We start from the raw sequence: 72,089 nt of genomic DNA, 5'->3' as shown, positions 1-72,089 counted from the left end.
TATTCAGGTGTTTTATGGTGTAAAATAACATTCTCAGACTTTGATGACATCACGGCTCGAACTAATGAAACGTAGCTTCGTGCGTGCATTTCATCGAGCTTCCACAAGCATTTTTGTGGTGTCTTTCCATTGGAATTGTGCATATTCAGGTGTTTTTATGGTGTAAAATTAGATAGTCGAACTTTGATGACATCACGGCTTGGGCTGGAGAATCAGGGCTTTGTGCGTACATTTCATCGAGCTTCCACATGCATTTTCGAGGTGTGTTTCCATTGGAATTGTGCATATTCAGGTGTTTTATGGTGTAAAATAACATTCTCAGACTTTGATGACATCACGGCTCGAACTAATGAAACGTAGCTTCATGCATGCATTTCTTCGAGCTTCCACAAGCATTATTGTGGTGTGTTTCAATTGATATTGTGCATATTCAGGTGTTTTACAGTGTAAAATTATATAGTCGCACTTTGATGACATCTTGGCTCGGGCTGGAGAATCAGGGCTTTGTGCGGGCATTTCAATGAGCTTCCACATGCATTTTTGTGGTGTGTTTCCATTGGAATTGTGCATATTCATGAGTTTTATGGTGTAAAATAAGATTGTCGAACTTTGACGACATCACGGCTCGAACTAAGGAACAGTAGCTTTGTGCGAGCATTTCATCAATATTCGCTAAGCATTTTTGTGGAGTATTTCCATTGGAATTGTGCATATTCAGGTGTTTTACAGTGTCAAATTAGATTGTCGCACTTTGATGACATCACGGCTTAGGCTGGAGAATCAGGGATTTGTGCGGGCATTTCATCAAGCTTCCACATTCATTTTTGTGGTATGTTTCCTTTGGAATTGTGCATATTCAGGTGGTTTATGGTGTTAAATAACATTGTCGAACTTTGATGACATCACGTCTCGAACTAATGAAATGTAGCTTCGTGCGCGCATTTCATCGAGCTTCCACAAGCATTTTTGTGGTGTGTTTCCATTGGAATTGTGCATATTCAGGTGTTTTTCGGTGTAAAATTAGATAGTCGAACTTTGATTGCATCACAGCTCGAACTAAGGAACTGTAGCTTCGTGCGTGCATTTCATCGAGATTCCACAAGCATTTTTGTGGTGTGTTTCCATTGGAATTGTGCATATTCAGGTGTTTTACAGTGTAAAATTAGATAGTCGCACTTTGATGACATCACAGCTTGGGCTGGAGAATCAGGGCTTTGTGCGTGCAATTCATCGAGCTTCCACATGCATTTTTGTGGTGTGTTTCCATTGGACTTGTGCATATTTAGGTGTTTTACTGTGCAAAATTAGATTGTCGCACTTTGATGACATCACTGCTCAGGCTGTAGATTCATTGCTTTGTGCGTGCATTTCATCGAGCTTCCACATGCAGTTTTGTGTTGTGTTTCCATTGGAATTGTGCATATTCAGGTGTTTTATGGTGTAAAATAAGATTGTCGAACTTTGACCACATTACAGCTCGAACTAAGGAACAGTAGCTTTGTGCGTGCATTTCATCGAGCTTCGCTAAGCATTTTTGTGGAGTATTTCCATTGGAATTGTGCATATTCAGGTGTTTTACAGTGTCAAATTAGATTGTCGCACTTTGATGACATCACGGCTTAGGCTGGAGAATCAGGGATTTGTGCGGGCATTTCATCGAGCTTCCACATTCATTTTTGTGGTATGTTTCCATTGGAATTGTGCATATTCAGGTGTTTTATGGTGTAAAATAACATTCTCAGACTTTGATGACATCAAGGCTCAGGCTGTAGATTCAGGGCTTTGTGCGTGCATTTCATCGAGCTTCCACATGCATTTTTGTGGTGTGTTTCCATTGGAATTGTGCATATTCTGGTGTTTTTTGGTGTAAAATAAGATTGTCGAACTTTGACCACATTACAGCTCGAACTAAGGAACAGTAGCTTTGTTCATGCATTTCAACGAGCTTCGCTAAGCATTTTTGTGGTGTATTTCCATTGGAATTGTGCATATTCAGGTGTTTTACCGTGTAAAATTAGATAGTCAAACTTTGATGACATTACGGCTTGGGCTGGAGAATCAGAGCTTTGTGCGTACCTTTCATCGAGCTTCCACATTAATTTATTGTGGTGTGTTTCCATTGGAATTGTGCATATTCAGGTGTTTTATGGTGTAAAATAACATTCTCAGACTTTGATGACATCACGGCTCGAACTAATGAAATGTAGATTCATGCATGCATTTCATCGAGCTTCCACAAGCATTAGTGTGGTGTGTTTCCATTGGAATTGTGCATATTCAGTTGTTTTACAGTGTAAAATTATATAGTTACACTTTGATGACATCATGGCTCAGGCTGGAGAATCAGCGCTTTGTGCGGGCATTTCATCGAGCTTCCACATGCATTTTTGTGGTGTGTTTCCATTGGAATTGTGCATATTCAGGAGTTTTATGGTGTAAATTAAGATTGTCGAACTTTGACGACATTACGGCTCAAACTAAGGAACAGTTGCTTTGCGCGTGCATTTCATCGAGCTTTGCTAAGTATTTTTGTGGAGTATTTCCATTGGAATTGTGCATATTCAGGTGTTTTACAGTGTCAAATTAGATTGTCGCACTTTGATGACATCACGGCTTGGGCTGGAGAATCAGGGATTTGTGCGGGCATTTCATCGAGCTTCCACATTCAATTTTGTGGTATGTTTCCTTTGGAATTGTGCATATTCAGGTGTTTTATGGTGTAAAATAACATTCTCAGACTTTGATGACATCACGGCTCGAACTAATGAAACGTAGCTTCGTGCATGCATTTCATCGAGCTTCCACAAGCATTTTTGTGGTGTCTTTCCATTGGAATTGTGCATATTCAGGTGTTTTTATGGTGTAAAATTAGATAGTCGAACTTTGATGACATCACGGCTTGGGCTGGAGAATCAGGGCTTTGTGCGTACATTTCATCGAGCTTCCACATGCATTTTCGTGGTGTGTTTCCATTGGAATTGTGCATATTCAGGTGTTTTATGGTGTAAAATAACATTCTCAGACTTTGATGACATCACGGCTCGAACTAATGAAACGTAGCTTCATGCATGCATTTCTTCAAGTTTCCACAAGCATTATTGTGGTGTGTTTCAATTGAAATTGTGCATATTCAGGTGTTTTACAGTGTAAAATTATATAGTCGCACTTTGATGACATCTTGGCTCGGGCTGGAGAATCAGGGCTTTGTGCGGGCATTTCAACGAGCTTCCACATGCATTTTTGTGGTGTGTTTCCATTGGAATTGTGCATATTCATGAGTTTTATGGTGTAAAATAAGATTGTCGAACTTTGACGACATCACGGCTCGAACTAAGGAACAGTAGCTTTGTGCGAGCATTTCATCAATATTCGCTAAGCATTTTTGTGGAGTATTTCCATTGGAATTGTGCATATTCAGGTGTTTTACAGTGTCAAATTAGATTGTCGCACTTTGATGACATCACGGCTTAGGCTGGAGAATCAGGGATTTGTGCGGGCATTTCATCAAGCTTCCACATTCATTTTTGTGGTATGTTTCCATTGGAATTGTGCATATTCAGGTGGTTTATGGTGTTAAATAACATTGTTGAACTTTGATGACATCACGGCTCGAACTAATGAAATGTAGCTTCGTGCGCGCATTTCATCGAGCTTTCACAAGCATTTTTGTGGTGTGTTTCCATTGGAATTGTGCATATTCAGGTGTTTTTCGGTGTAAAATTAGATAGTCGAACTTTGATTGCATCACAGCTCGAACTAAGGAACTGTAGCTTCGTGCGTGCATTTCATTGAGATTCCACAAGCATTTTTGTGGTGTGTTTCCATTGGAATTGTGCATATTCAGGTGTTTTACGGTGTAAAATTAGATAGTCGCACTTTGATGACATCACAGCTTGGGCTGGAGAATCAGGGCTTTGTGCGTGCAATTCATCGAGCTTCCACATGCATTTTTGCGGTGTGTTTCCATTGGACTTGTGCATATTTAGGTGTTTTACTGTGTAAAATTAGATTGTCGCACTTTGATGACATCACTGCTCAGGCTGGAGATTCAGGGCTTTGTGCGTGCATTTCATGGAGCTTCCACATGCATCTTTGTGGTGTGTTTCCATTGGAATTGTGCATATTTAGGTGTTTTACGGTGCAAAATTAGATTGTCGCATTTTGATGACAACACTGCTCAGGCTGTAGATTCATTGCTTTGTGCGTGCATTTCATCGAGCTTCCACATGCATTTTTGTGGTGTGTTTCCATTGGAATTGTGCATAATCAGGTGTTTTATGGTGTAAAATAAGATTGTCGAACTTTGACCACATTACATCTCGAACTAAGGAACAGTAGCTTTGTGCGTGCATTTCATCGAGCTTCGCTAAGCATTTTTGTGGAGTATTTCCATTGGAATTGTGCATATTCAGGTGTTTTACAATGTCAAATTAGATTGTCGCACTTTGATGACATCACGGCTTAGGCTGGAGAATCAGGGATTTGTGCGGGCATTTCATCGAGCTTCCACATTCATTTTTGTGGTATGTTTCCATTGGAATTGTGCATATTCAGGTGTTTTATGGTGTAAAATAACATTCTCAGACTTTGATGACATCACGGCTCAGGCTGTAGAATCAGGGATTTGTGCGGGCATTTCATCGAGCTTCAACATTCATTTTTGTTGTATGTTTCCATTGGAATTGTGCATATTCAGGTGTTTTATGGTGTAAAATAACATTCTCAGACTTTGATGACATCACGGCTTGAACTAATGAAACGTAGCTTCGTGCGTGCATTTCATCGAGCTTCCACAAGCATTTTTGTGGTGTCTTTCCATTGGAATTGTGCATATTCAGGTGTTTTTATGGTGTAAAATTAGATAGTCGAACTTTGATGACATCACGGCTTGGGCTGGAGAAACAGGGCTTTGTGCGTACATTTCATCGAGCTTCCACATGCATTTTTGAGGTATGTTTCCATTGGAATTGTGCATATTCAGGTGTTTTATGGTGTAAAATAACATTCTCAGACTTTGATGACATCACGGCTCGAACTAATGAAACGTAGCTTCATGCATGCATTTCATCGAGCTTCCACAAGCATTATTGTGGTGTGTTTCCATTGGAATTGTGCATATTCAGGTGTTTTTCGGTGTAAAATTAGATAGTCGAACTTTGATTGCATCACAGCTCGAACTAAGGAACTGTAGCTTCGTGCGTGCATTTCATCGAGATTCCACAAGCATTTTTGTGGTGTGTTTCCATTGGAATTGTGCATATTCAGGTGTTTTACAGTGTAAAATTAGATAGTCGCACTTTGATGACATCACAGCTTGGGCTGGAGAATCAGGGCTTTGTGCGTGCAATTCATCGAGCTTCCACATGCATTTTTGTGGTGTGTTTCCATTGGACTTGTGCATATTTAGGTGTTTTACTGTGCAAAATTAGATTGTCGCACTTTGATGACATCACTGCTCAGGCTGTAGATTCATTGCTTTGTGCGTGCATTTCATCGAGCTTCCACATGCAGTTTTGTGTTGTGTTTCCATTGGAATTGTGCATATTCAGGTGTTTTATGGTGTAAAATAAGATTGTCGAACTTTGACCACATTACAGCTCGAACTAAGGAACAGTAGCTTTGTGCGTGCATTTCATCGAGCTTCGCTAAGCATTTTTGTGGAGTATTTCCATTGGAATTGTGCATATTCAGGTGTTTTACAGTGTCAAATTAGATTGTCGCACTTTGATGACATCACGGCTTAGGCTGGAGAATCAGGGATTTGTGCGGGCATTTCATCGAGCTTCCACATTCATTTTTGTGGTATGTTTCCATTGGAATTGTGCATATTCAGGTGTTTTATGGTGTAAAATAACATTCTCAGACTTTGATGACATCAAGGCTCAGGCTGTAGATTCAGGGCTTTGTGCGTGCATTTCATCGAGCTTCCACATGCATTTTTGTGGTGTGTTTCCATTGGAATTGTGCATATTCTGGTGTTTTATGGTGTAAAATAAGATTGTCGAACTTTGACCACATTACAGCTCGAACTAAGGAACAGTAGCTTTGTTCGTGCATTTCAACGAGCTTCGCTAAGCATTTTTGTGGTGTATTTCCATTGGAATTGTGCATATTCAGGTGTTTTACCGTGTAAAATTAGATAGTCAAACTTTGATGACATTACGGCTTGGGCTGGAGAATCAGGGCTTTGTGCGTACCTTTCATCGAGCTTCCACATTAATTTATTGTGGTGTGTTTCCATTGGAATTGTGCATATTCAGGTGTTTTATGGTGTAAAATAACATTCTCAGACTTTGATGACATCACGGCTCGAACTAATGAAATGTAGATTCATGCATGCATTTCATCGAGCTTCCACAAGCATTAGTGTGGTGTGTTTCCATTGGAATTGTGCATATTCAGGTGTTTTACAGTGTAAAATTATATAGTTACACTTTGATGACATCATGGCTCAGGCTGGAGAATCAGCGCTTTGTGCGGGCATTTCATCGAGCTTCCACATGCATTTTTGTGGTGTGTTTCCATTGGAATTGTGCATATTCAGGAGTTTTATGGTGTAAATTAAGATTGTCGAACTTTGACGACATTACGGCTCAAACTAAGGAACAGTTGCTTTGCGCGTGCATTTCATCGAGCTTTGCTAAGCATTTTTGTGGAGTATTTCCATTGGAATTGTGCATATTCAGGTGTTTTACAGTGTCAAATTAGATTGTCGCACTTTGATGACATCACGGCTTGGGCTGGAGAATCAGGGATTTGTGCGGGCATTTCATCGAGCTTCCACATTCAATTTTGTGGTATGTTTCCTTTGGAATTGTGCATATTCAGGTGTTTTATGGTGTAAAATAACATTCTCAGACTTTGATGACATCACGGCTCGAACTAATGAAACGTAGCTTCGTGCGTGCATTTCATCGAGCTTCCACAAGCATTTTTGTGGTGTCTTTCCATTGGAATTGTGCATATTCAGGTGTTTTTATGGTGTAAAATTAGATAGTCGAACTTTGATGACATCACGGCTTGGGCTGGAGAATCAGGGCTTTGTGCGTACATTTCATCGAGCTTCCACATGCATTTTCGTGGTGTGTTTCCATTGGAATTGTGCATATTCAGGTGTTTTATGGTGTAAAATAACATTCTCAGACTTTGATGACATCACGGCTCGATCTAATGAAACGTAGCTTCATGCATGCATTTCTTCGAGTTTCCACAAGCATTATTGTGGTGTGTTTCAATTGAAATTGTGCATATTCAGGTGTTTTACAGTGTAAAATTATATAGTCGCACTTTGATGACATCTTGGCTCGGGCTGGAGAATCAGGGCTTTGTGCGGGCATTTCAACGAGCTTCCACATGCATTTTTGTGGTGTGTTTCCATTGGAATTGTGCATATTCATGAGTTTTATGGTGTAAAATAAGATTGTCGAACTTTGACGACATCCCGGCTCGAACTAAGGAACAGTAGCTTTGTGCGAGCATTTCATCAATATTCGCTAAGCATTTTTGTGGAGTATTTCCATTGGAATTGTGCATATTCAGGTGTTTTACAGTGTCAAATTAGATTGTCGCACTTTGATGACATCACGGCTTAGGCTGGAGAATCAGGGATTTGTGCGGGCATTTCATCAAGCTTCCACATTCATTTTTGTGGTATGTTTCCATTGGAATTGTGCATATTCAGGTGGTTTATGGTGTTAAATAACATTGTTGAACTTTGATGACATCACGGCTCGAACTAATGAAATGTAGCTTCGTGCTCGCATTTCATCGAGCTTTCACAAGCATTTTTGTGGTGTGTTTCCATTGGAATTGTGCATATTCCGGTGTTTTTCGGTGTAAAATTAGATAGTCGAACTTTGATTGCATCATAGCTCGAACTAAGGAACTGTAGCTTCGTGCGTGCATTTCATTGAGATTCCACAAGCATTTTTGTGGTGTGTTTCCATTGGAATTGTGCATATTCAGGTGTTTTACGGTGTAAAATTAGATAGTCGCACTTTGATGACATCACAGCTTGGGCTGGAGAATCAGGGCTTTGTGCGTGCAATTCAACGAGCTTCCACATGCATTTTTGCGGTGTGTTTCCATTGGACTTGTGCATATTTAGGTGTTTTACTGTGTAAAATTAGATTGTCGCACTTTGATGACATCACTGCTCAGGCTGGAGATTCAGGGCTTTGTGCGTGCATTTCATGGAGCTTCCACATGCATCTTTGTGGTGTGTTTCCATTGGAATTGTGCATATTTAGGTGTTTTACGGTGCAAAATTAGATTGTCGCATTTTGATGACAACACTGCTCAGGCTGTAGATTCATTGCTTTGTGCGTGCATTTCATCGAGCTTCCACATGCATTTTTGTGGTGTGTTTCCATTGGAATTGTGCATAATCAGGTGTTTTATGGTGTAAAATAAGATTGTCGAACTTTGACCACATTACATCTCGAACTAAGGAACAGTAGCTTTGTGCGTGCATTTCATCGAGCTTCGCTAAGCATTTTTGTGGAGTATTTCCATTGGAATTGTGCATATTCAGGTGTTTTACAATGTCAAATTAGATTGTCGCACTTTGATGACATCACGGCTTAGGCTGGAGAATCAGGGATTTGTGCGGGCATTTCATCGAGCTTCCACATTCATTTTTGTGGTATGTTTCCATTGGAATTGTGCATATTCAGGTGTTTTATGGTGTAAAATAACATTCTCAGACTTTGATGACATCACGGCTCAGGCTGTAGAATCAGGGATTTGTGCGGGCATTTCATCGAGCTTCAACATTCATTTTTGTTGTATGTTTCCATTGGAATTGTGCATATTCAGGTGTTTTATGGTGTAAAATAACATTCTCAGACTTTGATGACATCACGGCTTGAACTAATGAAACGTAGCTTCGTGCGTGCATTTCATCGAGCTTCCACAAGCATTTTTGTGGTGTCTTTCCATTGGAATTGTGCATATTCAGGTGTTTTTATGGTGTAAAATTAGATAGTCGAACTTTGATGACATCACGGCTTGGGCTGGAGAAACAGGGCTTTGTGTGTACATTTCATCGAGCTTCCACATGCATTTTTGAGGTATGTTTCCATTGGAATTGTGCATATTCAGGTGTTTTATGGTGTAAAATAACATTCTCAGACTTTGATGACATCACGGCTCGAACTAATGAAACGTAGCTTCATGCATGCATTTCATCGAGCTTCCACAAGCATTATTGTGGTGTGTTTCCATTGGAATTGTGCATATTCAGGTGTTTTACAGTGTAAAATTATATAATCGCACTTTGATGACATCATGGCTCGGGCTGGAGAATCAGGGCTTTGTGCGGGCATTTCATCGAGCTTTCACATGCATTTTTGTGGAGTGTTTCAATTGGAATTGTGCATGTTCACGTGTTTTACGGTGTAAAATTAGATTGTCGAACTTTGATTGCATCACAGCTCGAACTAAGGAACTGTAGCTTCGTGCATGCATTTCATCGAGATTCCACAAGCATTTTTGTGGTGTGTTTCCATTGGAATTGTGCATATTCAGGTGTTTTACAGAGTAAAATTAGATAGTCGCACTTTGATGACATCACAGCTTGGGCTGGAGAATCAGGGTGTGCGTGCAATTCATCGAGCATCCACATGCATTTTTTTGGTGTGTTTCCATTGGACTTGTGCATATTTAGGTGTTTTACGGTGCAAAATTAGATTGTCGCACTTTGATGACATCACTGCTCAGGCTGTAGATTCATTGCTTTGTGCGTGCATTTCATCGAGCTTCCACATGCAGTTTTGTGGTGTGTTTCCATTGGAATTGTGCATATTCAGGTGTTTTATGGTGTAAAATAAGATTGTCGAACTTTGACCACATTACAGCTCGAACTAAGGAACAGTAGCTTTGTGCGTGCATTTCATTGAGCTTCGCTAAGCATTTTTGTGGAGTATTTCCATTTGAATTGTGCATATTCAGGTGTTTTACAGTGTCAAATTAGATTGTCGCACTTTGATGACATCACGGCTCAGGCTGTAGATTCAGGGCTTTGTGCGTGCATTTCATCGAGCTTCCACATGCATTTTTGTGGTGTGTTTCCATTGGAATTGTGCATATTCAGGTGTTTTATGGTGTAAAATAAGATTGTCGAACTTTGACCACATTAGAGCTCGAACTAAGGAACAGTAGCTTTGTTCGTGCATTTCAACGAGCTTCGCTAAGCATTTTTGTGGTGTATTTCCATTGGAATTGTGCATATTCAGGTGTTTTACCGTGTAAAATTAGATAGTCGAACTTTGATGACATTACGGCTTGGGCTGGAGAATCAGGGCTTTGTGCGTACCTTTCATCGAGCTTCCACATTAATTTATTGTGGTGTGTTTCCATTGGAATTGTGCATATTCAGGTGTTTTATGGTGTAAAATAACATTCTCAGACTTTGATGACATCACGGCTCGAACTAATGAAATGTAGCTTCATGCATGCATTTCATCGAGCTTCCACAAGCATTATTGTGGTGTGTTTCCATTGGAATTGTGCATATTCAGGTGTTTTACAGTGTAAAATTATATAGTTACACTTTGATGACATCATGGCTCAGGCTGGAGAATCAGCGCTTTGTGCGGGCATTTCATCGAGCTTCCACATGCATTTTTGTGGTGTGTTTCCATTTCAATTGTGCATATTCAGGAGTTTTATGGTGTAAAATAAGATTGTCGAACTTTGACGACATTGCGGCTCAAACTAAGGAACAGTTGCTTTGTGCGTGCATTTCATCGAGCTTTGCTAAGCATTTTTGTGGAGTATTTCCATTGGAATTGTGCATATTCAGGTGTTTTACAGTGTCAAATTAGATTGTCGCACTTTGATGACATCACGGCTTGGGCTGGAGAATCAGGGATTTGTGCGGGCATTTCATCGAGCTTCCACATTCAATTTTGTGGTATGTTTCCATTGGAATTGTGCATATTCAGGTGTTTTATGGTGTAAAATAACATTCTCAGACTTTGATGACATCACGGCTCGAACTAATGAAACGTAGCTTCGTGCGTGCATTTCATCGAGCTTCCACAAGCATTTTTGTGGTGTCTTTCCATTGGAATTGTGCATATTCAGGTGTTTTTATGGTGTAAAATTAGATAGTCGAACTTTGATGACATCACGGCTTGGGCTGGAGAATCAGGGCTTTGTGCGTACATTTCATCGAGCTTCCACATGCATTTTCGTGGTGTGTTTCCATTGGAATTGTGCATATTCAGGTGTTTTATGGTGTAAAATAACATTCTCAGACTTTGATGACATCACGGCTCGAACTAATGAAACGTAGCTTCATGCATGCATTTCTTCGAGCTTCCACAAGCATTATTGTGGTGTGTTTCAATTGAAATTGTGCATATTCAGGTGTTTTACAGTGTAAAATTATATAGTCGCACTTTGATGACATCTTGGCTCGGGCTGGAGAATCAGGGCTTTGTGCGGGCATTTCAATGAGCTTCCACATGCATTTTTGTGGTGTGTTTCCATTGGAATTGTGCATATTCATGAGTTTTATGGTGTAAAATAAGATTGTCGAACTTTGACGACATCACGGCTCAAACTAAGGAACAGTAGCTTTGTGCGAGCATTTCATCAATATTCGCTAAGCATTTTTGTGGAGTATTTCCATTGGAATTGTGCATATTCAGGTGTTTTACAGTGTCAAATTAGATTGTCGCACTTTGATGACATCACGGCTTAGGCTGGAGAATCAGGGATTTGTGCGGGCATTTCATCAAGCTTCCACATTCATTTTTGTGGTATGTTTCCATTGGAATTGTGCATATTCAGGTGGTTTATGGTGTTAAATAACATTGTCGAACTTTGATGACATCACGGCTCGAACTAATGAAATGTATTTTCGTGCGTGCATTTCATCGAGCTTCCACAAGCATTTTTGTGGTGTGTTTCCATTGGAATTGTGCATATTCAGGTGTTTTTCGGTGTAAAATTAGATAGTCGAACTTTGATTGCATCACAGCTCGAACTAAGGAACTGTAGCTTCGTGCGTGCATTTCATCGAGATTCCACAAGCATTTTTGTGGTGTGTTTCCATTGGAATTGTGCATATTCAGGTGTTTTACAGTGTAAAATTAGATAGTCGCACTTTGATGACATCACAGCTTGGGCTGGAGAATCAGGGCTTTGTGCGTGCAATTCATCGAGCTTCCACATGCATTTTTGTGGTGTGTTTCCATTGGACCTATGCATATTTAGGTGTTTTACTGTGCTTAATTAGATTGTTGCACTTTGATGACATCACTGCTCAGGCTGTAGATTCATTGCTTTGTGCGTGCATTTCATCGAGCTTCCACATGCAGTTTTGTGTTGTGTTTCCATTGGAATTGTGCATATTCAGGTGTTTTATGGTGTAAAATAAGATTGTCGAACTTTGACCACATTATAGCTCGAACTAAGGAACAGTAGCTTTGTGCGTGCATTTCATCGAGCTTCGCTAAGCATTTTTGTGGAGTATTTCCATTGGAATTGTGCATATTCAGGTGTTTTACAGTGTCAAATTAGATTGTCGCACTTTGATGACATCACGGCTTAGGCTGGAGAATCAGGGATTTGTGCGGGCATTTCATCGAGCTTCCACATTCATTTTTGTGGTATGTTTCCATTGGAATTGTGCATATTCAGGTGTTTTATGGTGTAAAATAACATTCTCAGACGTTGATGACATCACGGCTCAGGCTGTAGATTCAGGGCTTTGTGCGTGCATTTCATCGAGCTTCCACATGCATTTTTGTGGTGTGTTTCCATTGGAATTGTGCATATTCTGGTGTTTTATGGTGTAAAATAAGATTGTCGAACTTTGACCACATTACAGCTCGAACTAAGGAACAGTAGCTTTGCTCGTGCATTTCAACGAGCTTCGCTAAGCATTTTTGTGGTGTATTTCCATTGGAATTGTGCATATTCAGGTGTTTTACCGTGTAAAATTAGATAGTCGAGCTTTGATGACATTACGGCTTGGGCTGGAGAATCAGGGCTTTGTGCGTACCTTTCATCGAGCTTCCACATTAATTTATTGTGGTGTGTTTCCATTGGAATTGTGCATATTCAGGTGTTTTATGGTGTAAAATAACATTCTCAGACTTTGATGACATCACGGCTCGAACTAATGAAATGTAGATTCATGCATGCATTTCATCGAGCTTCCACAAGCATTATTGTGGTGTGTTTCCATTGGAATTGTGCATATTCAGGTGTTTTACAGTGTAAAATTATATAGTTACACTTTGATGACATCATGGCTCAGGCTGGAGAATCAGCGCTTTGTGCGGGCATTTCATCGAGCTTCCACATGCATTTTTGTGGTGTGTTTCCATTGGAATTGTGCATATTCAGGAGTTTTATGGTGTAAATTAAGATTGTCGAACTTTGACGACATTACGGCTCAAACTAAGGAACAGTTGCTTTGTGCGTGCATTTCATCGAGCTTTGCTAAGCATTTTTGTGGAGTATTTCCATTGGAATTGTGCATATTCAGGTGTTTTACAGTGTCAAATTAGATTGTCGCACTTTGATGACATCACGGCTTGGGCTGGAGAATCAGGGATTTGTGCGGGCATTTCATCGAGCTTCCACATTCAATTTTGTGGTATGTTTCCTTTGGAATTGTGCATATTCAGGTGTTTTATGGTGTAAAATAACATTCTCAGACTTTGATGACATCACGGCTCGAACTAATGAAACGTAGCTTCGTGCGTGCATTTCATCGAGCTTCCACAAGCATTTTTGTGGTGTCTTTCCATTGGAATTGTGCATATTCAGGTGTTTTTATGGTGTAAAATTGGATATTCGAACTTTGATGACATCACGGCTTGGGCTGGAGAATCAGGCTTTGTGCGTACATTTCATCGAGCTTCCACATGCATTTTCGTGGTGTGTTTCCATTGGAATTGTGCATATTCAGGTGTTTTATGGTGTAAAATAACATTCTCAGACTTTGATGACATCACGGCTCGAACTAATGAAACGTAGCTTCATGCATGCATTTCTTCGAGTTTCCACAAGCATTATTGTGGTGTGTTTCCATTGGAATTGTGCATATTCAGGTGTTTTACAGTGTAAAATTATATAGTCGCACTTTGATGACATCTTGGCTCGGGCTGGAGAATCAGGGCTTTGTGCGGGCATTTCAACGAGCTTCCACATGCATTTTTGTGGTGTGTTTCCATTGGAATTGTGCATATTCATGAGTTTTATGGTGTAAAATAAGATTGTCGAACTTTGACGACATCACAGCTCGAACTAAGGAACAGTAGCTTTGTGCGAGCATTTCATCAATATTCGCTAAGCATTTTTGTGGAGTATTTCCATTGGAATTGTGCATATTCAGGTGTTTTACAGTGTCAAATTAGATTGTCGCACTTTGATGACATCACGGCTTAGGCTGGAGAATCAGGGATTTGTGCGGGCATTTCATCAAGCTTCCACATTCAATTTTGTGGTATGTTTCCATTGGAATTGTGCATATTCAGGTGGTTTATGGTGTTAAATAACATTGTCGAACTTTGATGACATCACGGCTCGAACTAATGAAATGTAGCTTCGTGCGCGCATTTCATCGAGCTTCCACAAGCATTTTTGTGGTGTGTTTCCATTGGAATTGTGCATATTCAGGTGTTTTTCGGTGTAAAATTAGATAGTCGAACTTTGATTGCATCACAGCTCGAACTAAGGAACTGTAGCTTCGTGCGTGCATTTCATCGAGATTCCACAAGCATTTTTGTGGTGTGTTTCCATTGGAATTGTGCATATTCAGGTGTTTTTATGGTGTAAAATTAGATAGTCGAACTTTGATGACATCACGGCTTGGGCTGGAGAATCAGGGCTTTGTGCGTACATTTCATCGAGCTTCCACATGCATTTTCGTGGTGTGTTTCCATTGGAATTGTGCATATTCAGGTGTTTTATGGTGTAAAATAACATTCTCAGACTTTGATGACATCACGGCTCGAACTAATGAAACGTAGCTTCGTGCGTGCATTTCATCGAGCTTCCACAAGCATTTTTGTGGTGTCTTTCCATTGGAATTGTGCATATTCAGGTGTTTTTATGGTGTAAAATTAGATAGTCGAACTTTGATGACATCACGGCTTGGGCTGGAGAATCAGGGCTTTGTGCGTACATTTCATCGAGCTTCCACATGCATTTTCGTGGTGTGTTTCCATTGGAATTGTGCATATTCAGGTGTTTTATGGTGTAAAATAACATTCTCAGACTTTGATGACATCACGGCTCGAACTAATGAAACGTAGCTTCATGCATGCATTTCTTCGAGCTTCCACAAGCATTATTGTGGTGTGTTTCAATTGAAATTGTGCATATTCAGGTGTTTTACAGTGTAAAATTATATAGTCGCACTTTGATGACATCTTGGCTCGGGCTGGAGAATCAGGGCTTTGTGCGGGCATTTCAATGAGCTTCCACATGCATTTTTGTGGTGTGTTTCCATTGGAATTGTGCATATTCATGAGTTTTATGGTGTAAAATAAGATTGTCGAACTTTGACGACATCACGGCTCAAACTAAGGAACAGTAGCTTTGTGCGAGCATTTCATCAATATTCGCTAAGCATTTTTGTGGAGTATTTCCATTGGAATTGTGCATATTCAGGTGTTTTACAGTGTCAAATTAGATTGTCGCACTTTGATGACATCACGGCTTAGGCTGGAGAATCAGGGATTTGTGCGGGCATTTCATCAAGCTTCCACATTCATTTTTGTGGTATGTTTCCATTGGAATTGTGCATATTCAGGTGGTTTATGGTGTTAAATAACATTGTCGAACTTTGATGACATCACGGCTCGAACTAATGAAATGTATTTTCGTGCGTGCATTTCATCGAGCTTCCACAAGCATTTTTGTGGTGTGTTTCCATTGGAATTGTGCATATTCAGGTGTTTTTCGGTGTAAAATTAGATAGTCGAACTTTGATTGCATCACAGCTCGAACTAAGGAACTGTAGCTTCGTGCGTGCATTTCATCGAGATTCCACAAGCATTTTTGTGGTGTGTTTCCATTGGAATTGTGCATATTCAGGTGTTTTACAGTGTAAAATTAGATAGTCGCACTTTGATGACATCACAGCTTGGGCTGGAGAATCAGGGCTTTGTGCGTGCAATTCATCGAGCTTCCACATGCATTTTTGTGGTGTGTTTCCATTGGACCTATGCATATTTAGGTGTTTTACTGTGCTTAATTAGATTGTTGCACTTTGATGACATCACTGCTCAGGCTGTAGATTCATTGCTTTGTGCGTGCATTTCATCGAGCTTCCACATGCAGTTTTGTGTTGTGTTTCCATTGGAATTGTGCATATTCAGGTGTTTTATGGTGTAAAATAAGATTGTCGAACTTTGACCACATTATAGCTCGAACTAAGGAACAGTAGCTTTGTGCGTGCATTTCATCGAGCTTCGCTAAGCATTTTTGTGGAGTATTTCCATTGGAATTGTGCATATTCAGGTGTTTTACAGTGTCAAATTAGATTGTCGCACTTTGATGACATCACGGCTTAGGCTGGAGAATCAGGGATTTGTGCGGGCATTTCATCGAGCTTCCACATTCATTTTTGTGGTATGTTTCCATTGGAATTGTGCATATTCAGGTGTTTTATGGTGTAAAATAACATTCTCAGACGTTGATGACATCACGGCTCAGGCTGTAGATTCAGGGCTTTGTGCGTGCATTTCATCGAGCTTCCACATGCATTTTTGTGGTGTGTTTCCATTGGAATTGTGCATATTCTGGTGTTTTATGGTGTAAAATAAGATTGTCGAACTTTGACCACATTACAGCTCGAACTAAGGAACAGTAGCTTTGCTCGTGCATTTCAACGAGCTTCGCTAAGCATTTTTGTGGTGTATTTCCATTGGAATTGTGCATATTCAGGTGTTTTACCGTGTAAAATTAGATAGTCGAGCTTTGATGACATTACGGCTTGGGCTGGAGAATCAGGGCTTTGTGCGTACCTTTCATCGAGCTTCCACATTAATTTATTGTGGTGTGTTTCCATTGGAATTGTGCATATTCAGGTGTTTTATGGTGTAAAATAACATTCTCAGACTTTGATGACATCACGGCTCGAACTAATGAAATGTAGATTCATGCATGCATTTCATCGAGCTTCCACAAGCATTATTGTGGTGTGTTTCCATTGGAATTGTGCATATTCAGGTGTTTTACAGTGTAAAATTATATAGTTACACTTTGATGACATCATGGCTCAGGCTGGAGAATCAGCGCTTTGTGCGGGCATTTCATCGAGCTTCCACATGCATTTTTGTGGTGTGTTTCCATTGGAATTGTGCATATTCAGGAGTTTTATGGTGTAAATTAAGATTGTCGAACTTTGACGACATTACGGCTCAAACTAAGGAACAGTTGCTTTGTGCGTGCATTTCATCGAGCTTTGCTAAGCATTTTTGTGGAGTATTTCCATTGGAATTGTGCATATTCAGGTGTTTTACAGTGTCAAATTAGATTGTCGCACTTTGATGACATCACGGCTTGGGCTGGAGAATCAGGGATTTGTGCGGGCATTTCATCGAGCTTCCACATTCAATTTTGTGGTATGTTTCCTTTGGAATTGTGCATATTCAGGTGTTTTATGGTGTAAAATAACATTCTCAGACTTTGATGACATCACGGCTCGAACTAATGAAACGTAGCTTCGTGCGTGCATTTCATCGAGCTTCCACAAGCATTTTTGTGGTGTCTTTCCATTGGAATTGTGCATATTCAGGTGTTTTTATGGTGTAAAATTGGATATTCGAACTTTGATGACATCACGGCTTGGGCTGGAGAATCAGGCTTTGTGCGTACATTTCATCGAGCTTCCACATGCATTTTCGTGGTGTGTTTCCATTGGAATTGTGCATATTCAGGTGTTTTATGGTGTAAAATAACATTCTCAGACTTTGATGACATCACGGCTCGAACTAATGAAACGTAGCTTCATGCATGCATTTCTTCGAGTTTCCACAAGCATTATTGTGGTGTGTTTCCATTGGAATTGTGCATATTCAGGTGTTTTACAGTGTAAAATTATATAGTCGCACTTTGATGACATCTTGGCTCGGGCTGGAGAATCAGGGCTTTGTGCGGGCATTTCAACGAGCTTCCACATGCATTTTTGTGGTGTGTTTCCATTGGAATTGTGCATATTCATGAGTTTTATGGTGTAAAATAAGATTGTCGAACTTTGACGACATCACAGCTCGAACTAAGGAACAGTAGCTTTGTGCGAGCATTTCATCAATATTCGCTAAGCATTTTTGTGGAGTATTTCCATTGGAATTGTGCATATTCAGGTGTTTTACAGTGTCAAATTAGATTGTCGCACTTTGATGACATCACGGCTTAGGCTGGAGAATCAGGGATTTGTGCGGGCATTTCATCAAGCTTCCACATTCAATTTTGTGGTATGTTTCCATTGGAATTGTGCATATTCAGGTGGTTTATGGTGTTAAATAACATTGTCGAACTTTGATGACATCACGGCTCGAACTAATGAAATGTAGCTTCGTGCGCGCATTTCATCGAGCTTCCACAAGCATTTTTGTGGTGTGTTTCCATTGGAATTGTGCATATTCAGGTGTTTTTCGGTGTAAAATTAGATAGTCGAACTTTGATTGCATCACAGCTCGAACTAAGGAACTGTAGCTTCGTGCGTGCATTTCATTGAGATTCCACAAGCATTTTTGTGGTGTGTTTCCATTGGAATTGTGCATATTCAGGTGTTTTACGGTGTAAAATTAGATAGTCGCACTTTGATGACATCACAGCTTGGGCTGGAGAATCAGGGGTTTGTGCGTGCAATTCATCGAGCTTCCACATGCATTTTTGCGGTGTGTTTCCATTGGACTTGTGCATATTTAGGTATTTTACGGTGTAAAATTAGATTGTCGCACTTTGATGACATCACTGCTCAGGCTGGAGATTCAGGGCTTTGTGCGTGCATTTCATGGAGCTTCCACATGCATCTTTGTGGTGTGTTTCCATTGGAATTGTGCATATTTAGGTGTTTTACGGTGCAAAATTAGATTGTCGCATTTTGATGACAACACTGCTCAGGCTGTAGATTCATTGCTTTGTGCGTGCATTTCATCGAGCTTCCACATGCATTTTTGTGGTGTGTTTCCATTGGAATTGTGCATAATCAGGTGTTTTATGGTGTAAAATAAGATTGTCGAACTTTGACCACATTACATCTCGAACTAAGGAACAGTAGCTTTGTGCGTGCATTTCATCGAGCTTCGCTAAGCATTTTTGTGGAGTATTTCCATTGGAATTGTGCATATTCAGGTGTTTTACAATGTCAAATTAGATTGTCGCACTTTGATGACATCACGGCTTAGGCTGGAGAATCAGGGATTTGTGCGGGGATTTCATCGAGCTTCCACATTCATTTTTGTGGTATGTTTCCATTGGAATTGTGCATATTCAGGTGTTTTATGGTGTAAAATAACATTCTCAGACTTTGATGACATCACGGCTCAGGCTGTAGATTCAGGGCTTTGTGCGTGCATTTCATCGAGCTTCCACATGCATTTTTGTGATGTGTTTCCATTGGAATTGTGCATATTCTGGTGTTTTATGGTGTAAAATAAGATTGTCGAACTTTGACCACATTACAGCTCGAACTAAGGAACAGTAGCTTTGTTCGTGCATTTCAACGAGCTTCGCTAAGCATTTTTGTGGTGTATTTCCATTGGAATTGTGCATATTCAGGTGTTTTACCGTGTAAAATTAGATAGTCGAACTTTGATGACATTACAGCTTGGGCTGGAGAATCAGGGCTTTGTGCGTACCTTTCATCGAGCTTCCACATTAATTTATTGTGGTGTGTTTCCATTGGAATTGTGCATATTCAGGTGTTTTATGGTGTGAAATTAGATTGTCGCACTTTGATGACATCACTGCTCGAACTAATGAACCTTAGTTTCATGTGTGCATTTCATCGAGCTTCCACATGCATTTTTGTGGTGTGTTTCCATTGGAATTGTGCATATTCAGGTGTTTTATGGTGTCAAATTAGATTGTCGCACTTTGATGACATCACGGCTTTGGCTGGAGAATCAGGTATTTGTGCGGGCATTTCATCGAGCTTCCACATTCATTTTTGTGGTATGTTTCCATTGGAATTGTGCATATTCAGTTGGTTTATGGTGTAAAATAACATTTTCGAACTTTGATGACATCACGGCTCGAAGTAATGAAACGTAGCTTCGTGTGTGCATTTCATCGAGCTTCCACAAGCATTTTTGTGGTGTGTTTCCATTGGAATTGTGCATATTCAGGTGTTTTTCGGTGTAAAATTAGATAGTCGAACTTTGATTGCATCACAGCTCGAACTAAGGAACTGTAGCTTCGTGCGTGCATTTCATCGAGATTCCACAAGCATTTTTGTGGTGTGTTTCCATTGGACTTGTGCATATTTAGGTGTTTTACTGTGCAAAATTAGATTGTCGCACTTTGATGACATCACTGCTCAGGCTGTAGATTCATTGCTTTGTGCGTGCATTTCATCGAGCTTCCACATGCAGTTTTGTGTTGTGTTTCCATTGGAATTGTGCATATTCAGGTGTTTTATGGTGTAAAATAAGATTGTCGAACTTTGACCACATTACAGCTCGAACTAAGGAACAGTAGCTTTGTGCGTGCATTTCATCGAGCTTTGCTAAGCATTTTTGTGGAGTATTTCCATTGGAAATGTGCATATTCAGGTGTTTTACAGTGTCAAATTAGATTGTCGCACTTTGATGACATCACGGCTTAGGCTGGAGAATCAGGGATTTGTGCGGGCATTTCATCGAGCTTCCACATTCATTTTTGTGGTATGTTTCCATTGGAATTGTGCATATTCAGGTGTTTTATGGTGTAAAATAACATTCTCAGACTTTGATGACATCACGGCTCAGGCTGTAGATTCAGGGCTTTGTGCGTGCATTTCATCGAGCTTCCACATGCATTTTTGTGGTGTGTTTCCATTGGAATTGTGCATATTCAGGTGTTTTATGGTGTAAAATAAGATTGTCGAACTTTGACCACATTACAGCTCGAACTAAGGAACAGTAGCTTTGTTCGTGCATTTCAACGAGCTTCGCTAAGCATTTTTGTGGTGTATTTCCATTGGAATTGTGCATATTCAGGTGTTTTACCGTGCAAAATTAGATAGTCGAACTTTGATGACATTACGGCTTGGGCTGGAGAATCAGGGCTTTGTGCGTACCTTTCATCGAGCTTCCACATTAATTTATTGTGGTGTGTTTCCATTGGAATTGTGCATATTCAGGTGTTTTATGGTGTAAAATAACATTCTCAGACTTTGATGACATCACGGCTCGAACTAATGAAATGTAGATTCATGCATGCATTTCATCGAGCTTCCACAAGCATTATTGTGGTGTGTTTCCATTGGAATTGTGCATATTCAGGTGTTTTACAGTGTAAAATTATATAGTTACACTTTGATGACATCATGGCTCAGGCTGGAGAATCAGCGCTTTGTGCGGGCATTTCATCGAGCTTCCACATGCATTTTTGTGGTGTGTTTCCATTGGAATTGTGCATATTCAGGAGTTTTATGGTGTAAATTAAGATTGTCGAACTTTGACGACATTACGGCTCAAACTAAGGAACAGTTGCTTTGTGCGTGCATTTCATCGAGCTTTGCTAAGCATTTTTGTGGAGTATTTCCATTGGAAATGTGCATATTCAGGTGTTTTACAGTGTCAAATTAGATTGTCGCACTTTGATGACATCACGGCTTGGGCTGGAGAATCAGGGATTTGTGCAGGCATTTCATCGAGCTTCCACATTCAATTTTGTGGTATGTTTCCTTTGGAATTGTGCATATTCAGGTGTTTTATGGTGTAAAATAACATTCTCAGACTTTGATGACATCACGGCTCGAACTAATGAAACGTAGCTTCGTGCGTGCATTTCATCGAGCTTCCACAAGCATTTTTGTGGTGTGTTTCCATTGGAATTGTGCATATTCAGGTGTTTTTCGGTGTAAAATTAGATAGTCGAACTTTGATTGCATTACAGCTCGAACTAAAGAACTGTAGCTTCGTGCGTGCATTTCATCGAGATTCCACAAGCATTTTTGTGGTGTGTTTCCATTGGAATTGTGCATATTCAGGTGTTTTACGGTGTAAAATTAGATAGTCGCACTTTGATGACATCACAGCTTGGGCTGGAGAATCAGGGCTTTGTGCGTGCAATTCATCGAGCTTCCACAAGCATTTTTGTGGTGTGTTTCCATTGGACTTGTGCATATTTAGGTGTTTTACTGTGTAAAATTAGATTGTCGCACTTTGATGACATCACTGCTCAGGCTGGAGATTCAGGGCTTTGTGCGTGCATTTCATGGAGCTTCCACATGCATCTTTGTGGTGTGTTTCCATTGGAATTGTGCATATTTAGGTGTTTTACGGTGCAAAATTAGATTGTCGCATTTTGAAGACATCACTGCTCAGGCTGTAGATTCATTGCTTTGTGCGTGCATTTCATCGAGCTTCCACATGCATTTTTGTGGTGTGTTTCCATTGGAATTGTGCATATTCAGGTGTTTTATGGTGTAAAATAAGATTGTCGAACTTTGACCACACTACATCTCGAACTAAGGAACAGTAGCTTTGTGCGTGCATTTCATCGTGCTTCGCTAAGCATTTTTGTGGAGTATTTCCATTGGAATTGTGCATATTCAGATGTTTTACAGTGTCAAATTAGATTGTCGCACTTTGATGACATCACGGCTTAGGCTGGAGAATCAGGGATTTGTGCGGGCATTTCATCGAGCTTCAACATTCATTTTTGTTGTATGTTTCCATTGGAATTGTGCATATTCAGGTGTTTTATGGTGTAAAATAACATTCTCAGACTTTGATGACATCACGGCTTGAACTAATGAAACGTAGCTTCGTGCGTGCATTTCATCGAGCTTCCACAAGCATTTTTGTGGTGTCTTTCCATTGGAATTGTGCATATTCAGGTGTTTTTATGGTGTAAAATTAGATAGTCGAACTTTGATGACATCACGGCTTGGGCTGGAGAAACAGGGCTTTGTGCGTACATTTCATCGAGCTTCCACATGCATTTTTGAGGTATGATTCCATTGGAATTGTGCATATTCAGGTGTTTTATGGTGTAAAATAACATTCTCAGACTTTGATGACATCACGGCTCGAACTAATGAAACGTAGCTTCATGCATGCATTTCATCGAGCTTCCACAAGCATTATTGTGGTGTGTTTCCATTGGAATTGTGCATATTCAGGTGTTTTACAGTGTAAAATTATATAGTCGCACTTTGATGACATCTTGGCTCGTGCTTGAGAATCTGGGCTATGTGCGGGCATTTCATCGAGCTTCCACATGCATTTTTGTGGTGTGTTTCTAAATGGAATTGTGCATATTCAGGAGTTTTATGGTGTAAAATAAGATTGTCGAACTTTGACGACATCACGGCTCGAACTAAGGAACAGTAGCTTTGTGCGTGCATTTCATCGAGCATCGCTAAGCAATTTTTGTGGAGTATTTCCTTTGGAATTGTGCATATTCAGGTGTTTTACAGTGTCAAATTAGATTGTCGCACTTTGATGACATCACGGCTTAGGCTGGAGAATCAGGGATTTGTGCGGGCATTTCATCGAGCTTCCACTTTCATTTTTGTGGTATGTTTCCATTGGAATTGTGCATATTCAGGTGGTTTATGGTGTAAAATAACATTGTCGAACTTTGATGACATCACGGCTCGAACTAATGAAACGTAGCTGCGTGCGTGCATTTCATCGAGATTCCACAAGCATTTTTGTGGTGTGTTTCCATTGGAATTGTGCATATTCAGGTGTTTTACGGTGTAAAATTATATAGTCGCACTTTGATGATATCTTGGCTCAGGCTGGAGAATCAGGGTTTTGTGTGGGCATTTCATCAAGCTTCCACATGCATTTTTGTGGAGTGTTTCCATTGCAATTTTGCATATTCAGCTGTTTTATGGTGTAAAAAAAGATTGTCGAACTTTGATGATATCACGGCTCGACCTGAAGAACCGTGGCTTCGTGCGTGCATTTCATCCAGCTTCCACAAGCATTATTGTGGTCTGCTTCCATTGGAATTGTGCATATTTAGCTGTTTTATGGTGTAAAATAAGATCGTTGAAATTTGATGACATCACGGCTCGACCTGAAGAACCGGAGCTTCGTGCTTGCATTCACCAAGCTTCCACATGCATTTTTGTGGTGTGTTTCCATTGGAATTGTGCATATTCAGGTGTTTTACGGTGTAAAATTAGATAGTCGCACTTTGACATCACGGCTTGGGCAGGAGAATCAGGGCTTTGTGAGGGCATTTCATCGAGCTTCCACATGCATTATTGTGGTGTGTTTCCATTGAAATTGTGCATATTCAGGTGTTTTATGGAGTAAAATAAGATTGTCACACTTTGAAGACATCACGGCTCAGGCTGGAGATTCAGGCCTTTGTGCGTGCATTTCATCGAGCTTCCACATGCATTTTTGTGGTGCGTTTCCATTGGAATTGTGCATATTCAGGTGTTTTATGGTGTGAAATTAGATTGTCGCACTTTGATGACATCACTGCTCGAACTAATGAACCTTAGTTTCATGTGTGCATTTCATCGAGCTTCCACATGCATTTTTGTGGTGTGTTTCCATTGGAATTGTGCATATTCAGGTGTTTTATGGTGTCAAATTAGATTGTCGCACTTTGATGACATCACGGCTTTGGCTGGAGAATCAGGGATTTGTGCGGGCATTTCATCGAGCTTCCACATTCATTTTTGTGGTATGTTTCCATTGGAATTGTGCATATTCAGTTGGTTTATGGTGTAAAATAACATTTTCGAACTTTGATGACATCACGGCTCGAACTAATGAAACGTAGCTTCGTGTGTGCATTTCATCGAGCTTCCACAAGCATTATTGTGGTGTGTTTCCATTGGAATTGTGCATATTCAGGTGATTACGGTGTAAAATTAGATAGTTGCTCTTTGATGACATCACGGCTTGGGCTGGAGAGTCAGGCTTTTGTGCGTGCATTTCATCGAGCTTCCACATGCATTTTTGTGGTGTGTTTCTATTGGAATTGTGCATATTCAGGTGTTTTATGGTGTAAAATAACATTCTCGGACTTTGATGACATCACGGCTCGAACTAATGAAACGTAGCTTCATGCATGCATTTCATCGAGATTCCACAAGCATTATTGTGGTGTGTTTCCATTGGAATTGTGCATATTCAGGTGTTTTACAGTGTAAAATTATATAATCGCACTTTGATGACATCATGGCTCGGGCTGGAGAATCAGGGCTTTGTGCGGGCATTTCATCGAGCTTTCACATGCATTTTTGTGGAGTGTTTCAATTGGAATTGTGCATGTTTACGTGTTTTACGGTGTAAAATTAGATTGTCGAACTTTGATTGCATCACAGCTCGAACTAAGGAACTGTAGCTTCGTGCATGCATTTCATCGAGATTCCACAAGCATTTTTGTGGTGTGTTTCCATTGGAATTGTGCATATTCAGGTGTTTTACAGAGTAAAATTAGATAGTCGCACTTTGATGACATCACAGCTTGGGCTGGAGAATCAGGGCTTTGTGCGTGCAATTCATCGAGCTTCCACATGCATTTTTTTGGTGTGTTTCCATTGGACTTGTGCATATTTAGGTGTTTTACGGTGCAAAATTAGATTGTCGCACTTTGATGACATCACTGCTCAGGCTGTAGATTCATTGCTTTGTGCGTGCATTTCATTGAGCTTCCACATGCAGTTTTGTGGTGTGTTTCCATTGGAATTGTGCATATTCAGGTGTTTTATGGTGTAAAATAAGATTGTCGAACTTTGACCACATTACAGCTCGAACTAAGGAACAGTAGCTTTGTGCGTGCATTTCATCGAGCTTCGCTAAGCATTTTTGTGGAGTATTTCCATTTGAATTGTGCATATTCAGGTGTTTTACAGTGTCAAATTAGATTGTCGCACTTTGATGACATCACGGCTTAGGCTGGAGAATCAGGGATTTGTGCGGGCATTTCATCGAGCTTCCACATTCATTTTTGTGGTATGTTTCCATTGGAATTGTGCATATTCAGGTGTTTTATGGTGTAAAATAACATTCTCAGACTTTGATGACATCACGGCTCAGGCTGTAGATTCAGGGCTTTGTGCGTGCATTTCATCGAGCTTCCACATGCATTTTTGTGGTGTGTTTCCATTGGAATTGTGCATATTCAGGTGTTTTATGGTGTAAAATAAGATTGTCGAACTTTGACCACATTAGAGCTCGAACTAAGGAACAGTAGCTTTGTTCGTGCATTTCAACGAGCTTCGCTAAGCATTTTTGTGGTGTATTTCCATTGGAATTGTGCATATTCAGGTGTTTTACCGTGTAAAATTAGATAGTCGAACTTTGATGACATTACGGCTTGGGCTGGAGAATCAGGGCTTTGTGCGTACCTTTCATCGAGCTTCCACATTAATTTATTGTGGTGTGTTTCCATTGGAATTGTGCATATTCAGGTGTTTTATGGTGTAAAATAACATTCTCAGACTTTGATGACATCACGGCTCGAACTAATGAAATGTAGCTTCATGCATGCATTTCATCGAGCTTCCACAAGCATTATTGTGGTGTGTTTCCATTGGAATTGTGCATATTCAGGTGTTTTACAGTGTAAAATTATATAGTTACACTTTGATGACATCATGGCTCAGGCTGGAGAATCAGCGCTTTGTGCGGGCATTTCATCGAGCTTCCACATGCATTTTTGTGGTGTGTTTCCATTTCAATTGTGCATATTCAGGAGTTTTATGGTGTAAAATAAGATTGTCGAACTTTGACGACATTGCGGCTCAAACTAAGGAACAGTTGCTTTGTGCGTGCATTTCATCGAGCTTTGCTAAGCATTTTTGTGGAGTATTTCCATTGGAATTGTGCATATTCAGGTGTTTTACAGTGTCAAATTAGATTGTCGCACTTTGATGACATCACGGCTTGGGCTGGAGAATCAGGGATTTGTGCGGGCATTTCATCGAGCTTCCACATTCATTTTTGTGGTATGTTTCCATTGGAATTGTGCATATTCAGTTGGTTTATGGTGTAAAATAACATTTTCGAACTTTGATGACATCACGGCTCGAACTAATGAAACGTAGCTTCGTGTGTGCATTTCATCGAGCTTCCACAAGCATTATTGTGGTGTGTTTCCATTGGAATTGTGCATATTCAGGTGATTACGGTGTAAAATTAGATAGTTGCTCTTTGATGACATCACGGCTTGGGCTGGAGAGTCAGGCTTTTGTGCGTGCATTTCATCGAGCTTCCACATGCATTTTTGTGGTGTGGTTCTATTGGAATTGTGCATATTCAGGTGTTTTATGGTGTAAAATAACATTCTCGGACTTTGATGACATCACGGCTCGAACTAATGAAACGTAGCTTCATGCATGCATTTCATCGAGATTCCACAAGCATTATTGTGGTGTGTTTCCATTGGAATTGTGCATATTCAGGTGTTTTACAGTGTAAAATTATATAATCGCACTTTGATGACATCATGGCTCGGGCTGGAGAATCAGGGCTTTGTGCGGGCATTTCATCGAGCTTTCACATGCATTTTTGTGGAGTGTTTCAATTGGAATTGTGCATGTTTACGTGTTTTACGGTGTAAAATTAGATTGTCGAACTTTGATTGCATCACAGCTCGAACTAAGGAACTGTAGCTTCGTGCATGCATTTCATCGAGATTCCACAAGCATTTTTGTGGTGTGTTTCCATTGGAATTGTGCATATTCAGGTGTTTTACAGAGTAAAATTAGATAGTCGCACTTTGATGACATCACAGCTTGGGCTGGAGAATCAGGGCTTTGTGCGTGCAATTCATCGAGCTTCCACATGCATTTTTTTGGTGTGTTTCCATTGGACTTGTGCATATTTAGGTGTTTTACGGTGCAAAATTAGATTGTCGCACTTTGATGACATCACTGCTCAGGCTGTAGATTCATTGCTTTGTGCGTGCATTTCATTGAGCTTCCACATGCAGTTTTGTGGTGTGTTTCCATTGGAATTGTGCATATTCAGGTGTTTTATGGTGTAAAATAAGATTGTCGAACTTTGACCACATTACAGCTCGAACTAAGGAACAGTAGCTTTGTGCGTGCATTTCATCGAGCTTCGCTAAGCATTTTTGTGGAGTATTTCCATTTGAATTGTGCATATTCAGGTGTTTTACAGTGTCAAATTAGATTGTCGCACTTTGATGACATCACGGCATAGGCTGGAGAATCAGGGATTTGTGCGGGCATTTCATCGAGCTTCCACATTCATTTTTGTGGTATGTTTCCATTGGAATTGTGCATATTCAGGTGTTTTATGGTGTAAAATAACATTCTCAGACTTTGATGACATCACGGCTCAGGCTGTAGATTCAGGGCTTTGTGCGTGCATTTCATCGAGCTTCCACATGCATTTTTGTGGTGTGTTTCCATTGGAATTGTGCATATTCAGGTGTTTTATGGTGTAAAATAAGATTGTCGAACTTTGACCACATTAGAGCTCGAACTAAGGAACAGTAGCTTTGTTCGTGCATTTCAACGAGCTTCGCTAAGCATTTTTGTGGTGTATTTCCATTGGAATTGTGCATATTCAGGTGTTTTACCGTGTAAAATTAGATAGTCGAACTTTGATGACATTACGGCTTGGGCTGGAGAATCAGGGCTTTGTGCGTACCTTTCATCGAGCTTCCACATTAATTTATTGTGGTGTGTTTCCATTGGAATTGTGCATATTCAGGTGTTTTATGGTGTAAAATAACATTCTCAGACTTTGATGACATCACGGCTCGAACTAATGAAATGTAGCTTCATGCATGCATTTCATCGAGCTTCCACAAGCATTATTGTGGTGTGTTTCCATTGGAATTGTGCATATTCAGGTGTTTTACAGTGTAAAATTATATAGTTACACTTTGATGACATCATGGCTCAGGCTGGAGAAGCAGCGCTTTGTGCGGGCATTTCATCGAGCTTCCACATGCATTTTTGTGGTGTGTTTCCATTTCAATTGTGCATATTCAGGAGTTTTATGGTGTAAAATAAGATTGTCGAACTTTGACGACATTGCGGCTCAAACTAAGGAACAGTTGCTTTGTGCGTGCATTTCATCGAGCTTTGCTAAGCATTTTTGTGGAGTATTTCCATTGGAATTGTGCATATTCAGGTGTTTTACAGTGTCAAATTAGATTGTCGCACTTTGATGACATCACGGCTTGGGCTGGAGAATCAGGGATTTGTGCGGGCATTTCATCGAGCTTCCACATTCAATTTTGTGGTATGTTTCCATTGGAATTGTGCATATTCAGGTGTTTTATGGTGTAAAATAACATTCTCAGACTTTGATGACATCACGGCTCGAACTAATGAAACGTAGCTTCGTGCGTGCATTTCATCGAGCTTCCACAAGCATTTTTGTGGTGTCTTTCCATTGGAATTGTGCATATTCAGGTGTTTTTATGGTGTAAAATTAGATAGTCGAACTTTGATGACATCACGGCTTGGGCTGGAGAATCAGGGCTTTGTGCGTACATTTCATCGAGCTTCCACATGCATTTTCGTGGTGTGTTTCCATTGGAATTGTGCATATTCAGGTGTTTTATGGTGTAAAATAACATTCTCAGACTTTGATGACATCACGGCTCGAACTAATGAAACGTAGCTTCATGCATGCATTTCTTCGAGCTTCCACAAGCATTATTGTGGTGTGTTTCAATTGAAATTGTGCATATTCAGGTGTTTTACAGTGTAAAATTATATAGTCGCACTTTGATGACATCTTGGCTCGGGCTGGAGAATCAGGGCTTTGTGCGGGCATTTCAATGAGCTTCCACATGCATTTTTGTGGTGTGTTTCCATTGGAATTGTGCATATTCATGAGTTTTATGGTGTAAAATAAGATTGTCGAACTTTGACGACATCACGTCTCAAACTAAGGAACAGTAGCTTTGTGCGAGCATTTCATCAATATTCGCTAAGCATTTTTGTGGAGTATTTCCATTGGAATTGTGCATATTCAGGTGTTTTACAGTGTCAAATTAGATTGTCGCACTTTGATGACATCACGGCTTAGGCTGGAGAATCAGGGATTTGTGCGGGCATTTCATCAAGCTTCCACATTCATTTTTGTGGTATGTTTCCATTGGAATTGTGCATATTCAGGTGGTTTATGGTGTTAAATAACATTGTCGAACTTTGATGACATCACGGCTCGAACTAATGAAATGAAGCTTCGTGCGCGCATTTCATCGAGCTTCCACAAGCATTTTTGTGGTGTGTTTCCATTGGAATTGTGCATATTCAGGTGTTTTTCGGTGTAAAATTAGATAGTCGAACTTTGATTGCATTACAGCTCGAACTAAGGAATTGTAGCTTCGTGCGTGCATTTCATCGAGATTCCACAAGCATTTTTGTGGTGTGTTTCCATTGGAATTGTGCATATTCAGGTGTTTTACAGTGTAAAATTAGATAGTCGCACTTTGATGACATCACAGCTTGGGCTGGAGAATCAGGGCTTTGTGCGTGCAATTCATCGAGCTTCCACATGCATTTTTGTGGTGTGTTTCCATTGGACTTGTGCATATATAGGTGTTTTACTGTGCTTAATTAGATTGTCGCACTTTGATGACATCACTGCTCAGGCTGTAGATTCATTGCTTTGTGCGTGCATTTCATCGAGCTTCCACATGCAGTTTTGTGTTGTGTTTCCATTGGAATTGTGCATATTCAGGTGTTTTATGGTGTAAAATAAGATTGTCGAACTTTGACCACATTACAGCTCGAACTAAGGAACAGTAGCTTTGTGCGTGCATTTCATCGAGCTTCGCTAAGCATTTTTGTGGAGTATTTCCATTGGAATTGTGCATATTCAGGTGTTTTACAGTGTCAAATTAGATTGTCGCACTTTGATGACATCACGGCTTAGGCTGGAGAATCAGGGATTTGTGCGGGCATTTCATCGAGCTTCCACATTCATTTTTGTGGTATGTTTCCATTGGAATTGTGCATATTCAGGTGTTTTATGGTGTAAAATAACATTCTCAGACGTTTATGACATCACGGCTCAGGCTGTAGATTCAGGGCTTTGTGCGTGCATTTCATCGAGCTTCCACATGCATTTTTGTGGTGTGTTTCCATTGGAATTGTGCATATTCAGGTGTTTTATGGTGTAAAATAAGATTGTCGAACTTTGACCACATTACAGCTCGAACTAAGGAACAGTAGCTTTGTTCGTGCATTTCAACGAGCTTCGCTAAGCATTTTTGTGGTGTATTTCCATTGGAATTGTGCATATTCAGGTGTTTTACCGTGTAAAATTAGATAGTCGAACTTTGATGACATTACGGCTTGGGCTGGAGAATCAGGGCTTTGTGCGTACCTTTCATCGAGCTTCCACATTAATTTATTGTGGTGTGTTTCCATTGGAATTGTGCATATTCAGGTGTTTTATGGTGTAAAATAACATTCTCAGACTTTGATGACATCACGGCTCGAACTAATGAAATGTAGATTCATGCATGCATTTCATCGAGCTTCCACAAGCATTATTGTGGTGTGTTTCCATTGGAATTGTGCATATTCAGGTGTTTTACAGTGTAAAATTATATAGTTACACTTTGATGACATCATGGCTCAGGCTGGAGAATCAGCGCTTTGTGCGGGCATTTCATCGAGCTTCCACATGCATTTTTGTGGGGTGTTTCCATTGGAATTGTGCATATTCAGGAGTTTTATGGTGTAAATTAAGATTGTCGAACTTTGACGACATTACGGCTCAAACTAAGGAACAGTTGCTTTGTGCGTGCATTTCATCGAGCTTTGCTAAGCATTTTTGTGGAGTATTTCCATTGGAATTGTGCATATTCAGGTGTTTTACAGTGTCAAATTAGATTGTCGCACTTTGATAACATCACGGCTTGGGCTGGAGAATCAGGGATTTGTGCGGGCATTTCATCGAGCTTCCACATTCAATTTTGTGGTATGTTTCCTTTGGAATTGTGCATATTCAGGTGTTTTATGGTGTAAAATAACATTCTCAGACTTTGATGACATCACGGCTCGAACTAATGAAACGTAGCTTCGTGCGTGCATTTCATCGAGCTTCCACAAGCATTTTTGTGGTGTCTTTCCATTGGAATTGTGCATATTCAGGTGTTTTTATGGTGTAAAATTAGATAGTCGAACTTTGATGACATCACGGCTTGGGCTGGAGAATCAGGGCTTTGTGCGTACATTTCATCGAGCTTCCACATGCATTTTTGTGGTGTGTTTCCATTGGAATTGTGCATATTCAGGTGTTTTATGGTGTAAAATAACATTCTCAGACTTTGATGACATCACGGCTCGAACTAATGAAACGTAGCTTCATGCATGCATTTCTTCGAGTTTCCACAAGCATTATTGTGGTGTGTTTCAATTGAAATTGTGCATATTCAGGTGTTTTACAGTGTAAAATTATATAGTCGCACTTTGCTGACATCTTGGCTCGGGCTGGAGAATCAGGGCTTTGTGCGGGCATTTCAACGAGCTTCCACATGCATTTTTGTGGTGTGTTTCCATTGGAATTGTGCATATTCATGAGTTTTATGGTGTAAAATAAGATTGTCGAACTTTGACGACATTACGGCTCAAACTAAGGAACAGTTGCTTTGTGCGTGCATTTCATCGAGCTTTGCTAAGCATTTTTGTGGAGTATTTCCATTGGAATTGTGCATATTCAGGTGTTTTACAGTGTCAAATTAGATTGTCGCACTTTGATAACATCACGGCTTGGGCTGGAGAATCAGGGATTTGTGCGGGCATTTCATCGAGCTTCCACATTCAATTTTGTGGTATGTTTCCTTTGGAATTGTGCATATTCAGGTGTTTTATGGTGTAAAATAACATTCTCAGACTTTGATGACATCACGGCTCGAACTAATGAAACGTAGCTTCGTGCGTGCATTTCATCGAGCTTCCACAAGCATTTTTGTGGTGTCTTTCCATTGGAATTGTGCATATTCAGGTGTTTTTATGGTGTAAAATTAGATAGTCGAACTTTGATGACATCACGGCTTGGGCTGGAGAATCAGGGCTTTGTGCGTACATTTCATCGAGCTTCCACATGCATTTTTGTGGTGTGTTTCCATTGGAATTGTGCATATTCAGGTGTTTTATGGTGTAAAATAACATTCTCAGACTTTGATGACATCACGGCTCGAACTAATGAAACGTAGCTTCATGCATGCATTTCTTCGAGTTTCCACAAGCATTATTGTGGTGTGTTTCAATTGAAATTGTGCATATTCAGGTGTTTTACAGTGTAAAATTATATAGTCGCACTTTGCTGACATCTTGGCTCGGGCTGGAGAATCAGGGCTTTGTGCGGGCATTTCAACGAGCTTCCACATGCATTTTTGTGGTGTGTTTCCATTGGAATTGTGCATATTCATGAGTTTTATGGTGTAAAATAAGATTGTCGAACTTTGACGACATCACGGCTCGAACTAAGGAACAGTAGCTTTGTGCGAGCATTTCATCAATATTCGCTAAGCATTTTTGTGGAGTATTTCCATTGGAATTGTGCATATTCAGGTGTTTTACAGTGTCAAATTAGATTGTCGCACTTTGATGACATCACGGCTTAGGCTGGAGAATCAGGGATTTGTGCGGGCATTTCATCAAGCTTCCACATTCATTTTTGTGGTATGTTTCCATTGGAATTGTGCATATTCAGGTGGTTTATGGTGTTAAATAACATTGTCGAACTTTGATGACATCACGGCTCGAACTAATGAAATGTAGCTTCGTGCGCGCATTTCATCGAGCTTCCACAAGCATTTTTGTGGTGTGTTTCCATTGGAATTGTGCATATTCAGGTGTTTTTCGGTGTAAAATTAGATAGTCGAACTTTGATTGCATCACAGCTCGAACTAAGGAACTGTAGCTTCGTGCGTGCATTTCATTGAGATTCCACAAGCATTTTTGTGGTGTGTTTCCATTGGAATTGTGCATATTCAGGTGTTTTACGGTGTAAAATTAGATAGTCGCACTTTGATGACATCACAGCTTGGGCTGGAGAATCAGGGCTTTGTGCGTGCAATTCATCGAGCTTCCACATGCATTTTTGCGGTGTGTTTCCATTGGACTTGTGCATATTTAGGTATTTTACGGTGTAAAATTAGATTGTCGCACTTTGATGACATCACTGCTCAGGCTGGAGATTCAGGGCTTTGTGCGTGCATTTCATGGAGCTTCCACATGCATCTTTGTGGTGTGTTTCCATTGGAATTGTGCATATTTAGGTGTTTTACGGTGCAAAATTAGATTGTCGCATTTTGATGACAACACTGCTCAGGCTGTAGATTCATTGCTTTGTGCGTGCATTTCATCGAGCTTCCACATGCATTTTTGTGGTGTGTTTCCATTGGAATTGTGCATAATCAGGTGTTTTATGGTGTAAAATAAGATTGTCGAACTTTGACCACATTACATCTCGAACTAAGGAACAGTAGCTTTGTGCGTGCATTTCATCGAGCTTCGCTAAGCATTTTTGTGGAGTATTTCCATTGGAATTGTGCATATTCAGGTGTTTTACAATGTCAAATTAGATTGTCGCACTTTGATGACATCACGGCTTAGGCTGGAGAATCAGGGATTTGTGCGGGGATTTCATCGAGCTTCCACATTCATTTTTGTGGTATGTTTCCATTGGAATTGTGCATATTCAGGTGTTTTATGGTGTAAAATAACATTCTCAGACTTTGATGACATCACGGCTCAGGCTGTAGATTCAGGGCTTTGTGCGTGCATTTCATCGAGCTTCCACATGCATTTTTGTGGTGTGTTTCCATTGGAATTGTGCATATTCAGGTGTTTTATGGTGTAAAATAAGATTGTCGAACTTTGACCACATTACAGCTCGAACTAAGGAACAGTAGATTTGTTCGTGCATTTCAACGAGCTTCGCTAAGCATTTTTGTGGTGTATTTCCATTGGAATTGTGCATATTCAGGTGTTTTACCGTGTAAAATTAGATAGTCGAACTTTGATGACATTACAGCTTGGGCTGGAGAATCAGGGCTTTGTGCGTACCTTTCATCGAGCTTCCACATTAATTTATTGTGGTGTGTTTCCATTGTAATTGTGCATATTCAGGTGTTTTATGGTGTGAAATTAGATTGTCGCACTTTGATGACATCACTGCTCGAACTAATGAACCTTAGTTTCATGTGTGCATTTCATCGAGCTTCCACATGCATTTTTGTGGTGTGTTTCCATTGGAATTGTGCATATTCAGGTGTTTTATGGTGTCAAATTAGATTGTCGCACTTTGATGACATCACGGCTTTGGCTGGAGAATCAGGGATTTGTGCGGGCATTTCATCGAGCTTCCACATTCATTTTTGTGGTATGTTTCCATTGGAATTGTGCATATTCAGTTGGTTTATGGTGTAAAATAACATTTTCGAACTTTGATGACATCACGGCTTGAAGTAATGAAACGTAGCTTCGTGTGTGCATTTCATCGAGCTTCCACAAGCATTTTTGTGGTGTGTTTCCATTGGAATTGTGCATATTCAGGTGTTTTTTGGTGTAAAATTAGATAGTCGAACTTTGATTGCATCACAGCTCGAACTAAGGAACTGTAGCTTCGTGCGTGCATTTCATCGAGATTCCACAAGCATTTTTGTGGTGTGTTTCCATTGGACTTGTGCATATTTAGGTGTTTTACTGTGCAAAATTAGATTGTCGCACTTTGATGACATCACGGCTCAGGCTGTAGATTCATTGCTTTGTGCGTGCATTTCATCGAGCTTCCACATGCAGTTTTGTGTTGTGTTTCCATTGGAATTGTGCATATTCAGGTGTTTTATGGTGTAAAATAAGATTGTCGAACTTTGACCACATTACAGCTCGAACTAAGGAACAGTAGCTTTGTGCGTGCATTTCATCGAGCTTCGCTAAGCATTTTTGTGGAGTATTTCCATTGGAATTGTGCATATTCAGGTGTTTTACAGTGTCAAATTAGATTGTCGCACTTTGATGACATCACGGCTTAGGCTGGAGAATCAGGGATTTGTGCGGGCATTTCATCGAGCTTCCACATTCATTTTTGTGGTATGTTTCCATTGGAATTGTGCATATTCAGGTGTTTTATGGTGTAAAATAACATTCTCAGACTTTGATGACATCACGGCTCAGGCTGTAGATTCAGGGCTTTGTGCGTGCATTTCATCGAGCTTCCACATGCATTTTTGTGGTGTGTTTCCATTGGAATTGTGCATATTCAGGTGTTTTATGGTGTAAAATAAGATTGTCGAACTTTGACCACATTACAGCTCGAACTAAGGAACAGTAGCTTTGTTCGTGCATTTCAACGAGCTTCGCTAAGCATTTTTGTGGTGTATTTCCATTGGAATTGTGCATATTCAGGTGTTTTACCGTGTAAAATTAGATAGTCGAACTTTGATGACATTACGGCTTGGGCTGGAGAATCAGGGCTTTGTGCGTACCTTTCATCGAGCTTCCACATTAATTTATTGTGGTGTGTTTCCATTGGAATTGTGCATATTCAGGTGTTTTATGGTGTAAAATAACATTCTCAGACTTTGATGACGTCACGGCTCGAACTAATGAAATGTAGCTTCATGCATGCATTTCATCGAGCTTCCACAAGCATTATTGTGGTGTGTTTCCATTGGAATTGTGCATATTCAGGTGTTTTACAGTGTAAAATTATATAGTTACACTTTGATGACATCATGGCTCAGGCTGGAGAATCAGCGCTTTGTGCGGGCATTTCATCGAGCTTCCACATGCATTTTTGTGGTGTGTTTCCATTGGAATTGTGCATATTCAGGAGTTTTATGGTGTAAATTAAGATTGTCGAACTTTGACGACATTACGGCTCAAACTAAGGAACAGTTGCTTTGTGCGTGCATTTCATCGAGCTTTGCTAAGCATTTTTGTGGAGTATTTCCATTGGACATGTGCATATTCAGGTGTTTTACAGTGTCAAATTAGATTGTCGCACTTTGATGACATCACGGCTTGGGCTGGAGAATCAGGGATTTGTGCGGGCAATTCATCGAGCTTCCACATTCAATTTTGTGGTATGTTTCCATTGGAATTGTGCATATTCAGGTGTTTTATGGTGTAAAATAACATTCTCAGACTTTGATGACATCACGGCTCGAACTAATGAAACGTAGCTTCGTGCGTGCATTTCATCGAGCTTCCACAAGCATTTTTGTGGTGTCTTTCCATTGGAATTGTGCATATTCAGGTGTTTTTATGGTGTAAAATTAGATAGTCGAACTTTGATGACATCACGGCTTGGGCTGGAGAATCAGGGCTTTGTGCGTACATTTCATCGAGCTTCCACATGCATTTTCGTGGTGTGTTTCCATTGGAATTGTGCATATTCAGGTGTTTTATGGTGTAAAATAACATTCTCAGACTTTGATGACATCACGGCTCGAACTAATGAAACGTAGCTTCATGCATGCATTTCTTCGAGTTTCCACAAGCATTATTGTGGTGTGTTTCAATTGAAATTGTGCATATTCAGGTGTTTTACAGTGTAAAATTATATAGTCGCACTTTGATGACATCTTGGCTCGGGCTGGAGAATCAGGGCTTTGTGCGGGCATTTCAACGAGCTTCCACATGCATTTTTGTGGTGTGTTTCCATTGGAATTGTGCATATTCATGAGTTTTATGGTGTAAAATAAGATTGTCGAACTTTGACGACATCACGGCTCGAACTAAGGAACAGTAGCTTTGTGCGAGCATTTCATCAATATTCGCTAAGCATTTTTGTGGAGTATTTCCATAGGAATTGTGCATATTCAGGTGTTTTACAGTGTCAAATTAGATTGTCACACTTTGATGACATCACGGCTTAGGCTGGAGAATCAGGGATTTGTGCGGGCATTTCATCAAGCTTCCACATTCATTTTTGTGGTATGTTTCCATTGGAATTGTGCATATTCAGGTGGTTTATGGTGTTAAATAACATTGTCGAACTTTGATGACATCACGGCTCGAACTAATGAAATGTAGCTTCGTGCGCGCATTTCATCGAGCTTCCACAAGCATTTTTGTGGTGTGTTTCCTTTGGAATTGTGCATATTCAGGTGTTTTTCGGTGTAAAATTAGATAGTCGAACTTTGATTGCATCACAGCTCGAACTAAGGAACTGTAGCTTCGTGCGTGCATTTCATTGAGATTCCACAAGCATTTTTGTGGTGTGTTTCCATTGGAATTGTGCATATTCAGGTGTTTTACGGTGTAAAATTAGATAGTCGCACTTTGATGACATCACAGCTTGGGCTGGAGAATCAGGGCTTTGTGCGTGCAATTCATCGAGCTTCCACATGCATTTTTGCGGTGTGTTTCCATTGGACTTGTGCATATTTAGGTGTTTTATGGTGTAAAATTAGATTGTCGCACTTTGATGACATCACTGCTCAGGCTGGAGATTCAGGGCTTTGTGCGTGCATTTCATGGAGCTTCCACATGCATCTTTGTGGTGTGTTTCCATTGGAATTGTGCATATTTAGGTGTTTTACGGTGCAAAATTAGATTGTCGCATTTTGATGACAACACTGCTCAGGCTGTAGATTCATTGCTTTGTGCGTGCATTTCATCGAGCTTCCACATGCATTTTTGTGGTGTGTTTCCATTGGAATTGTGCATAATCAGGTGTTTTATGGTGTAAAATAAGATTGTCGAACTTTGACCACATTACATCTCGAACTAAGGAACAGTAGCTTTGTGCGTGCATTTCATCGAGGTTCGCTAAGCATTTTTGTGGAGTATTTCCATTGGAATTGTGCATATTCAGGTGTTTTACAATGTCAAATTAGATTGTCGCACTTTGATGACATCACGGCTTAGGCTGGAGAATCAGGGATTTGTGCGGGCATTTCATCGAGCTTCCACATTCATTTTTGTGGTATGTTTCCATTGGAATTGTGCATATTCAGGTGTTTTATGGTGTAAAATAACATTCTCAGACTTTGATGACATCACGGCTCAGGCTGTAGATTCAGGGCTTTGTGCGTGCATTTCATCGAGCTTCCACATGCATTTTTGTGGTGTGTTTCCATTGGAATTGTGCATATTCAGGTGTTTTATGGTGTAAAATAAGATTGTCGAACTTTGACCACATTACAGCTCGAACTAAGGAACAGTAGCTTTGTTCGTGCATTTCAACGAGCTTCGCTAAGCATTTTTGTGGTGTATTTCCATTGGAATTGTGCATATTCAGGTGTTTTACCGTGTAAAATTAGATAGTCGAACTTTGATGACATTACGGCTTGGGCTGGAGAATCAGGGCTTTGTGCGTACCTTTCATCGAGCTTCCACATTAATTTATTGTGGTGTGTTTCCATTGGAATTGTGCATATTCAGGTGTTTTATGGTGTGAAATTAGATTGTCGCACTATGATGACATCACTGCTCGAACTAATGAACCAGTTTCATGTGTGCATTTCATCGAGCTTCCACATGCATTTTTGTGGTGTGTTTCCATTGGAATTGTGCATATTCAGGTGTTTTATGGTGTCAAATTAGATTGTCGCACTTTGATGACATCACGGCTTTGGCTGGAGAATCAGGGATTTGTGCGGGCATTTCATCGAGCTTCCACATTCATTTTTGTGGTATGTTTCCATTGGAATTGTGCATATTCAGTTGGTTTATGGTGTAAAATAACATTTTCGAACTTTGATGACATCACGGCTCGAAGTAATGAAACGTAGCTTCGTGTGTGCATTTCATCGAGCTTCCACAAGCATTATTGTGGTGTGTTTCCATTGGAATTGTGCATATTCAGGTGATTACGGTGTAAAATTAGATAGTTGCTCTTTGATGACATCACGGCTTGGGCTGGATAGTCAGGCTTTTGTGCGTGCATTTCATCGAGCTTCCACATGCATTTTTGTGGTGTGTTTCCATTGGAATTGTGCATATTCAGGTGTTTTATGGTGTAAAATAACATTCTCGGACTTTGATGACATCACGGCTCGAACTAATGAAACGTAGCTTCATGCATGCATTTCATCGAGAATCCACAAGCATTATTGTGATGTGTTTCCATTGGAATTGTGCATATTCAGGTGTTTTACAGTGTAAAATTATATAATCGCACTTTGATGACATCATTGCTCGGGCTGGAGAATCAGGGCTTTGTGCGGGCATTTCATCGAGCTTTCACATGCATTTTTGTGGAGTGTTTCAATTGGAATTGTGCATGTTCAGGTGTTTTACGGTGTAAAATTAGATTGTCGAACTTTGATTGCATCACAGCTCGAACTAAGGAACTGTAGCTTCGTGCTTGCATTTCATCGAGATTCCACAAGCATTTTTGTGGTGTGTTTCCATTGGAATTGTGCATATTCAGGTGTTTTACAGAGTAAAATTAGATAGTCGCACTTTGATGACATCACAGCTTGGGCTGGAGAATCAGGGCTTTGTGCGTGCAATTCATCGAGCTTCCACATGCATTTTTGTGGTGTGTTTCCATTGGACTTGTGCATATTTAGGTGTTTTACGGTGCAAAATTAGATTGTCGCACTTTGATGACATCACTGCTCAGGCTGTAGATTCATTGCTTTGTGCGTGCATTTCATCGAGCTTCCACATGCAGTTTTGTGGTGTGTTTCCATTGGAATTGTGCATATTCAGGTGTTTTACAGTGTCAAATTAGATTGTCGCACTTTGATGACATCACGGCTTAGGCTGGAGAATCAGGGATTTTTGCGGACATTTCATCGAGCTTCCACATTCATTTTTGTGGTATGTTTCCATTGGAATTGTGCATATTCAGGTGTTTTATGGTGTAAAATAACATTCTCAGACTTTGATGACATCACGGCTCAGGCTGTAGATTCAGGGCTTTGTGCGTGCATTTCATCGAGCTTCCACATGCATTTTTGTGGTGTGTTTCCATTGGAATTGTGCATATTCAGGTGTTTTATGGTGTAAAATAAGATTGTCGAACTTTGACCACATTACAGCTCGAACTAAGGAACAGTAGCTTTGTTCGTGCATTTCAACGAGCTTCGCTAAGCATTTTTGTGGTGTATTTCCATTGGAATTGTGCATATTCAGGTGTTTTACCGTGTAAAATTAGATAGTCGAACTTTGATGACATTACGGCTTGGGCTGGAGAATCAGGGCTTTGTGCGTACCTTTCATCGAGCTTCCACATTAATTTATTGTGGTGTGTTTCCATTGGAATTGTGCATATTCAGGTGTTTTCTGGTGTAAAATAACATTCTCAGACTTTGATGACATCACGGCTCGAACTAATGAAATATAGCTTCATGCATGCATTTCATCGAGCTTCCACAAACATTATTGTGGTGTGTTTCCATTGGAATTGGGCATATTCAGGTGTTTTACAGTGTAAAATTATATAGTTACACTTTGATGACATCATGGCTCAGGCTGGAGAATCAGCGCTTTGTGCGGGCATTTCATCGAGCTTCCACATGCATTTTTGTGGTGTGTTTCCATTGGAATTGTGCATATTCAGGAGTTTTATGGTGTAAAATAAGATTGTCGAACTTTGACGACATTACGGCTCAAACTAAGGAACAGTTGCTTTGTGCGTGCATTTCATCGAGCTTTGCTAAGCATTTTTGTGGAGTATTTCCATTGGTATTGTGCATATTCAGGTGTTTTACAGTGTCAAATTAGATTGTAGCACTTTGATGACATCACGGCTTGGGCTGGAGAATCAGGGATTTGTGCGGGCATTTCATCGAGCTTCCACATTCAATTTTGTGGTATGTTTCCATTGGAATTGTGCATATTCAGGTGTTTTATGGTGTAAAATAACATTCTCAGACTTTGATGACATCACGGCTCGAACTAATGAAACGTAGCTTCGTGCGTGCATTTCATCGAGCTTCCACAAGCATTTTTGTGGTGTCTTTCCATTGGAATTGTGCATATTCAGGTGTTTTTATGGTGTAAAATTAGATAGTCGAACTTTGATGACATCACGGCTTGGGCTGGAGAATCAGGGCTTTGTGCGTACATTTCATCGAGCTTCCACATGCATTTTCGTGGTGTGTTTCCATTGGAATTGTGCATATTCAGGTGTTTTATGGTGTAAAATAACATTCTCAGACTTTGATGACATCACGGCTCGAACTAATGAAACGTAGCTTCATGCATGCATTTCTTCGAGCTTCCACAAGCATTATTGTGGTGTGTTTCAATTGAAATTGTGCATATTCAGGTGTTTTACAGTGTAAAATTATATAGTCGCACTTTGATGACATCTTGGCTCGGGCTGGAGAATCAGGGCTTTGTGCGGGCATTTCAATGAGCTTCCACATGCATTTTTGTGGTGTGTTTCCATTGGAATTGTGCATATTCATGAGTTTTATGGTGTAAAATAAGATTGTCGAACTTTGACGACATCACGGCTCGAACTAAGGAACAGTAGCTTTGTGCGAGCATTTCATCAATATTCGCTAAGCATTTTTGTGGAGTATTTCCATTGGAATTGTGCATATTCAGGTGTTTTACAGTGTCAAATTAGATTGTCGCACTTTGATGACATCACGGCTTAGGCTGGAGAATCAGGGATTTGTGCGGGCATTTCATCAAGCTTCCACATTCATTTTTGTGGTATGTTTCCATTGGAATTGTGCATATTCAGGTGGTTTATGGTGTTAAATAACATTGTCGAACTTTGATGACATCACGGCTCGATCTAATGAAATGTAGCTTCGTGCGCGCATTTCATCGAGCTTCCACAAGCATTTTTGTGGTGTGTTTCCATTGGAATTGTGCATATTCAGGTGTTTTTCGGTGTAAAATTAGATAGTCGAACTTTGATTGCATCACAGCTCGAACTAAGGAACTGTAGCTTCGTGCGTGCATTTCATCGAGATTCCACAAGCATTTTTGTGGTGTGTTTCCATTGGAATTGTGCATATTTAGGTGTTTTACTGTGCAAAATTAGATTGTCGCACTTTGGTGACATCACTGCTCAGGCTGTAGATTCATTGCTTTGTGCGTGCATTTCATCGAGCTTCCACATGCAGTTTTGTGGTGTGTTTCCATTGGAATTGTGCATATTCAGGTGTTTTATGGTGTAAAATAAGATTGTCGAACTTTGACCACATTACAGCTCGAACTAAGGAACAGTAGCTTTGTGCGTGCATTTCATCGAGCTTCGCTAAGCATTTTTGTGGAGTATTTCCATTGGAATTGTGCATATTCAGGTGTTTTACAGTGTCAAATTAGATAGTCGCACTTTGATGACATCACGGCTTAGGCTGGAGAATCAGGGATTTGTGCGGGCATTTCATCGAGCTGCCACATTCATTTTTGTGGTATGTTTCCATTGGAATTGTGCATATTCAGGTGTTTTATGGTGTAAAATAACATTCTCAGACTTTGATGACATCACGGCTCAGGCTGTAGATTCAGGGCTTTTTGTGTGCATTTCATCGAGCTTCCACATGCATTTTTGTGGTGTGTTTCCATTGGAATTGTGCATATTCAGGTGTTTTATGGTGTAAAATAAGATTGTCGAACTTTGACCACATTACAGCTCGAACTAAGGAACAGTAGCTTTGTTCGTGCATTTCAACGAGCTTCGCTAAGCATTTTTGTGGTGTATTTCCATTGGAATTGTGCATATTCAGGTGTTTTACCGTGTAAAATTAGATAGTCGAACTTTGATGACATTACGGCTTGGGCTGGACAATCAGGGCTTTGTGCGTACCTTTCATCGAGCTTCCACATTAATTTATTGTGGTGTGTTTCCATTGGAATTGTGCATATTCAGGTGTTTTATGGTGCAAAATAACATTCTCAGACTTTGATGACATCACGGCTCGAACTAATGAAATGTAGCTTCATGCATGCATTTCATCGAGCTTCCACAAGCATTATTGTGGTGTGTTTCCATTGGAATTGTGCATATTCAGGTGTTTTACAGTGTAAAATTATATAGTTACACTTTGATGACATCATGGCTCAGGCTGGAGAATCAGCGCTTTGTGCGGGCATTTCATCGAGCTTCCACATGCATTTTTGTGGTGTGTTTCCATTGGAATTGTGCATATTCAGGAGTTTTATGGTGTAAATTAAGATTGTCGAACTTTGACGACATTACGGCTCAAACTAAGGAACAGTTGCTTTGTGCGTGCGTTTCATCGAGCTTTGCTAAGCATTTTTGTGGAGTATTTCCATTGGAATTGTGCATATTCAGGTGTTTTACAGTGTCAAATTAGATTGTCGCACTTTGATGACATCACGGCTTGGGCTGGAGAATCAGGGATTTGTGCGGGCATTTCATTGAGCTTCCACATTCAATTTTGTGGTATGTTTCCATTGGAATTGTGCATATTCAGGTGTTTTATGGTGTAAAATAACATTCTCAGACTTTGATGACATCACGGCTCGAACTAATGAAACGTAGCTTCGTGCGTGCATTTCCTCGAGCTTCCACAAGCATTTTTGTGGTGTCTTTCCATTGGAATTGTGCATATTCAGGTGTTTTTATGGTGTAAAATTAGATAGTCGAACTTTGATGACATCACGGCTTGGGCTGGAGAATCAGGGCTTTGTGCGTACATTTCATCGAGCTTCCACATGCATTTTCGTGGTGTGTTTCCATTGGAATTGTGCATATTCAGGTGTTTTATGGTGTAAAATAACATTCTCAGACTTTGATGACATCACGGCTCGAACTAATGAAACGTAGCTTCATGCATGCATTTCTTCGAGCTTCCACAAGCATTATTGTGGTGTGTTTCAATTGAAATTGTGCATATTCAGGTGTTTTACAGTGTAAAATTATATAGTCGCACTTTGATGACATCTTGGCTCGGGCTGGAGAATCAGGGCTTTGTGCGGGCATTTCAATGAGCTTCCACATGCATTTTTGTGGTGTGTTTCCATTGGAATTGTGCATATTCATGAGTTTCATGGTGTAAAATAAGATTGTCGAACTTTGACGACATCACGGCTCGAACTAAGGAACAGTAGCTTTGTGCGAGCATTTCATCAATATTCTCTAAGCATTTTTGTGGAGTATTTCCATTGGAATTGTGCATATTCAGGTGTTTTACAGTGTCAAATTAGATTGTCGCACTTTGATGACATCACGGCTTAGGCTGGAGAATCAGGGATTTGTGCGGGCATTTCATCAAGCTTCCACATTCATTTTTGTGGTATGTTTCCATTGGAATTGTGCATATTCAGGTGGTTTATGGTGTTAAATAACATTGTCGAACTTTGATGACATCACGGCTCGATCTAATGAAATGTAGCTTCGTGCGCGCATTTCATCGAGCTTCCACAAGCATTTTTGTGGTGTGTTTCCATTGGAATTGTGCATATTCAGGTGTTTTTCGGTGTAAAATTAGATAGTCGAACTTTGATTGCATCACAGCTCGAACTAAGGAACTGTAGCTTCGTGCGTGCATTTCATCGAGATTCCACAAGCATTTTTGTGGTGTGTTTCCATTGGAATTGTGCATATTTAGGTGTTTTACTGTGCAAAATTAGATTGTCGCACTTTGATGACATCACTGCTCAGGCTTTAGATTCATTGCTTTGTGCGTGCATTTCATCGAGCTTCCACATGCAGTTTTGTGGTGTGTTTCCATTGGAATTGTGCATATTCAGGTGTTTTATGGTGTAAAATAAGATTGTCGAACTTTGACCACATTACAGCTCGAACTAAGGAACAGTAGCTTTGTGCGTGCATTTCATCGAGCTTCGCTAAGCATTTTTGTGGAGTATTTCCATTGGAATTGTGCATATTCAGGTGTTTTACAGTGTCAAATTAGATAGTCGCACTTTGATGACATCACGGCTTAGGCTGGAGAATCAGGGATTTGTGCGGGCATTTCATCGAGCTGCCACATTCATTTTTGTGGTATGTTTCCATTGGAATTGTGCATATTCAGGTGTTTTATGGTGTAAAATAACATTCTCAGACTTTGATGACATCACGGCTCAGGCTGTAGATTCAGGGCTTTGTGCGTGCATTTCATCGAGCTTCCACATGCATTTTTGTGGTGTGTTTCCATTGGAATTGTGCATATTCAGGTGTTTTATGGTGTAAAATAAGATTGTCGAACTTTGACCACATTACAGCTCGAACTAAGGAACAGTAGCTTTGTTCGTGCATTTCAACGAGCTTCGCTAAGCATTTTTGTGGTGTATTTCCATTGGAATTGTGCATATTCAGGTGTTTTACCGTGTAAAATTAGATAGTCGAACTTTGATGACATTACGGCTTGGGCTGGAGAATCAGGGCTTTGTGCGTACCTTTCATCGAGCTTCCACATTAATTTATTGTGGTGTGTTTCCATTGGAATTGTGCATATTCAGGTGTTTTATGGTGTAAAATAACATTCTCAGACTTTGATGACATCACGGCTCGAACTAATGAAATGTATCTTCATGCATGCATTTCATCGAGCTTCCACAAGCATTATTGTGGTGTGTTTCCATTGGAATTGTGCATATTCAGGTGTTTTACAGTGTAAAATTATATAGTTACACTTTGATGACATCATGGCTCAGGCTGGAGAATCAGCGCTTTGTGCGGGCATTTTATCGAGCTTCCACATGCATTTTTGTGGTGTGTTTCCATTGGAATTGTGCATATTCAGGAGTTTTATGGTGTAAATTAAGATTGTCGAACTTTGACGACATTACGGCTCAAACTAAGGAACAGTTGCTTTGTGCGTGCGTTTCATCGAGCTTTGCTAAGCATTTTTGTGGAGTATTTCCATTGGAATTGTGCATATTCAGGTGTTTTACAGTGTCAAATTAGATTGTCGCACTTTGATGACATCACGGCTTGGGCTGGAGAATCAGGGATTTGTGCGGGCATTTCATCGAGCTTCCACATTCAATTTTGTGGTATGTTTCCATTGGAATTGCGCATATTCAGGTGTTTTATGGTGTAAAATAACATTCTCAGACTTTGATGACATCACGGCTCGAACTAATGAAACGTAGCTTCGTGCGTGCATTTCATCGAGCTTCCACAAGCATTTTTGTGTTGTCTTTCCATTGGAATTGTGCATATTCAGGTGTTTTTATGGTGTAAAATTAGATAGTCGAACTTTGATGACATCACGGCTTGGGCTGGAGAATCAGGGCTTTGTGCGTACATTTCATCGAGCTTCCACATGCATTTTCGTGGTGTGTTTCCATTGGAATTGTGCATATTCAGGTGTTTTATGGTGTAAAATAACATTCTCAGACTTTGATGACATCACGGCTCGAACTAATGAAACGTAGCTTCATGCATGCATTTCTTCGAGCTTCCACAAGCATTATTGTGGTGTGTTTCAATTGAAATTGTGCATATTCAGGTGTTTTACAGTGTAAAATTATATAGTCGCACTTTGATGACATCTTGGCTCGGGCTGGAGAATCAGGGCTTTGTGCGGGCATTTCAACGAGCTTCCACATGCATTTTTGTGGTGTGTTTCCATTGGAATTGTGCATATTCATGAGTTTTATGGTGTAAAATAAGATTGTCGAACTTTGACGACATCACGGCTCGAACTAAGGAACAGTAGCTTTGTGCGAGCATTTCATCAATATTCGCTAAGCATTTTTGTGGAGTATTTCCATTGGAATTGTGCATATTCAGGTGTTTTATGGTGTCAAATTAGATTGTCGCACTTTGATGACATCACGGCTTTGGCTGGAGAATCAGGGATTTGTGCGGGCATTTCATCGAGCTTCCACATTCATTTTTGTGGTATGTTTCCATTGGAATTGTGCATATTCAGTTGGTTTATGGTGTAAAATAACATTTTCGAACTTTGATGACATCACGGCTCGAAGTAATGAAACGTAGCTTCGTGTGTGCATTTCATCGAGCTTCCACAAGCATTATTGTGGTGTGTTTCCATTGGAATTGTGCATATTCAGGTGATTACGGTGTAAAATTAGATAGTTGCTCTTTGATGACATCACGGCTTGGGCTGGAGAGTCAGGCTTTTGTGCGTGCATTTCATCGAGCTTCCACATGCATTTTTGTGGTGTGTTTCCATTGGAATTGTGCATATTCAGGTGTTTTATGGTGTAAAATAACATTCTCGGACTTTGATGACATCACGGCTCGAACTAATGAAACGTAGCTTCATGCATGCATTTCATCGAGAATCCACAAGCATTATTGTGATGTGTTTCCATTGGAATTGTGCATATTCAGGTGTTTTACAGTGTAAAATTATATAATCGCACTTTGATGACATCATTGCTCGGGCTGGAGAATCAGGGCTTTGTGCGGGCATTTCATCGAGCTTTCACATGCATTTTTGTGGAGTGTTTCAATTGGAATTGTGCATGTTCAGGTGTTTTATGGTGTAAAATTAGATTGTCGAACTTTGATTGCATCACAGCTCGAACTAAGGAACTGTAGCTTCGTGCGTGCATTTCATCGAGATTCCACAAGCATTTTTGTGGTGTGTTTCCATTGGAATTGTGCATATTCAGGTGTTTTACAGAGTAAAATTAGATAGTCGCACTTTGATGACATCACAGCTTGGGCTGGAGAATCAGGGCTTTGTGCGTGCAATTCATCGAGCTTCCACATGCATTTTTGTGGTGTGTTTCCATTGGACTTGTGCATATTTAGGTGTTTTACGGTGCAAAATTAGATTGTCGCACTTTGATGACATCACTGCTCAGGCTGTAGATTCATTGCTTTGTGCGTGCATTTCATCGAGCTTCCACATGCAGTTTTGTGGTGTGTTTCCATTGGAATTGTGCATATTCAGGTGTTTTACAGTGTCAAATTAGATTGTCGCACTTTGATGACATCACGGCTTAGGCTGGAGAATCAGGGATTTTTGCGGACATTTCATCGAGCTTCCACATTCATTTTTGTGGTATGTTTCCATTGGAATTGTGCATATTCAGGTGTTTTATGGTGTAAAATAACATTCTCAGACTTTGATGACATCACGGCTCAGGCTGTAGATTCAGGGCTTTGTGCGTGCATTTCATCGAGCTTCCACATGCATTTTTGTGGTGTGTTTCCATTGGAATTGTGCATATTCAGGTGTTTTATGGTGTAAAATAAGATTGTCGAACTTTGACCACATTACAGCTCGAACTAAGGAACAGAAGCTTTATTCGTGCATTTCAACGAGCTTCGCTAAGCATTTTTGTGGTGTATTTCCATTGGAATTGTGCATATTCAGGTGTTTTACCGTGTAAAATTAGATAGTCGAACTTTGATGACATTACGGCTTGGGCTGGAGAATCAGGGCTTTGTGCGTACCTTTCATCGAGCTTCCACATTAATTTATTGTGGTGTGTTTCCATTGGAATTGTGCATATTCAGGTGTTTTCTGGTGTAAAATAACATTCTCAGACTTTGATGACATCACGGCTCGAACTAATGAAATATAGCTTCATGCATGCATTTCATCGAGCTTCCACAAACATTATTGTGGTGTGTTTCCATTGGAATTGTGCATATTCAGGTGTTTTACAGTGTAAAATTATATAGTTACACTTTGATGACATCATGGCTCAGGCTGGAGAATCAGCGCTTTGTGCGGGCATTTCATCGAGCTTCCACATGCATTTTTGTGGTGTGTTTCCATTGGAATTGTGCATATTCAGGAGTTTTATGGTGTAAAATAAGATTGTCGAACTTTGACGACATTACGGCTCAAACTAAGGAACAGTTGCTTTGTGCGTGCATTTCATCGAGCTTTGCTAAGCATTTTTGTGGAGTATTTCCATTGGAATTGTGCATATTCAGGTGTTTTACAGTGTCAAATTAGATTGTCGCACTTTGATGACATCACGGCTTGGGCTGGAGAATCAGGGATTTGTGCGGGCATTTCATCGAGCTTCCACATTCAATTTTGTGGTATGTTTCCATTGGAATTGTGCATATTCAGGTGTTTTATGGTGTAAAATAACATTCTCAGACTTTGATGACATCACGGCTCGAACTAATGAAACGTAGCTTCGTGCGTGCATTTCATCGAGCTTCCACAAGCATTTTTGTGGTGTCTTTCCATTGGAATTGTGCATATTCAGGTGTTTTTATGGTGTAAAATTAGATAGTCGAACTTTGATGACATCACGGCTTGGGCTGGAGAATCAGGGCTTTGTGCGTACATTTCATCGAGCTTCCACATGCATTTTCGTGGTGTGTTTCCATTGGAATTGTGCATATTCAGGTGTTTTATGGTGTAAAATAACATTCTCAGACTTTGATGACATCACGGCTCGAACTAATGAAACGTAGCTTCATGCATGCATTTCTTCGAGCTTCCACAAGCATTATTGTGGTGTGTTTCAATTGAAATTGTGCATATTCAGGTGTTTTACAGTGTAAAATTATATAGTCGCACTTTGATGACATCTTGGCTCGGGCTGGAGAATCAGGGCTTTGTGCGGGCATTTCAATGAGCTTCCACATGCATTTTTGTGGTGTGTTTCCATTGGAATTGTGCATATTCATGAGTTTTATGGTGTAAAATAAGATTGTCGAACTTTGACGACATCACGGCTCGAACTAAGGAACAGTAGCTTTGTGCGAGCATTTCATCAATATTCGCTAAGCATTTTTGTGGAGTATTTCCATTGGAATTGTGCATATTCAGGTGTTTTACAGTGTCAAATTAGATTGTCGCACTTTGATGACATCACGGCTTAGGCTGGAGAATCAGGGATTTGTGCGGGCATTTCATCAAGCTTCCACATTCATTTTTGTGGTATGTTTCCATTGGAATTGTGCATATTCAGGTGGTTTATGGTGTTAAATAACATTGTCGAACTTTGATGACATCACGGCTCGATCTAATGAAATGTAGCTTCGTGCGCGCATTTCATCGAGCTTCCACAAGCATTTTTGTGGTGTGTTTCCATTGGAATTGTGCATATTCAGGTGTTTTTCGGTGTAAAATTAGATAGTCGAACTTTGATTGCATCACAGCTCGAACTAAGGAACTGTAGCTTCGTGCGTGCATTTCATCGAGATTCCACAAGCATTTTTGTGGTGTGTTTCCATTGGAATTGTGCATATTTAGGTGTTTTACTGTGCAAAATTAGATTGTCGCACTTTGGTGACATCACTGCTCAGGCTGTAGATTCATTGCTTTGTGCGTGCATTTCATCGAGCTTCCACATGCAGTTTTGTGGTGTGTTTCCATTGGAATTGTGCATATTCAGGTGTTTTATGGTGTAAAATAAGATTGTCGAACTTTGACCACATTACAGCTCGAACTAAGGAACAGTAGCTTTGTGCGTGCATTTCATCGAGCTTCGCTAAGCATTTTTGTGGAGTATTTCCATTGGAATTGTGCATATTCAGGTGTTTTACAGTGTCAAATTAGATAGTCGCACTTTGATGACATCACGGCTTAGGCTGGAGAATCAGGGATTTGTGCGGGCATTTCATCGAGCTGCCACATTCATTTTTGTGGTATGTTTCCATTGGAATTGTGCATATTCAGGTGTTTTATGGTGTAAAATAACATTCTCAGACTTTGATGACATCACGGCTCAGGCTGTAGATTCAGGGCTTTTTGCGTGCATTTCATCGAGCTTCCACATGCATTTTTGTGGTGTGTTTCCATTGGAATTGTGCATATTCAGGTGTTTTATGGTGTAAAATAAGATTGTCGAACTTTGACCACATTACAGCTCGAACTAAGGAACAGTAGCTTTGTTCGTGCATTTCAACGAGCTTCGCTAAGCATTTTTGTGGTGTATTTCCATTGGAATTGTGCATATTCAGGTGTTTTACCGTGTAAAATTAGATAGTCGAACTTTGATGACATTACGGCTTGGGCTGGACAATCAGGGCTTTGTGCGTACCTTTCATCGAGCTTCCACATTAATTTATTGTGGTGTGTTTCCATTGGAATTGTGCATATTCAGGTGTTTTATGGTGTAAAATAACATTCTCAGACTTTGATGACATCACGGCTCGAACTAATGAAATGTAGCTTCATGCATGCATTTCATCGAGCTTCCACAAGCATTATTGTGGTGTGTTTCCATTGGAATTGTGCATATTCAGGTGTTTTACAGTGTAAAATTATATAGTTACACTTTGATGACATCATGGCTCAGGCTGGAGAATCAGCGCTTTGTGCGGGCATTTCATCGAGCTTCCACATGCATTTTTGTGGTGTGTTTCCATTGGAATTGTGCATATTCAGGAGTTTTATGGTGTAAATTAAGATTGTCGAACTTTGACGACATTACGGCTCAAACTAAGGAACAGTTGCTTTGTGCGTGCGTTTCATCGAGCTTTGCTAAGCATTTTTGTGGAGTATTTCCATTGGAATTGTGCATATTCAGGTGTTTTACAGTGTCAAATTAGATTGTCGCACTTTGATGACATCACGGCTTGGGCTGGAGAATCAGGGATTTGTGCGGGCATTTCATCGAGCTTCCACATTCAATTTTGTGGTATGTTTCCATTGGAATTGTGCATATTCAGGTGTTTTATGGTGTAAAATAACATTCTCAGACTTTGATGACATCACGGCTCGAACTAATGAAACGTAGCTTCGTGCGTGCATTTCCTCGAGCTTCCACAAGCATTTTTGTGGTGTCTTTCCATTGGAATTGTGCATATTCAGGTGTTTTTATGGTGTAAAATTAGATAGTCGAACTTTGATGACATCACGGCTTGGGCTGGAGAATCAGGGCTTTGTGCGTACATTTCATCGAGCTTCCACATGCATTTTCGTGGTGTGTTTCCATTGGAATTGTGCATATTCAGGTGTTTTATGGTGTAAAATAACATTCTCAGACTTTGATGACATCACGGCTCGAACTAATGAAACGTAGCTTCATGCATGCATTTCTTCGAGCTTCCACAAGCATTATTGTGGTGTGTTTCAATTGAAATTGTGCATATTCAGGTGTTTTACAGTGTAAAATTATATAGTCGCACTTTGATGACATCTTGGCTCGGGCTGGAGAATCAGGGCTTTCTGCGGGCATTTCAATGAGCTTCCACATGCATTTTTGTGGTGTGTTTCCATTGGAATTGTGCATATTCATGAGTTTTATGGTGTAAAATAAGATTGTCGAACTTTGACGACATCACGGCTCGAACTAAGGAACAGTAGCTTTGTGCGAGCATTTCATCAATATTCTCTAAGCATTTTTGTGGAGTATTTCCATTGGAATTGTGCATATTCAGGTGTTTTACAGTGTCAAATTAGATTGTCGCACTTTGATGACATCACGGCTTAGGCTGGAGAATCAGGGATTTGTGCGGGCATTTCATCAAGCTTCCACATTCATTTTTGTGGTATGTTTCCATTGGAATTGTGCATATTCAGGTGGTTTATGGTGTTAAATAACATTGTCGAACTTTGATGACATCACGGCTCGATCTAATGAAATGTAGCTTCGTGCGCGCATTTCATCGAGCTTCCACAAGCATTTTTGTGGTGTGTTTCCATTGGAATTGTGCATATTCAGGTGTTTTTCGGTGTAAAATTAGATAGTCGAACTTTGATTGCATCACAGCTCGAACTAAGGAACTGTAGCTTCGTGCGTGCATTTCATCGAGATTCCACAAGCATTTTTGTGGTGTGTTTCCATTGGAATTGTGCATATTTAGGTGTTTTACTGTGCAAAATTAGATTGTCGCACTTTGATGACATCACTGCTCAGGCTGTAGATTCATTGCTTTGTGCGTGCATTTCATCGAGCTTCCACATGCAGTTTTGTGGTGTGTTTCCATTGGAATTGTGCATATTCAGGTGTTTTATGGTGTAAAATAAGATTGTCGAACTTTGACCACATTACAGCTCGAACTAAGGAACAGAAGCTTTGTGCGTGCATTTCATCGAGCTTCGCTAAGCATTTTTGTGGAGTATTTCCATTGGAATTGTGCATATTCAGGTGTTTTACAGTGTCAAATTAGATAGTCGCACTTTGATGACATCACGGCTTAGGCTGGAGAATCAGGGATTTGTGCGGGCATTTCATCGAGCTGCCACATTCATTTTTGTGGTATGTTTCCATTGGAATTGTGCATATTCAGGTGTTTTATGGTGTAAAACAACATTCTCAGACTTTGATGACATCACGGCTCAGGCTGTAGATTCAGGGCTTTGTGCGTGCATTTCATCGAGCTTCCACATGCATTTTTGTGGTGTGTTTCCATTGGAATTGTGCATATTCAGGTGTTTTATGGTGTAAAATAAGATTGTCGAACTTTGACCACATTACAGCTCGAACTAAGGAACAGTAGCTTTGTTCGTGCATTTCAACGAGCTTCGCTAAGCATTTTTGTGGTGTATTTCCATTGGAATTGTGCATATTCAGGTGTTTTACCGTGTAAAATTAGATAGTCGAACTTTGATGACATTACGGCTTGGGCTGGAGAATCAGGGCTTTGTGCGTACCTTTCATCGAGCTTCCACATTAATTTATTGTGGTGTGTTTCCATTGGAATTGTGCATATTCAGGTGTTTTATGGTGTAAAATAACATTCTCAGACTTTGATGACATCACGGCTCGAACTAATGAAATGTATCTTCATGCATGCATTTCATCGAGCTTCCACAAGCATTATTGTGGTGTGTTTCCATTGGAATTGTGCATATTCAGGTGTTTTACAGTGTAAAATTATATAGTTACACTCTGATGACATCATGGCTCAGGCTGGAGAATCAGCGCTTTGTGCGGGCATTTTATCGAGCTTCCACATGCATTTTTGTGGTGTGTTTCCATTGGAATTGTGCATATTCAGGAGTTTTATGGTGTAAATTAAGATTGTCGAACTTTGACGACATTACGGCTCAAACTAAGGAACAGTTGCTTTGTGCGTGCGTTTCATCGAGCTTTGCTAAGCATTTTTGTGGAGTATTTCCATTGGAATTGTGCATATTCAGGTGTTTTACAGTGTCAAATTAGATTGTCGCACTTTGATGACATCACGGCTTGGGCTGGAGAATCAGGGATTTGTGCGGGCATTTCATCGAGCTTCCACATTCAATTTTGTGGTATGTTTCCATTGGAATTGCGCATATTCAGGTGTTTTATGGTGTAAAATAACATTCTCAGACTTTGATGACATCACGGCTCGAACTAATGAAACGTAGCTTCGTGCGTGCATTTCATCGAGCTTCCACAAGCATTTTTGTGTTGTCTTTCCATTGGAATTGTGCATATTCAGGTGTTTTTATGGTGTAAAATTAGATAGTCGAACTTTGATGACATCACGGCTTGGGCTGGAGAATCAGGGCTTTGTGCGTACATTTCATCGAGCTTCCACATGCATTTTCGTGGTGTGTTTCCATTGGAATTGTGCATATTCAGGTGTTTTATGGTGTAAAATAACATTCTCAGACTTTGATGACATCACGGCTCGAACTAATGAAACGTAGCTTCATGCATGCATTTCTTCGAGCTTCCACAAGCATTATTGTGGTGTGTTTCAATTGAAATTGTGCATATTCAGGTGTTTTACAGTGTAAAATTATATAGTCGCACTTTGATGACATCTTGGCTCGGGCTGGAGAATCAGGGCTTTGTGCGGGCATTTCAACGAGCTTCCACATGCATTTTTGTGGTGTGTTTCCATTGGAATTGTGCATATTCATGAGTTTTATGGTGTAAAATAAGATTGTCGAACTTTGACGACATCACGGCTCGAACTAAGGAACAGTAGCTTTGTGCGAGCATTTCATCAATATTCGCTAAGCATTTTTGTGGAGTATTTCCATTGGAATTGTGCATATTCAGGTGTTTTATGGTGTCAAATTAGATTGTCGCACTTTGATGACATCACGGCTTTGGCTGGAGAATCAGGGATTTGTGCGGGCATTTCATCGAGCTTCCACATTCATTTTTGTGGTATGTTTCCATTGGAATTGTGCATATTCAGTTGGTTTATGGTGTAAAATAACATTTTCGAACTTTGATGACATCACGGCTCGAAGTAATGAAACGTAGCTTCGTGTGTGCATTTCATCGAGCTTCCACAAGCATTATTGTGGTGTGTTTCCATTGGAATTGTGCATATTCAGGTGATTACGGTGTAAAATTAGATAGTTGCTCTTTGATGACATCACGGCTTGGGCTGGAGAGTCAGGCTTTTGTGCGTGCATTTCATCGAGCTTCCACATGCATTTTTGTGGTGTGTTTCCATTGGAATTGTGCATATTCAGGTGTTTTATGGTGTAAAATAACATTCTCGGACTTTGATGACATCACGGCTCGAACTAATGAAACGTAGCTTCATGCATGCATTTCATCGAGAATCCACAAGCATTATTGTGATGTGTTTCCATTGGAATTGTGCATATTCAGGTGTTTTACAGTGTAAAATTATATAATCGCACTTTGATGACATCATTGCTCGGGCTGGAGAATCAGGGCTTTGTGCGGGCATTTCATCGAGCTTTCACATGCATTTTTGTGGAGTGTTTCAATTGGAATTGTGCATGTTCAGGTGTTTTACGGTGTAAAATTAGATTGTCGAACTTTGATTGCATCACAGCTCGAACTAAGGAACTGTAGCTTCGTGCGTGCATTTCATCGAGATTCCACAAGCATTTTTGTGGTGTGTTTCCATTGGAATTGTGCATATTCAGGTGTTTTACAGAGTAAAATTAGATAGTCGCACTTTGATGACATCACAGCTTGGGCTGGAGAATCAGGGCTTTGTGCGTGCAATTCATCGAGCTTCCACATGCATTTTTGTGGTGTGTTTCCATTGGACTTGTGCATATTTAGGTGTTTTACGGTGCAAAATTAGATTGTCGCACTTTGATGACATCACTGCTCAGGCTGTAGATTCATTGCTTTGTGCGTGCATTTCATCGAGCTTCCACATGCAGTTTTGTGGTGTGTTTCCATTGGAATTGTGCATATTCAGGTGTTTTACAGTGTCAAATTAGATTGTCGCACTTTGATGACATCACGGCTTAGGCTGGAGAATCAGGGATTTTTGCGGACATTTCATCGAGCTTCCACATTCATTTTTGTGGTATGTTTCCATTGGAATTGTGCATATTCAGGTGTTTTATGGTGTAAAATAACATTCTCAGACTTTGATGACATCACGGCTCAGGCTGTAGATTCAGGGCTTTGTGCGTGCATTTCATCGAGCTTCCACATGCATTTTTGTGGTGTGTTTCCATTGGAATTGTGCATATTCAGGTGTTTTATGGTGTAAAATAAGATTGTCGAACTTTGACCTCATTACAGCTCGAACTAAGGAACAGAAGCTTTATTCGTGCATTTCAACGAGCTTCGCTAAGCATTTTTGTGGTGTATTTCCATTGGAATTGTGCATATTCAGGTGTTTTACCGTGTAAAATTAGATAGTCGAACTTTGATGACATTACGGCTTGGGCTGGAGAATCAGGGCTTTGTGCGTACCTTTCATCGAGCTTCCACATTAATTTATTGTGGTGTGTTTCCATTGGAATTGTGCATATTCAGGTGTTTTCTGGTGTAAAATAACATTCTCAGACTTTGATGACATCACGGCTCGAACTAATGAAATATAGCTTCATGCATGCATTTCATCGAGCTTCCACAAACATTATTGTGGTGTGTTTCCATTGGAATTGTGCATATTCAGGTGTTTTACAGTGTAAAATTATATAGTTACACTTTGATGACATCATGGCTCAGGCTGGAGAATCAGCGCTTTGTGCGGGCATTTCATCGAGCTTCCACATGCATTTTTGTTGTGTTTCCATTGGAATTGTGCATATTCAGGAGTTTTATGGTGTAAAATAAGATTGTCGAACTTTGACGACATTACGGCTCAAACTAAGGAACAGTTGCTTTGTGCGTGCATTTCATCGAGCTTTGCTAAGCATTTTTGTGGAGTATTTCCATTGGAATTGTGCATATTCAGGTGTTTTACAGTGTCAAATTAGATTGTCGCACTTTGATGACATCACGGCTTGGGCTGGAGAATCAGGGATTTGTGCGGGCATTTCATCGAGCTTCCACATTCAATTTTGTGGTATGTTTCCATTGGAATTGTGCATATTCAGGTGTTTTATGGTGTAAAATAACATTCTCAGACTTTGATGACATCACGGCTCGAACTAATGAAACGTAGCTTCGTGCGTGCATTTCATCGAGCTTCCACAAGCATTTTTGTGGTGTCTTTCCATTGGAATTGTGCATATTCAGGTGTTTTTATGGTGTAAAATTAGATAGTCGAACTTTGATGACATCACGGCTTGGGCTGGAGAATCAGGGCTTTGTGCGTACATTTCATCGAGCTTCCACATGCATTTTCGTGGTGTGTTTCCATTGGAATTGTGCATATTCAGGTGTTTTATGGTGTAAAATAACATTCTCAGACTTTGATGACATCACGGCTCGAACTAATGAAACGTAGCTTCATGCATGCATTTCTTCGAGCTTCCACAAGCATTATTGTGGTGTGTTTCAATTGAAATTGTGCATATTCAGGTGTTTTACAGTGTAAAATTATATAGTCGCACTTTGATGACATCTTGGCTCGGGCTGGAGAATCAGGGCTTTGTGCGGGCATTTCAATGAGCTTCCACATGCATTTTTGTGGTGTGTTTCCATTGGAATTGTGCATATTCATGAGTTTTATGGTGTAAAATAAGATTGTCGAACTTTGACGACATCACGGCTCGAACTAAGGAACAGTAGCTTTGTCCGAGCATTTCATCAATATTCGCTAAGCATTTTTGTGGAGTATTTCCATTGGAATTGTGCATATTCAGGTGTTTTACAGTGTCAAATTAGATTGTCGCACTTTGATGACATCACGGCTTAGGCTGGAGAATCAGGGATTTGTGCGGGCATTTCATCAAGCTTCCACATTCATTTTTGTGGTATGTTTCCATTGGAATTGTGCATATTCAGGTGGTTTATGGTGTTAAATAACATTGTCGAACTTTGATGACATCACGGCTCGATCTAATGAAATGTAGCTTCGTGCGCGCATTTCATCGAGCTTCCACAAGCATTTTTGTGGTGTGTTTCCATTGGAATTGTGCATATTCAGGTGTTTTTCGGTGTAAAATTAGATAGTCGAACTTTGATTGCATCACAGCTCGAACTAAGGAACTGTAGCTTCGTGCGTGCATTTCATCGAGATTCCACAAGCATTTTTGTGGTGTGTTTCCATTGGAATTGTGCATATTTAGGTGTTTTACTGTGCAAAATTAGATTGTCGCACTTTGGTGACATCACTGCTCAGGCTGTAGATTCATTGCTTTGTGCGTGCATTTCATCGAGCTTCCACATGCAGTTTTGTGGTGTGTTTCCATTGGAATTGTGCATATTCAGGTGTTATATGGTGTAAAATAAGATTGTCGAACTTTGACCACATTACAGCTCGAACTAAGGAACAGTAGCTTTGTGCGTGCATTTCATCGAGCTTCGCTAAGCATTTTTGTGGAGTATTTCCATTGGAATTGTGCATATTCAGGTGTTTTACAGTGTCAAATTAGATAGTCGCACTTTGATGACATCACGGCTTAGGCTGGAGAATCAGGGATTTGTGCGGGCATTTCATCGAGCTGCCACATTCATTTTTGTGGTATGTTTCCATTGGAATTGTGCATATTCAGGTGTTTTATGGTGTAAAATAACATTCTCAGACTTTGATGACATCACGGCTCAGGCTGTAGATTCAGGGCTTTGTGCGTGCATTTCATCGAGCTTCCACATGCATTTTTGTGGTGTGTTTCCATTGGAATTGTGCATATTCAGGTGTTTTATGGTGTAAAATAAGATTGTCGAACTTTGACCACATTACAGCTCGAACTAAGGAACAGTAGCTTTGTTCGTGCATTTCAACGAGCTTCGCTAAGCATTTTTGTGGTGTATTTCCATTGGAATTGTGCATATTCAGGTGTTTTACCATGTAAAATTAGATAGTCGAACTTTGATGACATTACGGCTTGGGCTGGAGAATCAGGGCTTTGTGCGTACCTTTCATCGAGCTTCCACATTAATTTATTGTGGTGTGTTTCCATTGGAATTGTGCATATTCAGGTGTTTTATGGTGTAAAATAACATTCTCAGACTTTGATGACATCACGGCTCGAACTAATGAAATGTATCTTCATGCATGCATTTCATCGAGCTTCCACAAGCATTATTGTGGTGTGTTTCCATTGGAATTGTGCATATTCAGGTGTTTTACAGTGTAAAATTATATAGTTACACTTTGATGACATCATGGCTCAGGCTGGAGAATCAGCGCTTTGTGCGGGCATTTTATCGAGCTTCCACATGCATTTTTGTGGTGTGTTTCCATTGGAATTGTGCATATTCAGGAGTTTTATGGTGTAAATTAAGATTGTCGAACTTTGACGACATTACGGCTCAAACTAAGGAACAGTTGCTTTGTGCGTGCGTTTCATCGAGCTTTGCTAAGCATTTTTGTGGAGTATTTCCATTGGAATTGTGCATATTCAGGTGTTTTACAGTGTCAAATTAGATTGTCGCACTTTGATGACATCACGGCTTGGGCTGGAGAATCAGGGATTTGTGCGGGCATTTCATCGAGCTTCCACATTCAATTTTGTGGTATGTTTCCATTGGAATTGCGCATATTCAGGTGTTTTATGGTGTAAAATAACATTCTCAGACTTTGATGACATCACGGCTCGAACTAATGAAACGTAGCTTCGTGCGTGCATTTCATCGAGCTTCCACAAGCATTTTTGTGTTGTCTTTCCATTGGAATTGTGCATATTCAGGTGTTTTTATGGTGTAAAATTAGATAGTCGAACTTTGATGATATCACGGCTTGGGCTGGAGAATCAGGGCTTTGTGCGTACATTTCATCGAGCTTCCACATGCATTTTCGTGGTGTGTTTCCATTGGAATTGTGCATATTCAGGTGTTTTATGGTGTAAAATAACATTCTCAGACTTTGATGACATCACGGCTCGAACTAATGAAACGTAGCTTCATGCATGCATTTCTTCGAGCTTCCACAAGCATTATTGTGGTGTGTTTCAATTGAAATTGTGCATATTCAGGTGTTTTACAGTGTAAAATTATATAGTCGCACTTTGATGACATCTTGGCTCGGGCTGGAGAATCAGGGCTTTGTGCGGGCATTTCAACGAGCTTCCACATGCATTTTTGTGGTGTGTTTCCATTGGAATTGTGCATATTCATGAGTTTTATGGTGTAAAATAAGATTGTCGAACTTTGACGACATCACGGCTCGAACTAAGGAACAGTAGCTTTGTGCGAGCATTTCATCAATATTCGCTAAGCATTTTTGTGGAGTATTTCCATTGGAATTGTGCATATTCAGGTGTTTTACAGTGTCAAATTAGATTGTCGCACTTTGATGACATCACGGCTTAGGCTGGAGAATCAGGGATTTGTGCGGGCATTTCATCAAGCTTCCACATTCATTTTTGTGGTATGTTTCCATTGGAATTGTGCATATTCAGGTGGTTTATGGTGTTAAATAACATTATCGAACTTTGATGACATCACGGCTCGAACTAATGAAATGTAGCTTCGTGCGCGCATTTCATCGAGCTTCCACAAGCATTTTTGTGATGTGTTTCCATTGGAATTGTGCATATTCAGGTGTTATTCGGTGTAAAATTAGATAGTCGAACTTTGATTGCATCACAGCTCGAACTAAGGAACTGTAGCTTCGTGCGTGCATTTCATCGAGCTTCCACATGCATTTTTGTGGTGTGTTTCCATTGGACGTGTGCATATTTAGGTGTTTTACGGTGTAAAATTAGATTGTCGCACTTTGATGACATCACTGCTCAGGCTGGAGATTCAGGGCTTTGTGCGTGCATTTCATGGAGCTTCCACATGCATCTTTGTGGTGTGTTTCCATTGGAATTGTGCATATTTAGGTGTTTTACGGTGCAAAATTAGATTGTCGCATTTTGATGACAACACTGCTCAGGCTGTAGATTCATTGCTTTGTGCGTGCATTTCATCGAGCTTCCACATGCAGTTTTGTGGTGTGTTTCCATTGGAATTGTGCATAATCAGGTGTTTTATGGTGTAAAATAAGATTGTCGAACTTTGACCACATTACATCTCGAACTAAGGAACAGTAGCTTTGTGCGTGCATTTCATCGAGCTTCGCTAAGCATTTTTGTGGAGTATTTCCATTGGAATTGTGCATATTCAGGTGTTTTGCAATGTCAAATTAGATTGTCGCACTTTGATGACATCACGGCTTAGGCTGGAGAATCAGGGATTTGTGCGGGCATTTCATCGAGCTTCCACATTCATTTTTGTGGTATGTTTCCATTGGAATTGTGCATATTCAGGTGTTTTATGGTGTAAAATAACATTCTCAGACTTTGATGACATCACGGCTCAGGCTGTAGATTCATGGCTTTGTGCGTGCATTTCATCGAGCTTCCACATGCATTTTTGTGGTGTGTTTCCATTGGAATTGTGCATATTCAGGTGTTTTATGGTGTAAAATAAGATTGTCGAACTTTGACCACATTACAGCTCGAACTAAGGAACAGTAGCTTTGTTCGTGCATTTCAACGAGCTTCGCTAAGCATTTTTGTGGTGTATTTCCATTGGAATTGTGCATATTCAGGTGTTTTACCGTGTAAAATTAGATAGTCGAACTTTGATGACATTACGGCTTGGGCTGGAGAATCAGGGCTTTGTGCGTACCTTTCATCGAGCTTCCACATTAATTTATTGTGGTGTGTTTCCATTGGAATTGTGCATATTCAGGTGTTTTATGGTGTAAAATAACATTCTCAGACTTTGATGACATCACGGCTCGAACTAATGAAATGTAGCTTCATGCATGCATTTCATCGAGCTTCCACAAGCATTATTGTGGTGTGTTTCCATTGGAATTGTGCATATTCAGGTGTTTTACAGTGTAAAATTATATAGTTACACTTTGATGACATCATGGCTCAGGCTGGAGAATCAGCGCTTTGTGCGGGCATTTCATCGAGCTTCCACATGCATTTTTGTGGTGTGTTTCCATTGGAATTGTGCATATTCAGGAGTTTTATGGTCTAAAATAAGATTGTCGAACTTTGACGACATCACGGCTCGAACTAAGGAACAGTAGCTTTGTGCGAGCATTTCATCAATATTCGCCAAGCTTTTTTGTGGAGTATTTCCATTGGAATTGTGCATATTCAGGTGTTTTACAGTGTCAAATTAGATTGTCGCACTTTGATGACATCACGGCTTAGGCTGGAGAATCAGGGATTTGTGCGGGCATTTCATCAAGCTTCCACATTCATTTTTTTGGTATGTTTCCATTGGAATTGTGCATATTCAGGTGGTTTATGGTGTTAAATAATATTGTCGAACTTTGATGACATCACGACTCGAACTAATGAAACGTAGCTTCGTGCGTGCATTTCATCGAGCTTCCACAAGCATTTTTGTGATGTGTTTCCATTGGAATTGTGCATATTCAGGTGTTTTTCGGTGTAAAATTAGATAGTCGAACTTTGATTGCATCACAGCTCGAACTAAGGAACTGTAGCTTCGTGCGTGCATTTCATCGAGATTCCACAAGCATTTTTGTGGTGTGTTTCCATTGGAATTTTGCATATTCAGGTGTTTTACGGTGTAAAATTAGATAGTCGCACTTTGATGACATCACAGCTTGGGCTGGAGAATCAGGGCTTTGTGCGTGCAATTCATCGAGCTTCCACATGCATTTTTGTGGTGTGTTTCCATTGGACTTGTGCATATTTAGGTGTTTTACGGTGTAAAATTATATTGTCGCACTTTGATGACATCACTGCTCAGGCTGGAGATTCAGGGCTTTGTGCGTGCATTTCATGGAGCTTCCACATGCATCTTTGTGGTGTGTTTCCATTGGAATTGTGCATATTTAGGTATTTTACGGTGCAAAATTAGATTGTCGCATTTTGATAACATCACTGCTCAGGCTGTAGATTCATTGCTTTGTGCGTGCATTTCATCGAGCTTCCACATGCATTTTTGTGGTGTGTTTCCATTGGAATTGTGCATATTCAGGTGTTTTATGGTGTAAAATAAGATTGTCGAACTTTGACCACATTACATCTCGAACTAAGGAACAGTAGCTTTGTGCGTGCATTTCATCGAGCTTCGCTAAGCATTTTTGTGGAGTATTTCCATTGGAATTGTGCATATTCAGGTGTTTTACAGTGTCAAATTAGATTGTCGCACTTTGATGACATCACGGCTTAGGCTGGAGAATCAGGGATTTGTGCGGGCATTTCATCGAGCTTCCACAATCATTTTTGTGGTATGTTTCCATTGGAATTGTGCATTTTCAGGTGTTTTATGGTGTAAAATAACATTCTCAGACTTTGATGACATCACGGCTCGAACTAATGAAACGTAGCTTCGTGCGTGCATTTCATCGAGCTTCCACAAGCATTTTTGTGGTGTCTTTCCATTGGAATTGTGCATATTCAGGTGTTTTTATGGTGTAAAATTAGATAGTCGAACTTTGATGACATCACGGCTTGGGCTGGAGAATCAGGGCTTTGTGCGTACATTTCATCGAGCTTGCACATGCATTTTCGTGGTGTGTTTCCATTGGAATTGTGCATATTCAGGTGTTTTATGGTGTAAAATAACATTCTCATACTTTGATGACATCACGGCTCGAACTAATGAAACGTAGCTTCATGCATGCATTTCATCGAGCTTCCACAAGCATTATTGTGGTGTGTTTCCATTGGAATTGTGCATATTCAGGTGTTTTACAGTGTAAAATTAAATAGTCGCACTTTGATGACATCTTCGCTCGGGCTTGAGAATCAGGGCTATGTGCGGGCATTTCATCAAGCTTCGGTAAGCATTTTTGTGGAGTATTTCCATTGGAATTGTGCATATTCAGGTGTTTTACAGTGTCAAATTAGATTGTTGCACTTTGATGACATCACGGCTTGGGCTGGAGAATCAGGGATTTGTGCGGGCATTTCATTGAGCTTCCACATTCATTTTTGTGGTATGTTTCCATTGGAATTGTGCATATTCAGGTGTTTTATGGTGTAAAATAACATTCTCAGACTTTGATGACATCACGGCTCGAACTAATGAAACGTAGCTTCGTGCGTGCATTTCATCGAGCTTCCACAAGCATTTTTGTGGTGTCTTTCCATTGGAATTGTGCATATTCAGGTGTTTTTATGGTGTAAAATTAGATAGTCGAACTTTGATGACATCATGGCTTGGGCTGGAGAATCAGGGCTTTGTGCGTACATTTCATCGAGCTTCCACATGCATTTTCGTGGTGTGTTTCCATTGGAATTGTGCATATTCAGGTGTTTTATGGTGTAAAATAACATTCTCAGACTTTGATGACATCACGGCTCGAACTAATGAAACGTAGCTTCATGCATGCATTTCTTCGAGCTTCCACAAGCATTATTGTGTTGTGTTTCAATTGGAATTGTGCATATTCAGGTGTTTTACAGTGTAAAATTATATAGTCGCACTTTGATGACATCTTGGCTCGGGCTGGAGAATCAGGGCTTTGTGCGGGCATTTCAACGAGCTTCCACATGCATTTTTGTGGTGTGTTTCCATTGGAATTGTGCATATTCAGGAGTTTTATGGTGTAAAATAAGATTGTCGAACTTTGACGACATCACGGCTCGAACTAAGGAACAGTAGCTTTGTGCGAGCATTTCATCAATATTCACTAAGCTTTATTGTGGAGTATTTCCATTGGAATTGTGCATATTCAGGTGTTTTACAGTGTCAAATTAGATTGTCGCACTTTGATGACATCACTGCTAAGGCTGGAGATTCAGGGCTTTGTGCGTGCATTTCATGGAGCTTCCACATGCATCTTTGTGGTGTGTTTCCATTGGAATTGTGCATATTTAGGTGTTTTACGGTGCAAAATTAGATTGTCGCATTTTGATAACATCACTGCTCAGGCTGTAGATTCATTGCTTTGTGCGTGCATTTCATCGAGCTTCCACATGCATTTTTGTGGTGTGTTTCCATTGGAATTGTGCATATTCAGGTGTTTTATGGTGTAAAATAAGATTGTCGAACTTTGACCACATTACATCTCGAACTAAGGAACAGTAGCTTTGTGCGTGCATTTCATCGAGCTTCGCTAAGCATTTTTGTGGAGTATTTCCATTGGAATTGTGCATATTCAGGTGTTTTACAGTGTCAAATTAGATTGTCGCACTTTGATGACATCACGGCTTAGGCTGGAGAATCAGGGATTTGTGCGGGCATTTCATCGAGCTTCCACAATCATTTTTGTGGTATGTTTCCATTGGAATTGTGCATTTTCAGGTGTTTTATGGTGTAAAATAACATTCTCAGACTTTGATGACATCACGGCTCGAACTAATGAAACGTAGCTTCGTGCGTGCATTTCATCGAGCTTCCACAAGCATTTTTGTGGTGTCTTTCCATTGGAATTGTGCATATTCAGGTGTTTTTATGGTGTAAAATTAGATAGTCGAACTTTGATGACATCATGGCTTGGGCTGGAGAATCAGGGCTTTGTGCGTACATTTCATCGAGCTTCCACATGCATTTTCGTGGTGTGTTTCCATTGGAATTGTGCATATTCAGGTGTTTTATGGTGTAAAATAACATTCTCAGACTTTGATGACATCACGGCTCGAACTAATGAAACGTAGCTTCATGCATGCATTTCTTCGAGCTTCCACAAGCATTATTGTGTTGTGTTTCAATTGGAATTGTGCATATTCAGGTGTTTTACAGTGTAAAATTATATAGTCGCACTTTGATGACATCTTGGCTCGGGCTGGAGAATCAGGGCTTTGTGCGGGCATTTCAACGAGCTTCCACATGCATTTTTGTGGTGTGTTTCCATTGGAATTGTGCATATTCAGGAGTTTTATGGTGTAAAATAAGATTGTCGAACTTTGACGACATCACGGCTCGAACTAAGGAACAGTAGCTTTGTGCGAGCATTTCATCAATATTCACTAAGCTTTATTGTGGAGTATTTCCATTGGAATTGTGCATATTCAGGTGTTTTACAGTGTCAAATTAGATTGTCGCACTTTGATGACATCACTGCTCAGGCTGGAGATTCAGGGCTTTGTGCGTGCATTTCATGGAGCTTCCACATGCATCTTTGTGGTGTGTTTCCATTGGAATTGTGCATATTTAGGTGTTTTACGGTGCAAAATTAGATTGTCGCATTTTGATAACATCACTGCTCAGGCTGTAGATTCATTGCTTTGTGCGTGCATTTCATCGAGCTTCCACATGCATTTTTGTGGTGTGTTTCCATTGGAATTGTGCATATTCAGGTGTTTTATGGTGTAAAATAAGATTGTCGAACTTTGACCACATTACATCTCGAACTAAGGAACAGTAGCTTTGTGCGTGCATTTCATCGAGCTTCGCTAAGCATTTTTGTGGAGTATTTCCATTGGAATTGTGCATATTCAGGTGTTTTACAGTGTCAAATTAGATTGTCGCACTTTGATGACATCACGGCTTAGGCTGGAGAATCAGGGATTTGTGCGGGCATTTCATCGAGCTTCCACAATCATTTTTGTGGTATGTTTCCATTGGAATTGTGCATTTTCAGGTGTTTTATGGTGTAAAATAACATTCTCAGACTTTGATGACATCACGGCTCGAACTAATGAAACGTAGCTTCGTGCGTGCATTTCATCGAGCTTCCACAAGCATTTTTGTGGTGTCTTTCCATTGGAATTGTGCATATTCAGGTGTTTTTATGGTGTAAAATTAGATAGTCGAACTTTGATGACATCACCTCTTGGGCTGGAGAATCAGGGCTTTGTGCGTACATTTCATCGAGCTTGCACATGCATTTTCGTGGTGTGTTTCCATTGGAATTGTGCATATTCAGGTGTTTTATGGTGTAAAATAACATTCTCATACTTTGATGACATCACGGCTCGAACTAATGAAACGTAGCTTCATGCATGCATTTCATCGAGCTTCCACAAGCATTATTGTGGTGTGTTTCCATTGGAATTGTGCATATTCAGGTGTTTTACAGTGTAAAATTAAATAGTCGCACTTTGATGACATCTTCGCTCGGGCTTGAGAATCAGGGCTATGTGCGGGCATTTCATCGAGCTTCGCTAAGCATTTTTGTGGAGTATTTCCATTGGAATTGTGCATATTCAGGTGTTTTACAGTGTCAAATTAGATTGTCGCACTTTGATGACATCACGGCTTGGGCTGGAGAATCAGGGATTTGTGCGGGCATTTCATTGAGCTTCCACATTCATTTTTGTGGTATGTTTCCATTGGAATTGTGCATATTCAGGTGTTTTATGGTGTAAAATAACATTCTCAGACTTTGATGACATCACGGCTCGAACTAATGAAACGTAGCTTCGTGCGTGCATTTCATCGAGCTTCCACAAGCATTTTTGTGGTGTCTTTCCATTGGAATTGTGCATATTCAGGTGTTTTTATGGTGTAAAATTAGATAGTCGAACTTTGATGACATCATGGCTTGGGCTGGAGAATCAGGGCTTTGTGCGTACATTTCATCGAGCTTCCACATGCATTTTCGTGGTGTGTTTCCATTGGAATTGTGCATATTCAGGTGTTTTATGGTGTAAAATAACATTCTCAGACTTTGATGACATCACGGCTCGAACTAATGAAACGTAGCTTCATGCATGCATTTCTTCGAGCTTCCACAAGCATTATTGTGTTGTGTTTCAATTGGAATTGTGCATATTCAGGTGTTTTACAGTGTAAAATTATATAGACGCACTTTGATGACATCTTGGCTCGGGCTGGAGAATCAGGGCTTTGTGCGGGCATTTCAACGAGCTTCCACATGCATTTTTGTGGTGTGTTTCCTTTGGAATTGTGCATATTCAGGAGTTTTATGGTGTAAAATAAGATTGTCGAACTTTGACGACATCACGGCTCGAACTAAGGAACAGTAGCTTTGTGCGCGCATTTCATCAATATTCACTAAGCTTTTTTGTGGAGTATTTCCATTGGAATTGTGCATATTCAGGTGTTTTACAGTGTCAAATTAGATTGTCGCACTTTGATGACATCACGGCTTAGGCTGGAGAATCAGGGATTTGTGCGGGCATTTCATCAAGCTTCCACATTCATTTTTGTGGCATGTTTCCATTGGAATTGTGCATATTCAGGTGGTTTATGGTGTTAAATAACATTGTCGAACTTTGATGACATCACGACTCGAACTAATGAAACGTAGTTTCGTGCGTGCATTTCATCGAGCTTCCACAAGCATTTTTGTGGTGTGTTTCCATTGGAATTGTGCAAATTCAGGTGTTTTTAGGTGTAAAATTAGATAGTCGAACTTTGATTGCATCACAGCTCGAACTAAGGAACTGTAGCTTCGTGCGTGCATTTCATCGAGATTCCACAAGCATTTTTGTGGTGTGTTTCCATTGGAATTGTGCATATTCAGGTGTTTTACGGTGTAAAATTAGATAGTCGCACTTTGATGACATCACAGCTTGGGCTGGAGAATCAGGGCTTTGTGCGTGCAATTCATCGAGCTTCCACATGCATTTTTGTGGTGTGTTTCCATTGGACTTGTGCATATTTAGGTGTTTTACGGTGTAAAATTAGATTGTCGCACTTTGATGACATCACTGCTCAGGCTGGAGATTCAGGGCTTTGTGCGTGCATTTCATGGAGCTTCCACATGCATCTTTGTGGTGTGTTTCCATTGGAATTGTGCATATTTAGGTGTTTTACGGTGCAATATTAGATTGTCGCATTTTTATAACATCACTGCTCAGGCTGTAGATTCATTGCTTTGTGCGTGCATTTCATCGAGCTTCCACATGCATTTTTGTGGTGTGTTTCCATTGGAATTGTGCATATTCAGGTGTTTTATGGTGTAAAATAAGATTGTCGAACTTTGACCACATTACATCTCGAACTAAGGAACAGTAGCTTTGTGCGTGCATTTCATCGAGCTTCGCTAAGCATTTTTGTGGAGTATTTCCATTGGAATTGTGCATATTCAGGTGTTTTACAGTGTCAAATTAGATTGTCGCACTTTGATGACATCACGGCTTAGGCTCGAGAATCAGGGATTTGTGCGGGCATTTCATCGAGCTTCCACATTCATTTTTGTGGTAGCTTTCCATTGGAATTGTGCATATTCAGGTGTTTTATGGTGTAAAATAACATTCTCAGACTTTGATGACATCACGGCTCGAACTAATGAAACGTAGCTTCGTGCGTGCATTTCATCGAGCTTCCACAAGCATTTTTGTGGTGTCTTTCCATTGGAATTGTGCATATTCAGGTGTTTTACAATGTCAAATTAGATTGTCGCACTTTGATGACATCACGGCTTAGGCTGGAGAATCAGGGATTTGTGCGGGCATTTCATCGAGCTTCCAAATTCATTTTTGTGGTATGTTTCCATTGGAATTGTGCATATTCAGGTGTTTTATGGTGTAAAATAACATTCTCAGACTTTGATGACATCAAGGCTTGAACTAATGAAACGTAGCTTCGTGCGTGCATTTCATCGAGCTTCCACAAGCATTTTTGTGGTGTCTTTCCATTGGAATTGTGCATATTCAGGTGTTTTTATGGTGTAAAATTAGATAGTCGAACTTTGATGACATCACGGCTTGGGCTGGAGAATCAGGGCTTTGTGCGTACATTTCATCGAGCTTCCACATGCATTTTCGTGGTGTGTTTCCATTGGAATTGTGCATATTCAGGTGTTTTATGGTGTAAAATAACATTCTCAGACTTTGATGACATCACGGCTCGAACTAATGAAACGTAGCTTCATGCATGCATTTCATCGAGCTTCCACAAGCATTATTGTGGTGTGTTTCCATTGGAATTGTGCATATTCAGGTGTTTTACAGTGTAAAATTAAATAGTCGCACTTTGATGACATCTTGGCTCGGGCTTGAGAATCACGGCTATGTGCGGGCATTTCATCGAGCTTCCACATGCATTTCTGTGGTGTGTTTCGATTGAAATTGTGCATATTCAGGAGTTTTATGGTGTAAAATAAGATTGTCGAACTTTGACGACATCACGGCTCGAACTAAGGAACAGTAGCTTTGTGCGTGCATTTCATCGAGCATCGCTAAGCAATTTTTGTGGAGTATTTCCATTGGAATTGTGCATATTCAGGTGTTTTACAGTGTCAAATTAGATTGTCGCACTTTGATGACATCACGGCTTAGGCTGGAGAATCAGGGATTTGTGCGGGCATTTCATCGAGCTTCCACTTTCATTTTTGTGGTATGTTTCCATTGGAATTGTGCATATTCAGGTGGTTTATGGTGTAAAATAACATTGTCGAACTTTGATGACATCACGGCTCGAACTAATGAAATGAAGCTTCGTGCGTGCATTTCATCGAGCTTCCACAAGCATTTTTGTGGTGTGTTTCCATTGGAATTGTGCATATTCAGGTGTTTTATGGTGTAAAATTAGATAGTCGAACTTTGATGACAACACGGCTTGGTCAGGAGAATCGGGGCTTTGTGCGTACATTTCATCGAGCTTCCACATGCATTTTCGTAGTGTGTTTCCATTGGAATTGTGCATATTCAGGTGTTTTACAGTGTAAAATTATATAATCGCACTTTGATGACATCACGGCTTGGGCTGCAGAATCGGGGCTTTGTGCGTACATTTCATCGAGCTTCCACATGCATTTTCGTGGTGTGATTCCATTGGAATTGTGCATATTCAGCTGTTTTATGGTGTAAAAAAAGATTGTCGAACTTTGATGAAATCACGACTCTACCTGAAGAACCGTGGCTTCGTGCGTGCATTTCATCCAGCTTCCACATGCATTATTGTGGTGTGTTTCCATTGGAATTGTGCATATATAGGTGTTTTACGTTGTAAAATAAGATTTTCGAACTTTGATGACATCACTGCTCGAACTAATGAACCGTAGTTTCATGTGTGCATTTCATCGAGCTTCCACAAGCATTATTGAGGTGTGTTTCCATTGGACTTGTGCATATTTAGGTGTTTTACTGTGTAAAATTAGATTGTCGCACTTTGATGACATCACGGCTCA

Source organism: Taudactylus pleione, unplaced genomic scaffold, assembly GCF_031769625.1.
Source record: "Taudactylus pleione unplaced genomic scaffold, aTauple2 ptg000803l, whole genome shotgun sequence".
In the NCBI taxonomy this organism is placed as follows: domain Eukaryota; kingdom Metazoa; phylum Chordata; class Amphibia; order Anura; family Myobatrachidae; genus Taudactylus; species Taudactylus pleione.
The sequence above is the reverse complement of the archived record's forward strand: the minus strand, read 5'-3'. Positions refer to the sequence as shown.